Raw genomic sequence first — 72,089 nt, forward strand, 5'->3', positions numbered from 1 at the left:
TATGATTTAGTGCAGTACACTTCACTCTATTTAATGAAACATAATTGAGCCCTGCAGTTATATTATGCACCTCTGGTATCAAATAATCTGAGTATACACGTGTATCACTTCCATATGAGCAAAATACTTGATGTACTATAGAGTTATTTCATCACCTAATATACAATGTCCTTCACCAGAAAAGTTAATGAATAAAAGTGCTTGGTCATAGTTTGGAATTGCATTAATATTCAAATAGCATATTTCTTTATTTATTCCAGGAACTTGTCATAATTAGTCATCAATTACTTTGATGGAGAATATTTCAGAGGTTACTGAATTTATTCTTGCAGGCTTGACAGATGCCCCAGAGCTTCAGATTCCTTTGTTTATTATCTTCACTCTCATTTATTTGATCGCACTGTTTGGGAATCTTGGGATGATCATGTTGATTCTGCTGGACTCCCGACTCCACACTCCCATGTACTTTTTCCTCTGTAACCTCTCCCTGGTGGACTGTGTTTATGCCTCAGCAATCACCCCCAAGGTGATGGAAGGGTTTCTCACAGGAAGTAAGACCATATCATTAAATGGGTGTGCTGCCCAGATGTTCTTCTTTGTAGCCTTTATTGCTATTGAAAGTTTGATCCTTGCCTCGATGGCCTATGACCGTCATGCAGCAGTGTGCAAACCCCTGCACTATACTACCATTATGACAAGTACCACCTGCATTCTAATTGTCACCTGCTGCTACATGTGTGGGATCTTACAATCTTCTGTCCATGTTGCTCTGGCATTTTGTCTTTCCTTCTGTCATTCCAACGTGATTAATCACTTTTTCTGTGACATTCCCCCACTGCTGGACATTTCTTGTTCTGACACCCACACAAATGAGATTACACTGCTTGTCTTGGCTACATTGGATGTTGTTTTCACTCTCTTAGTTATCTTAAACACTTACCTGCTTATTTTCATTGCTATCCTGAGGATGCGTTCAGCTGAAGCACAGAGGAAGGCATTCTCTACCTGTGCATCTCATCTCATCACTGTGTCTATCTTCTTTGGTTCCCTTATATTCATGTACTTACAGCCCAGTTTCAATCATTCCATGGACACAGACAAAATTGCATCTGTGTTTTATACAATGGTCATTCCTATGCTGAACCCTGTGGTCTACAGCCTGAGGAACAAAGAGGTAAAAAATGCATTTAAGAAAGTTGTTGAAAAATTAATGTCTTCATTTCATTTAGTTGATTAATTCTAAACTATTTCTCAAGCCTGTGAAATGTTTTATTTTTAACTTTGAAGAATAATTCATTTGTAAGTATTTCTTGTCTATGATTTCTTTCAACTGCCTTTTTCTTAATGAAAAATTTGTCTTAATGCATTGGCCATTTTATTAATATTTAGTGATATTCGAGTATATTTTGCCAGAATTAAAATATCAATTTAATAGTTAAATGAAGATTATAGTGCTCAAAATTCCCAAGCAATAATGTTTCACAAGATTTTATAAAATATATTTTAGTTCCATTTTATTTGTTTGTGATAAAAGTTGTATATTCACTTAAATTATTGTTATGATTATTACTATTTATATATTTGAAGAAATTATGTAATTTTCCCTTTCTGTTTCTTCCCTTCAACTCATAGTATATACTTTGCTTGGCTTACTCTTTTTTTAATTCAAGGCCTTGTATTTCATTAATAATTAAAGTTCAAACAGTGTATAACATTCTTAACTGATATAAATCAAATATTCTCTTATATGAATAATATAAAGCTCTATCCTGAGATCTTCTTAAATAGAGTGCAAATATTTTAGTCTAAATAGCATCATTTTGTATGGTCTTGGTCATACAGGAATCTTGAATCTTGAGGTTAGAATAATCTCAGAAATGGATTACTTTCCATAATGAGGGAAATCATATTATCCAAAGCTAACTAATACTGAATTCCAGAAATGAAATAGAGGTTGCATTAAATAAATATGATATTACTTTATAGGATAAGCAGTGTAGTTTATAGCTTACATAGTTGTAAGTAATAGCATATGTAATCCTTTGTCCATTTAAATAGCATTTTTATTGAAGAAAATATTTGTGAAATGCTGATAAATTATTAAATGGTTAAGTAACAAAATATTAATTCGAAGTTACCTATTCCTGTCCTGTATTCTATACAGCATTCATCCATGTCTAATGCCTATTTTGCAAAGCAATAATTTTCATCTCTGTGCTTTGTACTTTTTAGTGAACATAATACTGAATAAATACAATGAAAAATCTAGATAAATCTAGGATATTTGTGGAGATAGAACCCATTAGAAGGATAAAAATGACAATGAGATTTACCCTTGATTACTAAATAATACTTTGATTTATAGAGAGATGTCGAATTTAAAATAATAGCAACTTAAAGTTCTTTTTTATTAGATTCAGAAGAATGTTTGAGAATGAAATTAAAGAAAAAGTTACTATAGAGCTACATTAAGTATGATCAATGTAACTGATATCCAGATCAAATTATGTCTTTCTGAGAAGAATAACTACTCTCTATCAGCCCTATTATAAGCTTGCTGTTTATAGGAAATATGAAGCAAATATTCCATAAGAGAAATAAAGCTAAATAACAAGTAAATTAATTAATTACTTAAGGAATAATTACTTAAGGAATTAGTGTGTGTGTGAAAGGAAGTATTTCAGAGACAGAAAGATTGAGCAAAGATGAAGTTGGAATTCTTTTGAGTGATCACTGGAGTCTGAGACTAGTTATTTCATGTGCTTAATGGGACAGTTGTGAGATTACTGAACAATATGCTGTCTTCCTGTACAACGCTGAATTTAAGTTGTGTAATTTTTAAGTAATTAAACCCATAGCTTAGTTCCTTATCATATCCTATACTTTGAACCCTGAAACTGATTTCATAGTTTAAAAAAATAATAGAGAAAAACAATGAGATTGAATAAAACCTACAATGACAATAAATATCCAGTTAGTCAATGATTATGGAAGACTCTCTTTTGCTGAAAATGTAGCAGAAGAATACAGCTTATTTTGCAAACTCCTTTGCCTGATGGACAGAATATAACTAGAGGTGATGTAAACTGGTATCTATCAAAGGCTACAAAAAAAAAAAAACAGCTAGGAAACACATATTTTATAGGATATAATCTTTGCTTTCTCTCAGAAAACATGCTCCACTATGTTCATAGCAGCCTTATTTATAATAGCCAAAAGCTGGAAAGAATCCAGATATCCCTCAACAGAGGAATGGATACAGAAAATGTGATACATTGACACAATTGAGTACTACTCAGCTATTAAAAAACAATGAATTTATGATATTCTTGGGCAAATGGATGTATCTGGAGGATATCATCCTGAGTCAGGTAACCCAATCACAAATAAGTCACTTGATATGCACTCACTGCTATTAGCCCAGAAACATAGGATACACAAGATAAAATTTGCAAAACAGAAGAAAATCAAGAAGAGGGAATACCAACGGGTGGATACTTCTTTCCTTCTTAGAATGGGGAACAAAATACCCATGGAAGGAGTTACAGAGACAGAGTTTGGAGCTAAGACTGAAAGAAGGACCATCAGAGACTGCCCCACCCTGGGATCCATCTCATAATCAGCCACCAAACGCAGACAATATTCCACATGAAAGCAAGATTTTGTTGAAAGGACCCTGATATAGCTGTCTTGTGTGAGGCTATGCCACTGCCTGGTAAATACAGAAGTGGATGCTTACAGTCATCTATTGGATGGAATACAGAAGCCCCAAGGTGGAGCTAAAGAACCAAAGGCGTTGAAGGGATCTGCAACCCTATAGGTGGGACAACAATATGAACTAACCAGTAACCCCAGAGCTCGTATCTCTAGCTGCATATGTAGCAGAAGATGGCCTAGTTGGTCATCATTAGGAAAAGAGGCCTCTTGGTCTTGCAAACTTTATATGCTCCAGCACAGGGGAGCACTAGTGCCAAGAAGTGGAAGTGGGTAGGTAGGGGAGCAGGGCGTGGGGGGAGGAGGGTATAGGAGACTTTTGGGATAGCATTTTAAATGTAAATGAAGAAAATATGTAATAAAAAATTGAAAAAATTATATAAATGCTTTTTTTTATGGGCCAGAACACAGTGTACATGTGAAACTTATTCAGGAATGAATCTGATATATGGTTCAAAGAAATGAATTTGCCTAGCATTTGTCAAGTCCTGATACCTATTGCAATCATATCATGATAATTAAGTGCTTTTTCATTAAAAATAAATCCTTTCTCTTCAAACTTATTTTAAAGACAGCATAGATGTTTAGGCAAACCTGTGTTGGGAGTGGCATAGATATAGATGAAGGAGATATGAGGGTTAAACAACAGTAAGGGTCCCCAAGAGTGTCATAATCAATCTCACTACGAACTGTGTAACTGACATACCTTGAAGATCATGTAATTTATATGTAAAAAACTTTACATATAGTGTTTATAATAAAGTTTTAAAGATTGTATTTTTTTTCTCTTTACATGGTATATTTGTTCTCTTGATTGGGATTCATGGTGCTTATTGCATTTCTTGGTTATTTTTTCAAAAAATATATTATTTTAGGAGGGTTCATGACAAGTTGATGAATACTGTACAATACTTTTGTATAGACCCTATCCAAGAACTAATTTTGTAGTTTATGATGAATTAAGCTCTTTATTCTAGCAAATACTATATCGAAGAGAGAGAAATTTTCTGAGCTGCTCTTGTCCTGTTATCTTGCCTAATGAATGACTCAGTTTCTTTCTATTTCTGCAGGAACAGGGCCAGGTTATGAAGACAAAGTACATATGCACTCAGATATTTCATTTAGCCTTTATTTGTGGCCTGTAAAAAAGACAATACTTGTTCTTGCTGAATATTACTTCTCCTTGTTTTCCCATGGATATCAGAGCTCAACTCTTTGTTCTATCCCAAAAATTAGTGCAAAATGGGATCAGTTTTCATGATGGTGAATTTTTAGACTCTCTGTACTACAGATATATGTGAATTTATCTTCACTGAAACAGTAGAGCTTTAAAAAATACACGGCATAGACAATTTTATGCTTAGCCCAGTGGAAGGGAACTTTCTAGATCATTTTTGTTTGTTTGTTTGTATTAAGTACTTCTTGTAAGAAGACTTATCTAGTTTTCAACTTTGCACATCTTGAATATTCAAAGTAGATAGAAAGGAGATGGCTCTGTATATGAAGACTTGGAGTCTAACAAACATTAAGTGTTTTGGTTATCAGAGTTAGAGAGAGAAGTATCCTTGGTCCACAAGAAGGTATCTTTAGTTGACTAGGCATGGACCATCTGTAAATTCTTCTGAAAAGCTGACCAACATGAAGATAAATACAAAACACTTTGGTAGATTTGCAGTTAAGAGGCACGGACTAATTCTATATTATTTTTACTAGAGGTAAAACAATTTCTAAATATTATTTCCACACAGGAGAGAAAACATACTGCTTAAGGCTTCACATAAACTTTCCTATTAAATGTCATACCAACACCACAATGTAAATGTTTCTATTGCTCCCTTCTTTTATTTGTAAGGAGTGCTTGGTTTTAGATATTACATTAATATAGATGGAAGAGGTTTAATAGTGAAGATTTAATGAAACAATTTTCTTATTACTGGAAAGCAGCCATTGATGTTTTATACATATTTGCCTTTCTAGTGTGATTACCTCAGAGGAGGCATTTGGTAGTAATAACTTTGTTTTCACAACAGTGACAACCTCATATGTAAGGTATTTTTGAAAAACAAAAATGAATTTTGTCATTATATATCACCATACCACTATCGTGTAGATGCCATTTTTCATGACTTCTAATCACCTAATGGCCACCAGGCAGTGGAGGTGGGAGAATGGGTTGTATTATTCTCATATGTTTTCAACAGTAGTGATTTTACCATTATCAACAAGCATCTGAATATTTAGTGTTGATGGTTTGACTCAAACTTACAATTTTTCATTAGTTTTCTTACGCTGTAAACAGTTTCAGCATTCAGTTTAGAGAATTTACTGAATGATAAGTTCTATCTTTACACAATACAAAAGTACATACTTTAAATTTCAGTTTTGTACAGGAAGACAGGAATTTCAGTAATCTTAGACCCTTCTTTTAGAACATAGAATATCTGCTATGCACACTCCCCTGTAGTCTGCTTGATAGGCCAAGAAGCCTGGAAGCACTCACGAGGCAAAGAGTTTCAGAGAATCTTAACCTTCTGAAAACTTGGTATTTTCATAACCGGTATACTCATACCCTATCCCCGCATTAGTCTGGTGTATGGATACATGTGCTCCCGTTTAGTATTATTTTATTATAAGTGCCTTTAAGGATTGAATTCTGACATAGGTAAGCCTCCACCAGTGTTCCAATGTCCTAGAAAATGCTTGAAGCAGAGGAGCTTGGAAGAGACAGTGAAACTAATTAGGCATTACAAAGAACCGAGCTAGAATAGCTCAGGTCTAGTCTGCAGAGTGATTACTTAGGACAGTAGCCAGTCTCATCCAAACAAGGGAATGCACAATGGCCTAGCCAATAGGTGGGTTTACCATGAGAGAGTTATGGCATCCCACTGAGACAGGAATCTTCACTATAGCGAGGTATAGCAGGCTACATTGCATATTAGAAGCAAGTTGGTGAATTCTTCTGACAAATGGAGATTCTCTACAGATACTTAAAAGAACAGCCAAGTTACAATCATACCCGAATTTATCAAGCACTAAGAAATAGGGGGGTTGGGGTATTGCGTTATTCATGAGAAGGTCTGCTAGAACAGAACACCCTGGTGCAAGCTTTCACAAGGCTCAATGGAGTAGCACAAATTGTGACTATGGTGTGAAATCATTACCTGTCATTAAGCTGACCCTAGGCAGGGCGGTTTTATCTTTACTGTAAATATTACCTGGTTCCTGTAAGTCCTTTTGAAGTCATTCATTTGTTTTGTGTCAGGTAACTTCAATGTACTTTGCCTTCTGTGACATCCTACTGACTTTATTTTCTGTATTATATAAGGCTGGTGTTCACTTTGTAATAATACATTCAGATTCTACAAAATCTCCTGTGTTGCATCTGTCTGTCATTTATTCACTGACTCCTTGTCTACCTGCAACTAGAGACCAGTTCTATGCAGAGGAGGGACCAAGAGGGTCTGTGGCAAATAACCAGACTCAGAGTCCTATGATCACTCAGAAGGAATCCAAATGGTGTTTACACATTCATCCAGTCTCTGTTGTGATTCTTCTCACTCTCCCACTCATTCATTCCCTTTTATAGTTACTCACTAATTAAATAATCAATTTGTCACTTTTGTTGAACAGTACTCATAGAGAGCAGTTACTGTCCTCAGGAATGCACATTTCCATCTGGATATCACTTTCAATAATCACAATTAATGCAGTTCCACTCTGATATCGGGTTCCCTTATCAAACATTCCTTCTGTATACTGCAAATAAGAACTTCCCATTGCTACTGTTCTTGAGTTTGATAGGTACATTTAACTCAAGACATTATGTAGTGATGAAGAAAACTGTCCTTCTGATGGCACCTGTTACCATACATAATCCTGTTATAAACTTCCCTTTGTTGAATTTCAGTTATTTATGTACTAGAAACAACAGAAACAAAGTGATGGAAAATATAACTGTGCCAAGTAGGCATTAGATGTGGTTAAAAAACTATATGTTATATGATAAGGAATAGATATTTTAAAATGAATTGTTACTTGTACACTTAATAGGTCATGAGATTTTTGTGAACATGTAAAATACTACTTCATTGATCAGAGAGTACTTATCCTGTTACTTAACATTATAGAATTCATGATGTATACTACTTATCATGTAGATTAATTTTTGTTGGCCGCAGTCTGTACTCATCTCTGGAATTCATTACTAGTTAGAGTAAGAAAATATGCTTCCAGTCATTATGCAAATTCCAACACTGAAATTATTTTAACCTCATTATTCAAGACTTTTTCATCACCAAAACTATATGAAGTAATGTTATTTGCAAATTCATCTGGAATAACAAAAAAACAAAACAAAACAAAAAAAACCTAGGATAGCAAAAACTATTTTCAACAATAAAAGAACCTCTGGGAGAATCACCATGCCTGACCTCAAGCTGTAGTACAGAGCAATTGTATAAATTCTGCATGGTACTGGTACAGCAACATAAAGGTAGATCAATGGAATAGAATTGAAGTCCCAGAAATGAACCCACACACCTATGGAAACCTGATGTTTGACAAGGGGAACTAAAACAATCCAGTGGAAAAAAGACAGTATTTTCAACAAATCTCACCATTTCTTTTTAGTATTAATGTTAGAAAAATGTTGGTTCATATCATATATATTGAACTTCAACAATTAATGAAAACTGAGGCGTTAAATTACAAGGGAGCAAGCAGAAGTATATACTATGATCTGGAGCAAAGAATGTAGAGGGAAATTTAGATGATTTTATCTATAAAAAAGAAATGGTGATAACTAATAATGATAATAATAATGTAATTGAAAGTATAACAGTTACCAGGCACATATTAAATTGACTAACAAAACAGATTTAACAAAAAAAATGAAGACATGTTGTATGTGAACTCAAAACATTATAATCGTGATTTAAATATTAAATTGACATCATATTTCTTGCAAGATACAATTAAAATTCACAACAAATTTATCATATTCTCAATGCATGAGTACACAGTTCTCCTTCATAAAGTAACAATTGAATGAAATAGTAGATAAATAATATTTACAAATAAACTATTCATCAAAACTAAAGGCCCAGTATTTCATATGCTTTTAAAATCCTTTGGAATTAATTGACTAACTGAAGTGAAGTCATTAATTTTCCAACAACCTTCTTAAATGCATTTTTTACCTCCTTGTTCCTTAAACTGTATACGACAGGGTTCAGCATAGGAATCACCATAGTGTAAAACACAGATGCAATTTTGTCTGTGTTCATAGAATGATTAGAACTGGGCTGTAAATACATGAACAAAGTTGACCCAAAGAAGATGGATACAGTGATGAGATGAGATGCACAGGTAGAGAATGCCTTCCTCTGTGCTTCAACTGAACGCATTCTCAGGATAGCAATGAAAATAAGCAAGTAAGTGTTTAAGATAACCAAGAGAGTTAAAATACCATCACAAGTTCCCAAGATAAGGACTGTAATCTCATTTGTATAGGTATCAGAACAAGAAATTTCCAGCAGTGGGGGAATGTCACAGAAAAAGTGATTAATCACATTGGAATTACAGAAGGAAAGACAAAATGCAAGAGCAACATGAATAGAGGATTGCAAGATTCCACACATGTAGCAGCAGGTGACAATCAGAATACAGGTGGTACTTGTCATGATGGTAGTGTAGTGCAGGGGATTGCACACTGCTGCATGACGGTCATAGGCCATTGAGGCAAGGATCAAACTTTCAATAGCAATAAAGGCTACAAAGAAGAACATCTGGGCAGCACATGCATTGTAGGATATTATCTTATTTCCTGTGAGAAACCCTTCCATCACCTTGGGAGTGACAGCTGAGGCATAAACACAGTCCACCAGGGAGAGGTTACAGAGGAAAAAGTACATAGGAGTGTGGAGTCGGGAGTCCAGCAGAATCAACATGATCATCCCAAGATTTCCAAACAGTGCGATCAAATAAATGAGAGTGAAGATAATAAATAAAGGGATCTGAAGCTCTGGAGCATCTGTTATCCCCACGAGAATAAATTCAGTAACCTCTGAAATATTCTCCATCAAAGTTATTTGGCAATTATCATGACAAGTTCCTAGAATAAATAAAGAAATATGCTATTTGAATATCAATGGAATTCTAAAATTAACCATTTCTTTCTTGTGAAGAACACTGTATATAAGATGATTAAATGCATCCTGGGGAACTGCAGGCAGTTTATTCATATGGAAATGATACAAATGGGCACTGATCTTATTTGATAAGACAAGTGTTAATATGACTGTGGGGTACAATTCCCTTACTATTAATTAAACGTTTTTATGCTGCACTAAACTATATAATGGTCATTTTTACCATTTGTTATAACTACATATGTGTTTGTATAAAATACACATAGTGTATACAATATATTGGAACTTTGATCAGGAGCATAAACTGTAAGGAATGTGTGGATTTTGTTTATCAGCATAAGATTTCAGAAATGAAGTTTATATATGATATAATCTCTACCCTCTTAAATATATGGAATGACCTGTGAGTCTAATCTCAACACATCTAGGCTATTATTCTAATTCATGAGATTTCTTAGTTGGATCTTCTTTAAATATTATTACTTAGATGGAAATACATGATATATTCACTTTTTCAGAAGTATAAAATATAAGGAAAAAAATTTTCAAAATTGATGAGCAAAACTGTATCTGATTAGTCTTCATTCCACAGTCTTTTTCACATAGAATGATGTTGTCCCTTACACACCAACAAACATTGCTTCTTGATCTGTGTTTTGGAAAAATAGACCAGGCACAGAAAAATTTTTCTCATTCTTCCATAGAGACTTACTAAGATTTAGCAAGCAATATTATATAGCATATTTGATTTAGTCACCTCCACATTGCCTCATATATCAGATGACTGCCACTGGTTACAGAATGAAAATCAATGCACCTAAGAACAAATTTGCTTCTGGAATTATGAGACATATTAATTGCTAGGAGTAAACCTCATTCTTATTCAAATTAGGAGAAGAAGTACAAGGTTAGCCAAGCTGATTGTGTTTTTTCCATAAGACTCAGTTACCTCCTTTATCTTTGAGTACAATTATCACCTTACCAGCTTCTAATGGCATCTTCTGATACTGATCATCAAAATATGAACTATACATATATACAGTATATACGTAATTATACAGTTAAGTGTGGTGGAAAGAAGTATAGAAAATATAACTCAGTGTGTTTGTAGAATGACTATTCAACATTTATTGCCATTATTTTCTAATTTTTCACAAGGAAAAAGGTGGGTTGATTTTGTTCCCCTTATAATTATAACTTTGGCAGGGCGTGGTGGCGCACGCCTTTGATCCCAGCACTCAGGAGGCAGAGGCAGGCGGATTTCTGAGTTCAAGGCCAGCCTGGTCTACAAAGTGAGTTCCAGGACAGCCAGGCCTATACAGAGAAACCCTGTCTCGAAAAACCAAAAAAAAAAAAATTATAACTTTGTATAACTATATATTTTATTGCTTACCATTGTTCTAGAAACAGAGAAGTGTACAAAATACTGAGTATTGGTCTGCCATGCATACCCAGGAAAGCTCTGTAAGCAGTGATCTTTTTCCCCTACATCATAAGCTCTGGTGTACCTAAAGAACTCTGGCCTGTGCATTATTTTGTCAGTATCAAGGAAGATGATGCAAGCTCCTCATATGCATCATGGGAATTGGCATAAGACGCAATAACTATCTCTGGAGGCTTGTGTTCCCATGTTGGCCATTCATTTTCACCTTAAGAGAGTTATCAAGAATTTTGGAATTTGGTGGAGAGTCCTTGTGATGACATGAAGGAAGAGATTTTTAGAGGGAAGTTAGTCTAATTATCATGACATCTGGGTCACAGTAAGTGAATAAAGAAAAAAGCCCTCTACAATTTCACAGTCAGGCAGCTACCCTGAGCTTCTGGCATTTAACGTTGTAACATGGTTCCAGTGCATCATTTTTCTTTACTATTAGTTGGTTTTCAATAAAACATCAAACAACTATCTTAGCACCATGCATGTACTCTATGATTTTACTTTGTCATTTTCTTTTATAAATTTATTAATATATAACAATTATATATTCACCAACTTATGATGAAAACTGTCACATATTGTCCCATTATTCTACGCAGTGATTTTGAGTAAAGGATATTAGCATTTTCCATGTGTTTAGTATTTATCAATTGTGAAAACTTCTCAAGTTTTCTTTTGTAGTTATTGAAAACATACAAAATGTTTCTCTCAGCTAATATTATCTCCTTTTGTAGTGCGAATATAGCTAATTAGTAGAAGTAAGTCATTTCTTCTCTTCACAATCAGGAGCTAAACTGATAAAGTCCCACCATGACTCCCTAAATATTAGCTGAACAAGGAGAAAGCCAATAGACATACCAAAGTGAGTAAGGCAAACATCATGAGGCCTCAATGTCACATAAACTTCAGGTAACTAAGAAATGCTGAGAGTAGGAAAAATAGTCCTGCACAGAAAAAAAATCATACCAATTAGTGATCCAATATCAAGTCAGCATCACTGAAAACACATAAGAAAGTAAAATTAAGTAGACGAGGCTCCCTGATATATCTATCTATCTATCTATCTATCTATCTATCTATCTATCTATCTATCTATCTGTCTATCATCTATCGATCAATCTATCTATCACAACAATAAGTTTGGAAGAAAGCAAGTAAATATACATGGGAGAGTTTAAAAGATGCTCTATATGTGTTTGGAAGTAAAAAGACAATCCTATCAACCTCAAAAACTCTATCTCCTTCCTTTAATAAAATGTCTCTTATTGACCTGGAAGAATCATTCTATCCATGGTATATTTAACAAAATGGTCAATGTACCTGACTATTAAAGAGATTAAGATATTGGCATATGAATTAAGTATTGCCTATAGATGCTAACTCTAAGGCAATGATTTGAATTCATATACTTATTTGGAATTGGTAACAGAACTGTTAAAGAAGTGAGAAAGGAATTAAGGAAAAAGAAGAATGAAAATTCAGACTATCACTAAAGAGTGGATTGTTTATGGGAACATCTAGGGCTTAGTTTTTTTAGGAATCCCATAGCTACTATAAGGTCATAAAAGGTATGACTCTATGTCATTAATTAGTAGTGACTAATATGATGTGTCTTCTGATTGCTCTACTTCTTGTATTGTATTTGAAATAAAGAACAAATAAATTGTAATTATTCATTATCCAAAACATTTAGTAGCTCATATTTAGTTGCTAGAATTCAAAAATTGAAATTGGGAAAAGATAGACAAAAGTAAGATAGAAAAACTTCTGTGTGATGTTGGGAGCTATTAAGAAAACACAATTTTCCTGATCTCTTAATTGGGCCTTTCTCCCTGAGAAGAAAAGGGGGTCAAAAGCAGGCCACCGACACACCGTTCCGAGAACAACCACAGAATGTTCCAGCCCTAAGTCAGTGCTGGATGTCCTGACCACAAGATGTATCCTGATACCAACAAGTTCCTGCTTCCCTGTGTAGTTGCCAAAAGAAAAATTTCTGCTGCCCCATCCCTCCTGCTGAGAAGTACTTCCTCCTTTGCTTGTGCATTTCCACTGCCCCATTCCTCTTGCTGAGAAGTACTTCCCCTTTTGCTTGTGCATTTATGCCTTGAGCCTTGCTGAACACAGTGACACCTTGATGCTAATCAGACTGCTTCCGTGTGTTCTTACACTTGGTGTTTGTCTCTCCCTCCCCCCATTTGGTTTTTAGGAGAAGGTCCCCTCGAGACCCTCGAATAATTGGGCCTGCTGGACTGGTCAAGTGGTGCCAGACGTGGGGCACGAGGTACAACCACCCTCCAGACAACAGATTCAAGAGGTACCTCATAGACAGTGAGACGGTTCTCCGCCACTTCTCTCGAGTGTAGCAGACATCAAGAGGTAAGCCTGGGCATTCAGTTGTTGTCCCATTCACCATGGGGAAGGTTCTGTCCAAAGAGACAGTTTTTATTCAAGAGATGAAGGGGTGTCTTTAGGAGAGAGTGATAAGAGTTAAGAAAAAGGATTTAATAAATTTTTTTTGTTTTGTTTTGTGGATGAGAGATGTACATGGCTGGTATTGAATGGTTCTGCAATACACCCTTTAACTTGGAAAAAGGTAGGCAAAGATATCAATGCTTTAATAAAACAAGGAGATGTCCCTGAGCCCTTTTTTTGTTATTGGGGAATCATCAGAGACCTCCTTGAGCAGGGAGAAAAGGGCAGAGAGGGTGCTTGCCTCCTAGCCCTTACTGAAGATTTTTTTTAGAAAACTCCCCATCACCATCTCACAAAAACAAAACTAAGCCTCCAGCGAATCATCAGTCTTGGCCATCATCGATTATCGATGCCCCGGTCCCTAAGGACTCCCTGCCTTCCCCTCTTTCTCCCCAAATTATATTAGATTCTAGAAAAGGGGCTACTGCTCAAACCCCTGTTAGACCAAAAAGGATTCACCCCATTTTGTATAAGGAGTTGTCAAATGAACCCCTCGATCCTGCCTCAGAGGCAGAATTGGATGAGGAAGCCTTTAAACATGAACAAGACCACTATGGTCCCGGGCCTGGTGCCTATCTTACCACCTAGCCCTTCAATTTCCACCATCCTCCTTATTTGACCCCCTTTCCCCCTAATCCTCAGCCTAATCCTTGGCCTGTATCACTGGCCCCTTCATCCGCTCAGCAATTACTTCAAACTAAAAGAGAACTTCAGACTCAGATCACCAATATTAAAGATGTTCTAGGGCTTCAAAAGGAGCTACAAAACCTCAGTTTAGAGACTCAAGAGTCTACAAAGAGCCTTCCTGGGGGACCTTCGAGGTCCCATCTCAAAAATTCCTCAAACTGGCAGCAAAGGTCCCTCTCAAAAACAAGGGAATAAAAAATTGGCTTTTCCTGTCCTCACTCGAGCTCAAGCCCGTCAGGCTGCTCCAGGTCATGAGGACCCCCCCCCCACTGGCTCCTCTGATAAGGATCAGGGGGAACCAGAGAGTGATGAGGAGTAGGATCAAACAAACTCTGATTCCAATGTGGGTGGCATGTCCCCCGATGAAGGGTTGAACACCAACAGCCAACCAATCTACAAAAAGCTAAAACTGAGACATGTAAAAGATCTTCATTCAGCAGTCAAAAATTATGGGGTTAATGCCCCATTCACAGTATCTATATTAGAAGGTTTAACAGGAGAAGCCTACTTGATACCCAATAAATGGAATAAAGTTGTTCAGTCTGTCCTCACTAGAGGCCAATATTTAACTTGGAAGTCAGAGTTTGTGGACAGAGGAGAAAATTTGGCTGCAAATAATAGAAAGAATCCTAATAGTAAGACAGTCTCCTGGACTGCTGATAAAATCGGCGGTAAAGACAATTTCACTGCCAACATAAAACAATTAGGGCTCTCCCCTGGTGTTCTCGCCCAGATGGCACAGGCGGCCCTGGGAGCGTGGCACACTGTCCCTGCTGCAGAGGCGCTAACTACGCCCCTAACCAAGATTATACAAGGTCCCCAAGAGTCCTATGCGCAGTTCGTTGCCAGATTGCAGGAAGCAGCTGAGAGAATTTTGGGACCTGAGGAAAGTGAGGGTCTGCTGGTCCTACAACTTGCTCTTTAAAACGCCAATTCGGCATGTAGGGCTGCCCTGAGAGGTAAAACCAAGAGTTTAGATATAAATTGTATGGTCAAGCTTTGTAATGAGGTAGATGTGTTTTCTCAACAAGTTTCTAAGTCTATTAACCTGGCCACTGGGGCTGCTCTAAATCCAGCTCCAAGACTGGTGTCGAGCCCCATTGGCCCGAGTTAGAAGTAGACATCTGTGTCCTCGCATTGGGTGCAGATGCCATCTGGGGCACCCCTGATTATTATATGCCTCAATTAACAGCAGTTAACACAGGTGATAAAAAGATTGATCCAGGTTGCAGCAGTGATATATGTCGTGCTTCCCTGGCCTTACACACTGGAGGTATATATGTCTGTCCGGGAACTCATCGAGATAGGTCTCTAAATTATAAATGTGACTATGAAAATTATCTTTATTGCGCCTCTTGGGGCTGTGAAACCACTGGGGATACCTATTGGACCCCATTCTCCTCTTGGGATTATGTCACAGTTAAACAACTTTACCCCAATTCCAAAGTCACCTCCCCTGGCAAACAACCCCTTAATAGCTATTGTTCCCCCAATTCGTCTAGACAAGGGTGGTGCAACCCATTACAAATTGGCTTTACAACAGCCGCAAGGACTGCTGACCGGACCAAGAGAGGATTCTCTTGGGGGTTGCACATATATAAAAAGGGCACAGATTGGGGATTGACATTCAAGATTAAACTACAAAAGGAAATCCCCAACAAATATAAAGCATCTATAGGACCTAATCCCCAATTACATCACCCTAATTCCCCAAACAGTCTCCGACTTCCAGTTACCTGCCCCCCTGTTCCTGCCTCAGGGCGTGCTATGACCCTGTTTCAGCTCACTCCCCCCTGCGGGGGTCTCCTCTTCCACTGATTTACTGTGGTCTATATTGAATGCTTCTGCTTTAGCCTTGTTGGATAAGACACAAAGAGATAATGCGTCAGAATTTGAAGATTGTTGGATGTGCTTTTCTGCTTCCCCACCCTTTTATGAGGGCATAGCCTTATTTGGAAATTTTACCCTGCTTTCAGATGCTAGGTAGCTTCCCTTCGAGTTAGTTCAGTTTACCTTAACAGAACTCTCTGGGGTAGGAAGTTGTGTGTTGGGCCCAAGTATGCTTCCGCCATAGCCCTTGCTAGAGATTTGCAATAATATGTTTAGAATAAATAAAAATAGGTATTCTTATCTTCTTGCCCCAAATGATACCTTTTTGGCATGTTCCACGGGCCTTACACGGTACATTATTATACAAAATATTATAAATAATAGAGATTATTGTGTCTTGGTTCAGCTTTTTCGAAATTTTAGTATTTATGGGTCAGATTACTTACTGAAGTTTTGGGACTGAGGTGCCTCCTTGCCATCCTGCCACAAAAGAGAGCCTATCTCGGAGGTGACCCTTGCGGTCCTTCTTGTCCTAGGTGCTGCTAGGACTGGGACCAGAATCGCAGCCCTTGTTTCATGTCAACAGAATGTGTGCAATTATCATCTTCTCAATGAGGTTACAAGCCAAGATACAGAGAATATAAAAAGGGGCCTAGATGATCTTACTGATTCCTTGGTTTCCCTTTCAGAAGTTTCCCTTCAAAATAGAAGGGGATTAGATTTGCTCTTTCTACAACAAGGAAACTTATGCGCTGCACTTAAGGAAGAATGCTTCGTATATGTTGATAAAACTGGATTAGTTGAAGATAGCATTGCCAAGGTTACTGCCAGTTTAGAAAAAAAGAAAAAGAGAGAGAGAGAACAACAGGAGTGATGGTACCAAAAAAACCTCCCCCTGGCTTTCAACCTTGTTCCCGATCCCGTAAAGAGATAACAGATCACATCAGCTCCAGTTACATTCTGTTCATCAGGTAATGGGTATTTTGGATATGCTGTATCCCTCTGCTAAATTTTCACCAGTAGAGATTCTTCCATGACAAGCTAACAGCTAAGTACTTAGTGTTCTTATAGATTTGATTCAATTTCATCGTTTTTCCCTAATTTTATTAAGAGTTCAACTTAGAGGACATGCTGAGAAAAAAATTTTGGGTTTCATATATGAAAAAGTAAACAACATAAATCTAGGGCTGTACAGGAAGTCAGGATAGTGTTCACTAATCTCACAGTTACCTCTTCTTTAAGCACATAACATAACCAGCCCCAAAGCACTAGGATCACTCAGACTGAGTACAGTTTCATATTTGTTCTTTTATTCAGTCTCTGTTATATTTCTTCTCACTCAACAATTCATTCATTCTCTTTTATGATTATTTGTTAATTTAGTTTTTAACCTCGTTTCTTGAATTCTCATTTAGTGATTCCTATAAACAGTAAGTTTGGTAGATGACAATAAAATTATACTCTTGAATTTAATATTAAATAAAATTTTATTTCTGGTAAGGTATACTCTAAATTCACTGTACATTAATCAAATAACTAATAAAGAAAGAAAGAATATTCTGTAATAAAATAACAGTTGAATAAAATCATAGAAAAGGAATAATTACAAGAAAATGGTTTTTCAAATACAGATGTTTGAAGTTTCACATGCTTGAAAAACACTTTGAAATTAATTGACAGAATGAAGTGAAGTTCTTAGCTTACCAACAACCTTCTTAAATGCACACTTGTCCTCTATATTCCTCAGGCTGTAGGCCACAGGGTTGAACATAGATAGGGATAACCATGGTATAAAACACAGATGCAATTTTGTCTGCCTCTGGGGAGTGACTAGAACTAGGTTGTAAGTACATGAATATAAGGGAACCAAAGAAGATGGACGCAGTGATGAGATGAGATACACGGGTAGAAAAGTCCTTCCTCTGTGCTTCAGCTGAATGCATCCTCAGGATAGCAATGAAAATAAGCAGGTAAGTGTTTAAGATAACCAAGAGAGTGAAAACAAGATCTAATGTAGCCAAGATAAGGGGTGTAATCCCATTTGTGTGGGTGTCAGAACGAGAAATTTCCAGCAGTGGGGGAATGTCACAGGAAAAGTGATTAATCATGTTGGAGTGACAGAAGAATAGACAAAATGCAAGAGCAACATGAACAGAAGATTGTAAGATCCCACACATGTAGCAGCAAGTGACAATGAGAATACAGGTACTACTTGTCATAATGGTAGTATAGTGGAGGAGTTTTCACGCACCTGCTTGACAGTCATAGGCCATTGAGGCAAGGATCAAACTTTCAATAGCACCAAAGGCTACAAAGAAGAACATCTGGGCACCACATGCATTGTAGGATATTATCTTATTTCCTGTGAGAAACCCTTCCATCACCTTGGGGGTGATTGCTGAGGCATAAACACAGTCCACCAGGGGGAGGTTACAGAGGAAAAAGTACATGGGAGAGTGGAGTCGGGAGTCTAGCAGAATCAACATGATCATCCCAAGATTTCCAAACAGTGCGATCAAATAAATGAGAGTGAAGATAATAAATAAAGGGATCAGAAGCTCTGGGGCATCTGTTATCCCCACGAGAATAAATTCAGTAACCTCTGAAATATTCTCCACCAAATTAATTGATGACTAATTATGACAAGTTTCTAGAATAAAAAAAGAAAAATGCTATTTGAATATCAATGAAATTCTGAACTATGACCAAACACTTTTATTCATTTAACTTTTTCTACTGGAGGACATTGTACATCAGATGATGAAATAATGCTATAGAACATCAAGTATTTTGCTCATATGGAAGTGGTACAGAATGATACTGAGCTTATTTGATAACAAAGGAGGCTAAGAAAACTGTGAGCCTTAATTCCATTTCCATTAAATCGGGTTTTATGTATGGCACTGAAACATATGATAGTGATTATTATTACTTGTAATACTTTCATCCATGTTTTCTAGTAAAGACATTGAAATTTCAATCATCACTAAAATGTTTGAGGTATATGTGACCATGTATATTAGCATGAGACTGGATAATGTATTCTACATATCTAATATAATCTCCACTACCTTAAAGATAATTCAATGGTCTGGGAGTTTTATCATGGCACAACTAGTTTCTCTCTAATTCATGAGTACCCTTAGCTGACCATTTTAAATATTACCCCTTAGATGAAACTCGATGATATCTTCATATAATTCAGCAGGAAAAATATGAGGGAGAATCTTTTCCAAATTGATGAGGAAAAATATACATGCTTTCTCTCCATGCCAATCATTTTCACATAGACTGAAATCCTCCCTCACCTACCATCATCATGTTTTTATTGTGTTTGGTAGACCACAGATTAAACTAGAAAATTATTCTGATTCTTCTAAAGTGATTTGGTGCATTTTAGTAAGACGTATTACATAGTAAATCTGATCTATTCTCCTGCAAAGTGGCTCATAAGACAGATTACTGCTACCAGTTACAGAATGAAAGACACTGCACCCAAGAAAAGTGATGACTCTGGAATGCTGATACATAATCTAAAGTCTAAATATCAGTCCTATAAAAGGCAGGAGAAGATGCATAAAGAAAACCAAGTTGATTGTGATTTTTTTTTTTTTTGGTTCTAACTTATAGGTTTTTCCTATTGGTTCCTTTGTGTATAGACACAGTCTTAACAAATTCAAAAGGGAAAATGCTGATACTAATAATTAAAATATGAATGATGTAAAACAAGTGTGATGAGGGGAAAAAGCAATAAAGCAAAATGAGGAAGGTTACTCAGTGTGATTGTAGAATAACTATCCAATATTTACTGCCATTATTTTCTATTTTGTTCTTTCTATTACTTAGTACTTTCCATTGTTCTAGAATTGGGGTATGAAAACATCATGCACCAGATGTTGGTGTGCCATCCACATTCAGGAAAGCATTCTGAGGAATGCTCTCCTTTGCCTCTTTCCAAGCTCTCATATACAGCAGAAATCTGCCCTGTATATGCTTTTGTCAGTATCAAGGCAGATGATGCAAGCTCCTCCCATACCTTATGGGAATCAGGGTAAGTAATCAATATTTCTGGAGGATTGTGACCCACTGTCGGCCATTCATCCTGACCTTGACAGAGTCATCAAGATTAGAATTTTGGTAGAGAGTCTTCATGAGAACATGAAGGAACAGATTTTTCGAGGGAACTTGCTCTAATTATTGTGTCATCTTGGTCATAGTAAATTAAACAAGAAAAAAAAAAGCCGTCTACAATTTCAGGGTCAGGCATCTAGCCCGTGCTTTTGGTATTTAGGTTCTCACATGGTAAGAGCATTGTTTTTCTTTCCTTCTAGTTGGTTTTTTAAATAAAACATCAAACAAGGTCTGTTTTAGAACAATGGATGTCTTCTAAGTGTTTACAATGTCATTTTCTTGTCCAAATGTATCAGCATGTAAGAACTACATTTTCATCAACTTGTGAGGAGGAATGCCATATTGTCATATGGATATACGCTAGTGATTTGTGGTAAATCGTGGAAATTAACATTTTCTATGTCTAATGTTCACTAATTGTGAAAACTTCTAAACTTTTCTTTGGTAGTTATTTAAAACAGACACTACTTTCCTCTCAGGTAAAATGATCTTCTGTAGTATGGCTATAGCTAAGTAGTAGGAGTAACTCTTTTCTTCTCTTTAAAATCATGAGCTACACTCAAAAATGTCTTAACACAACTATGTAAATATTACCTAAACAAGGACAAATGCTAAAGACATACCAAATATCAGAAGGGCTCAATGCCATACCAACTACAGGCAACTGTGGAATTCTAAGTTTAGGGGAAATAGTCTAGTATACAGAAAAGCACACCAATTAGTCATCCAATATCAAATCAGCAGCCCTGAAATCATATATACATGTAAAATCAATTAGATCTTGATATATATATATATATATATATATATATATATATATACATATATATACACATATACATATACATATATATGTGTATGTGTGTGTGTACATACACTTTTGTTGGGAAGGAAACAAGTAAGAGTATATGGGAGTTTTAAATGGGACTAAAGGAAAGAGGGATATTGTGTAATAACATAATCTCAAAAATAAAAAAATAAATGATACAGGACCATTTCTTTTATACATAGTTATCTCTGGTTTGAATTTACACAGTAAACTTCTCTTTCCTTTGTCAATGATGGCAATAATAGTTACAAATCTGTGCTGAGGTCTTGTCATTTAATTCCAAATCTTATTCCTTTTTCCTGATGACATATTGTCTGGGTTGGCCAATTCAATGTCTCCAAGCTTCAGTGTAATATTTGTGAAAAGAAAGTGGTACATAGATGCCCTTCAATAATGACACATTTGTAAAAGAATACAAGAGAAAGAGAAAGAATAAAAACTTGCAAGGAGAATATGTTAGGGAGGATAAATTGGGGATAGGGTGAGAAATTTCAAAAACATACACAATAAATTATTATATCTATCCCATTCTTCCATTCTCTATGTCTCACCAGATCTCTGCCAGAATGACCAAACTTTATGACATCTTCCATTACTTATAATAAGTTTATTGAGTTCCTATCATATGTATATGGGTGTGGAGTCATGAACCAGAGCATGTGCAATGTACCCAGTGTTACTCATCAATCAGACCAGTACTATTTGTGCAGGTACATGTTCTGCGTGAAGGGGAGTGTTGTTTCACATGTGATTGTGTTTGGAAGTCTAAAGACAATTTTTTTCTATCAACCTCAAAACTCCATTCACTTCCTTTAAAAAAAAATGGCTCTTATTGACCTGGAATAATTCTTTCCACGGTAAATTTGATCAGATGTAAAAGTCGCCTAACTATTAAAGAGCATTAGATTTTGTCTAAAGAATTATGTAAGGTCCCTAGATACTAACCTCAAGCCTGTGATTTGAGTTCATTTATTTATTTGGAAGTGGGTAACAGAACGGATAAAGGAGTGAGAAAGGAATTAAGAAAAGAGAAGAATAGAAATTCAGACTATCACTGAGAAGTGAGCTGTTTATGGGAACACTTAGGGTTTAGTCTTATTATCAGTCTCAAAGCTAATGTGATGTTTGTTCTCATTGCTCTTCTTCTTGCATTGTATTTGAAAAAGATCAAATAAATAGTACGTATTCATTACCAAAAATGTTTGGTACATAAATCTTTATTGGAATTCAAAAGTAGAAATACAAAAAAGAAATGAAAGATGGTATATAGAGATAAACTTCTGTCAGCAAAAACTTCTTTTAATGGGCAGGAACATTCAACACAGATATGCATGCCTGGTCAAATTGCTGAGAATAAGAGATTGAGTGTTCACATGAAAATAGAACATGCATATTAACCCTATCACCACTATCTAGGCTCTGGGAATACACAGGAAGTGGAAATGAAAATATATAAAAGCCAGTGGAAGAGAAGGAAATCTGCTAAATAATAATTTCTGGTCATGACATAGGTAATATAATCCTGAATTCAGCAGCTATAGTTATCTCCATAAGAACTATACACGACTAAGTGAGTACAATAACCCCAATGTATTTGTTAGATATTCTCCAGGCCTCACCACTTTGTTGGGAGCTATTGGAAATTAATATTTTCTGCAGAAGAAACATTTTTGAGGATGTTATGACTATACATTTCCCATTCTCCAATGCATAGCTCCATGACCATAAATAAAACTCACTGCGTTAATGATTTATTGAAAAAAAAAAAAAACCAACACCAAGAAGACTAACAACAGCAACAACAAAAGGATGTATTTTTTTGGGAGTGTGTTAAAGTAGTCATGGGAAGAGTTGGAGTGGGGACATGGATGTTATATCATTATATATTATATCTCAATTTTACATTATTAAAATTTTCAAATTAAAAATTAAAAATATATAGTTACAGAAAGTATAAATATATTAAACTTATTTCACAAATATGTAAGTCATAGAATTTTAATTGCTTTTTTTCTGAGTAATTGGAGTGAGAATCAATCACTACCTTGAGGGAGTCTGTTCCCTGAGAGAATTCTATATTTGTACAATTTTCACCTAGCTCCCCAAACTGGCCACTGACATATTTTCATAGTCTTGTGTGGAATTATTTTAAAGAAGCAAGATTCTGAGCAGACTGCCATTGCTTTCCATTTTTTCAGGTGAATTCTAATACATTAAGAGCTCACAATGACCATTCTCAGAGTTTTGTGTGTATGTGTGAGGATGAGTATGAAACAAGCAGGCCAAACATATCCAGTTCTCAGAAATATTATTTTAAATGTTAATTTTTATTAGATATTTTCTTGATTTACATTTCAAATGCTATTCCATTTCCTTGTTTTAGAAATATTAGTAGAGATGGTTTTATCATTTTTTCCTACAGATGAAGAAACTGAGCTCAGAAGTAAATAATTTCAAAATGCACAAAAATAATTATATGTATAAAACCTGAACCCAGGATTCCTAGTTCTCTGATAATGATCATATATATATATATATATATGCTCTTTTAGCTAGTGATTTGGTAATGGATAACTAATTCGTGTACTTTTCCCAGAAAAGATAATTTCTCCCACTCTCAGCACTACTTAGTTGCCAGTAATTAATTTTTTATGAGGTTGGGTCCTCACAGTCTTTGACTCTTTACTTTGATATGCCTGCTGTTGTTGTTCTTGTTCAGTTCATATTTGGCAGTCATATTGAGTGTTTATGGTTATAAATTCGAGACTTAAAGAGAAAAAAGCATTAGCTATAACTGTACTATGAAATAAGTCCATTTTAGTTGAAAAAAAATGTATGGTGAGTATTTTAAATAAATACAAAAGAAAACTTTGGATATTTTCACTACTGGAAAATGTTAAATTATATGGAAAATACAAATTTCCCTGATTTACCCAGAGCTAATACACACACACACACAAACACACACACACACATGTATGTGTGTGTATGCATATACATATATGTACATACATACATATATATATATATATATATATATTTGTGTGTATATAAATACATATGTGTGTGTAACATAAAATATACATGTGTGTGTTTGTGTGTGTGTATATGTGTGAGTATATATGTGAAAACTTATCACATTCCCTCTCACAAGATGAAGAATATGTGTGTATGTTGAAAAATTTATAAAATGAAATGACAGAAAAATCTTACAAGACATCTATCTTTGATTAAAAACCAACTAGAAAGAAAAAAAATTGATGCATGTGACGATGCCAGAAGCACAGAGTAGATGCCTGAACCATAGATTCTGAAGCCTTTTATTTTTCCTGTCTAACTTATTGTGGCCCAGTTATCCTGATAATTAGAATAACTTCCCTATAGATATCTGTTCCTTCATGTCCTCTTAAGGACTCTCCAGTAAAGTCCCAAACCTATTGATGATTCCATTAAGGTGAACATGAATGGCCAACATGGAATCACAAGCCTCCGGAGATATGTACTATTTACCCTGATACCCCGGAGGCATGTGAGGAACTTGCAACAACTGCCTTGATACTAACAAAAACGCACATAGGCCCGGGTTCTGCTGTGCAGCAGAGCTTGTGAAGGAAGGGAAGACAAGTATCCCTCACAGGGCTTTCCTGGGTGTGAATGGCAGACCAATACTCTAGAAATGAAGTTTTTCATACCTCAAGACTTTTGTGTACTTGTCTGCTTCTAGAACAATGGTAAGTACTAAAATAAACAGTAATAGGAAGTTTGAACTGTAAGGGAAACAAAATCAGGACATTTTTTTTTCTACGTGAAATACTGAACAGGAAATGTGATAATACGTTGATTAGTCATTCCATAAAAACAACTGAGTTATCATCTCTACTTTGCTTTATTTTTAGCACACCACACTGTTCTACATTATTTATATTTTGATGTTCAGTATCAGAAGATTATCTTTAGAAGAGGTGAAATTGATGACTAGACAAAAAGAAATACATAGGAAGAACCTGTAAGTTGTGGGAAAATTCACATTCATCTTGGCTATCCTTATATATCTTCCTCTGTGTTGAATAAGAATGACGTTTACAGTTGAGAATATTTTTAAACATTCCAGAAACAGAGGATTTGTGAGTAGAGTGCTTTTCATACTGTAACCGGTAGCAATCATCTGAATATGGCACATTGTGTAGGTGAGTAAATCAGTTAATTGTATGCCATATGTCTTGCTAAAATTGTGCCAAGATTCTATGGAAGAATCAAGCCAATGTTCTTGTTTTCTGTCCGTTATTTCAAACATAAATCCTACAGACATGTTGATGTCTGGTAAGAGATGACATCAGTCTATGTAAAATTTAATGGAGACTAAGTAGGTGTAGATTTCCTCATCAATTTGGAAAGTTGTTCACTTATAGTTTTCCTCCGGAAATATATGAAGATATGACCCAGTTTCTTTTAAGTTGTAATATTTAAAACGGACAAGTCAACTAAGAACTCTCATCATTTAGGGAACAAAGACTGCATGTGTTAGGATCAGATTCTCCAATAATTGCATATCCTTAAGGTAGTGAGGGAATATATTTGATATTTAAAATCCATTATCCAAATCTTATGCAAATAAACAAAATTCACACTTTCCTCATATCTACTAACTTTCAAGGACTATACCATACAAAAATGCATGCAAGTATTACAGGAAATAATAATGAATACAATATGATTTAGTGCAGTATAATTCACTCTATTTAATGAGAAGAGAATTGAGCCCTGCAGTTGTATTAGGCACCCCTGGTATCATATATTCTGAGTATACATGTGTATCACTTCCTTATGAGCAAAATACTTGATGTACTATAGCATTATTTCATCACCTAATATACAATGTCCTTCACCAGAAAAAGTTAATGAATAAAAGTGCTTGGTCATAGTTTGGAATTCCATTAATATTCAAATAGCATATTTCTTTATTTATTCCAGGAACTTGTCATAATTAGTCATCAATTACTTTGATGGAGAATATTTCAGAGGTTACTGAATTTATTCTTGTAGGCTTGACAGATGCCCCAGAGCTTCAGATTCCTTTGTTTATTATCTTCACTCTCATTTATTTGATTGCACTGTTTGGGAATCTTGGGATGATCATACTGATTCTGCTGGACTCCCGACTCCACACTCCCATGTACTTTTTCCTCTGTAATCTCTCGGTGGTGGACTGTGTTTATGCCTCAGCAATCACCCCCAAGGTGATAGAAGGGTTTCTCACAGGAAGTAAGACCATATCATTAAATGGGTGTGCTGCCCAGATGTTCTTCTTTGTAGCCTTTGGTGCTATTGAAAGTTTGATCCTTGCCTCAATGGCCTATGACCGTCATGCAGCAGTGTGCAAACCCCTGCACTATACTACCATTATGACAAGTACCACCTGCATTCTAATTGTCACTTGGTGCTACACTTGTGGGATCTTACAATCTTCTGTCCATGTTGCTCTGGCATTTTCTCTTTCCTTCTGTCATTCCAACGTAATTAATCACTTTTTCTGTGACATTCCCCCACTGCTAGACATTTCTTGTTCTGACACCCACACAAATGAGATTACACTGCTCGTCTTGGCTACATTAGATCTTGTTTTCACTCTCTTGGTTATCTTAAACACTTACCTGCTTATTTTCATTGCTATCCTGAGGATGCGTTCAGCTGAAGCACAGAGGAAGGCCTTCTCTACCTGTGCATCTCATCTCATCACTGTGTCTATCTTCTTTGGTTCCCTTATATTCATGTACTTACAGCCCAGTTCCAATCATTCCATGGACACAGACAAAATTGCATCTGTGTTTTATACAATGGTCATTCCTATGCTGAACCCTGTGGTCTACAGCCTGAGGAACAAAGAGGTAAAAAATGCATTTAAGAAAGTTGTTGAAAGATTAATGTCTTCATTTCATTTAGTCCATTAATTCTAAAATATTTCTCAAGCCTGTGAAATGTTTTATTTTAAACTTTGAAGAATAATTCATTTGTAAGTATTTCTTGTCTATGATTTCTTTCAACTGCCTTTTTTTTAATGAGAACTTTGACTTCATGCATTGGCCATTTCATTAATATTTAGTGAAATTGGTGTATATTTTGCCATGATTAAAATATCAATTTAGTAGTTAAATGAAGATTATAGAGCTCAAAATTCCCAAGCAATAATGTTTCACAAGATTTTATAAAATATGTTTTAGTTCCACTTTATTTGTGTGTGATAAAAGTTGTATTTTCACTTAATTTATTATTATTATTATTATTTATATTTTTGAAGTATAATTATGTAATTTTCCCTTTCTGTTTCTTCCCTTCAACTCATAGTATATACTTTGCTTGGCTTACTCTTTTTATAATTCAAGGCCTTTTATTTCATTAATAATTAAATTTCAAACAGTGTATAATATTCTTAACTGACATAATTCAAATATTCTCTCATATGAATACTATAAAGCTTTATCCTGAGATCTTCTTAAATAGAGTCCAAATATTTCAGTTTAAATACCATCATTTTGTATGGTCTTGGTCATACAGGAATCTTGAATCTTGAGGTTAGAATAATCTCAGAAATAGATTATTTTCCATAATGAAGGAAATCATATTATCCAAAGCTAACTAATACTGAATTCCAGAAATGAAATAGAGGTTGCATTAAACAAATAGGATCTTAATTTATAGGATAAGCAGTGTAGTTTATAGCTTACGTAGTTGTAAGTAATAGCATATGGAATCCTTTGATCATTTAAATAGTATTTTTTTTGAAGAAAATATTTGTGAAATGCTGAAAAATTATTAAATGGTTAAGTAACAAAACATTAATTCGAAATTACCTATTCCTGTCCTGCATTCTATACAGTATTTATCCACGTCTAATGCCTATTTTGCAAAGCAATAACTTTCATCTCTGTGCTTTGTCCTTTTTAGTGAAGATAATACTGAATAAAGACAATGAAAAATCTAGATAAATCTAGAATATTTGTGGAGATAGAACTCATTAGAAGAATGAAAATGACAATGAGATTTTCCCTTAATTACTAAATAATACTTTGATTTATACAGAAATGTCAAATTTAAAACAATAGCAACTTAAAGTTCTTTTTTATTAGATTCAGAGGAATGTTTGAGAAGGAAATTAAGGACAGAGTTACTGTAGAGCTATATTAATTATGATCACTGGAACTGATATCCAGATCAAATTATGTCTTTCTGAGAAGAATACTCTCTATCATTCCTATTTTAAGCTTACTCTTTATAGGAAATATGAAGCACATATTCCATAAGAGAACTAAAGCTAAATGAAAAGTAAATTAATTAATTATTTAAGGAATAATTCCAAAAGACAGTGAATTAGTGTGTGTGTGAAAGGAAGTATTACAGAGACGGAAAGAATGAGCAAAGATGAAATTGGAATTCTTCTGAGTGATCACTGGAGTCTGAGACTGGTTATTTCATGTGCTTAATGGGAAAGTTGTGAGATTACTGAACAATATGCTGTCTTCCTGTACAATGCTGAATTTAAGTTTTGTAATTTTTAAGTAATTAATCCCATAGCTTAATTCCTTAGCATATCCTATATCTTGAACCCTGAAACTGATTTCATAGTTAAAAAAATAATAGAGAAAAACAATGAGATTGATTAAAACATACAATGACACTAAATATTCAGTTAGTTGGTGATTATGGAAGAATCTCTTTTGCTGAAAATGTAGCAGAAGAATACAGCTTATTTTGCAAACTCCTTTGCCTGATGGACAGAATATAACTAGAAGTGATGTAAACTGATATCTATCAAAGGCTACAAAAAGGCTACCAAAAAAAAAAAAAACAGCTAGGAAACACATACCTGTAGGATATAATCTTTGCTTTCTCTCAGAACACATGCATCACTACGTTCATTGCAGCCTTAGTTATAATAGACAGAAGCTGGAAAGAGTCCAGATGTCCCTCAACAGAGGAATGGATACAGAAAATGTGATACATTTACACAATTGGATACTACTCATTATTAAAAACAATAAATTTATGAGATTCTTGGGCAAATGGATGTATCTGGAGGATATCATCCTGAGTGAGGTAACCCAATCACAAAAGAAGCCACTTGATATGCACTCACTGATAAGTGGATACTAGCCAAGAAACATAGAATACCCAAGATACAATTTGCAAAACACAAGAAAATCGAGAAGAGGGAAGACCAACAGGTGGATGCTTCATTCCTTCTTAAAATGGAGAACAAAAAACCCATGGAAGGAGTTACAGAGACAGAGTTTGGAGCTAAGACTGAAGGAAGGACCATCCAGAGACTGCCCCACCCTGGGATCCATCCCATAATCAGTCACTAAAAGCATATGCTATTGCACATGCCAGCAAGTTTTTGTTGAAAGGACCCTGATACAGCTGTCTTGTGTGAGGCTATGCTACTACCTGGCAAATACAGAGGTGGATGCTCACAGTCATCTAAAGGATGGAACACAGGGCCCCCAATGGAGGAGCTAAAGAACCCAAGGCTTTTAAGGGATCTGCAACCCTATAGGTGGAACAACAATATGAACTAACCACTAACCCCCAAGCTCATATCTCTAGCTGCATATATAGCAGAAGATGGCCTAGTTGGCCAACATTAGGAAGAGAGGCCTCTTGGTCTTGCAAACTTTATATGCTCCAGCACAGGGGAACACTAGTCCCAAGAAATGGGAGTGGGTGGGTAGGGGAGATGGGCTGGGGGGGGGGGAGGAGGGTATAGGGGACTTTCGGGATAGCATTTGAAATGTAAATGAAGAAAATATGTAATAAAAAATTGGGAAAAATATGTAAATGCTTTTGTTAGTGCCAGAACACAGTGTACATGTGAAACTTATTAAGGAATGAACCTGATATATGGTTCAAAGAAATGAATTTGAGTAGCATTTATCAAGTCCTGATATCTAGTGCAATCATATCATAACAATTAAGTGCTTTTTCATGAAAAATAAATACTTTATCTTCAAACTTATTTTAAAGACAACATAGATGTTTAGGAAAACCTGTGTTGGGAGGGGCATAGATATAGATGAAGGAGATATGAGGATTAAACAACAGTAAGGGTTCCCAAGAATGTCATAATCAATCTCTCTATAAACTGTGTAACTGACATACCTTGAAGATCGTGTAATTTATATGTACAAACCTATAACTATAGTGTTTATAATAAAGTTTTAAAGATTGTATTTTGTTTTATTTTCTCTTTACATGGTGTATTTTTTTCCACTTGATTAGGATTCATGGTGCTTATTGCATTTCTTGGTTATTTTTTCAGAGAAAAATATTATTTTAGGAGGGTTCATGACAAGTTGATGAATAGTGTTCAATACTTTTGTATAGACCATATCCAAGAACTAATTTTGTAATTTATGATGAATTAAGCTCTTTATTCTAGCAAATACCATATCGAAGATAGAGAAATTTTCTGAGCTGCTCTTGTCCTGTTATCTTGCCTAATGAATGACTCAGTTTCTTTCTATTTCTGCAGGAACAGGGCCAGGTTATGAAGACAAAGTACATATGCACTCAGTTATTTCATTTAGCCTTTATTTGTGGCCTGTAAAAAAGACAATACTTGTTCTTGCTGAATATTCCTTTTCCTTGTTTTCCCATGGATATCAGAGCTCAACTCTTTGTTCTATCCCAAAAATTAGTGCAAAATGGGATCAGTTTTCATGATGGTGAATTTTTAGACTCTCTGCACTACAGATATATGTGAATTTATCTTCACTGAAATAGTAGAGCTTTAAAAAATACACGGCATAGACATTTTTATGCTTAGCCCAGTGGAAGGAAACTTTCCAGATCATTTTTGTTTGTTTGTATTAAGTACTTCTTGTGAGAAGACATATCTAGTTTTCAACTTTGCACATCTTGAATATTCAAAGTAGATAGAAAGGAGATGGCTCTGTATATGAAGACTTGGAGTCTAACAAACATTAAGTGTTTTGGTTATCAGAGTTAGAGAGAGAAGTATCCTTGTTCCACAAGAAGGTATCTTTGGTTGACCAGGCATGGACCCATCTGTAAATTCTTCTGAAAAGCTGACCAACATGAAGATGAATACAAAACATTTTGGTAAACTTGCAGTAAAGAGGCACGGACTTATTCTATATTATTTTTACTAGAGGTAAAACAATTTCTAAATATTATTTCCACACAGGAGAGCAAACATTCTGCTTAAGGCTTCACATAAACTGTTCTATTAAATGTCATGCCAACACCACAATGTTAATGTTTCTATTTCTCCCTTCTTATATATATATGAAGTGTTTGGTTTTAGATATTACATTAATATAGATGGAAGAGATTTAATAGTGAAGAGTTAATGAAACAATTTTCTTATTACTGTGAGGCAGCCATTGATGTTTTATACATATTTGCCTTCCTAGTGTGACTACCTCAGAGAAGGCATTTGGTACTAATGACCTTGTTTTCACAACAGTGACAACCTCACATATGAGGTCGTTTTGAAAAACATAAATGAATTTTGTCATTATATAGCACCATACCACTATCCTGTAGATGCTGTTTTTCATGACTTCTAATTACTTTATGGCCACCAGGCAGTGTAGGTGGGAGAATGGGTTGTATTATTCTCATATGTTTTCACCAGTAGAGATTTTCCCATTATCAACAAGCATCTGAATATTTAGTGTTGCTGGTTTGACTCAAACTTAGAATTTTTTGTTAGTTTTCTTAAGCTGTAAACAGTTTCAGCATTCAGTTTAGAGAATTTACTGAATGTTTAAGGATTGAATTCTGACATAGGTAAGCCTCCACCAGTGTTCCAATGTCCTAGAAAATGCTTGAAGCTGAGGAGCTTGGAAGAGACAGTGAAACTAATTAGGCATTACAAAGAACCCAGCTAGAATAGCTCAGGTCTACTCTGCAGAGTGATTACTTAGTACTTATTACTTAGTAGCCAGTCTTACCCAAACAACGGCATACACAATGGTCTAGCTAATAGGTGGGTTTACCATGAGAAAGTTATGGCATCCCACTGAGACAGGAATCTTCACTATAGCCAAGTATAGCAGGCTACATTGCATATTAGAAGCAAGTTGGTGAATTCTTCTGACAAATGGAGATTCTCCACAGATACTTAAAAAAGAGTCAAGTTGCACTCATACAAGAATTTATCAAGGCCTAGGAAATAGTGGGGTTATGGTATTGCGTTATTCATGAGAAGGTCTTCTAGAGCAGAACACCCTGGTGCTAGCTTTCACAAGGCTCAAAGGAGTAGCACAAATTGTGACTAGGGTATGAAATCCTTACCTGTTATTAAGCTGACCCTAGGCAGGATGGTTTTATCTTTACTGTAAATATTACCTGGTTCCTATAAGTCCTTTTGAAGTCATTCATTTGTTTTGTGTCAGATAACTTCAATGTACTTTGCCTGCTGTGACATCCTACTGACTTTATTTTCTGTATTATATAAGGCTGGTGTTCACTTTGTAATAATACATTCAGATTCTACAAAATCTCCTGTGTTGCATCTGTCTGTCATTTATTCACTGACTCCTTGTCTACCTGCAACTAGAGACCAGTTCTATGCAGAGGAGGGACCAAGAGGGTCTGTGGCAAATAACCAGACTCAGAGTCCTATGATCACTCAGAAGGAATCCAAATGGTGTTTACACATTCATCCAGTCTCTGTTGTGATTCTTCTCACTCTCCCACTCATTCATTCCCTTTTATAGTTACTCACTAATTAAATAATCAATTTGTCACTTTTGTTGAACAACAGTACTCATAGAGAGCAGTTACTGTCCTCAGGAATGCACATTTCCATCTGGATATCAGTTTCTATAATCACAATTAATGCAGTTCCACTCTGATATCGGGTTCCCTTATCAAACATTCCTTCTGCATCCTGCAAATAAGAACTTCCCATTGCTACTGTTCTTGAGTTTGATGGCTGCATTTAACTCAAGACATTATTTAGTGATGAAGAAAAGTCTGTCCTTCTGATGGCACCTGTTACCATACATAATCCTGTTATAAACTTCCCTTTGTTGAATTTCAGTTATTTATGTACTAGAAACAACAGAAACAAAGTGATGGAAAGTATAACTGTGCCAAGTAGGCATTAGATGTGGCTAAAAAACTATATGTTATATGATATGGAATAGATATTTTAAAATGAATTGTTACTTGTACACTTAATAGGTCATGAGATTTTTGTGAACATGTAAAATACTACTTCATTGATCAGAGAGTACTTATCCTGTTACTTAACATTATAGAATTCATGATGTATACTACTTATCATGTAGATTAATTTTTGTTGGCCGCAGTCTGTACTCATCTCTGGAATTCATTACTAGTTAGAGTAAGAAAATATGCTTCCACTTTTTATGGAAATTCCAACACTGAAATTATTTTAACCTCATGATTCAAGACTTTTTTGTTTTGTCAACAAACTATATGAAGTAATGTTATTTGCAAATTCATCTGGAATAACAAAAAAAAACCTAGGATAGCAAAAATTTCTCAACAATAAAAGAAACTCTGGGGAAATCACCATGCCTGACCTCAAGCTGTACTACAGAGCAATTGTGATAAAAACTGCATGGTACTGGTACAGCAACATAAAGGTAGATCAATGGAATAGAATTGAAGACCCTGAAATGAACCTACACACCTATGGTCACCGATCTTTCACAAGGGAGCTAAAACCATCCACTGGAAAAAAAGAACATTTTCAAAAAATCTCACCATAGTTCTTTTTAGTATTAATGTTTGAAAAAAGTTGATTCATATCATATATATTGAACTTCAACAGTTAATGAAAACTGAGGCGATAAATTACAAGGGATCAAGGAGAAGTAGATACTATGATCTGGAGCGAAGAATGTAGAGGGAAATTTAAGTAACTTTATGTATAAAAAAGAAATGATGATAACTAATAATGATAATGATAAAGTAATTGAAAGTATAACAGTTATCATGCACATATTAATTTGACTTACAAAGCAGATTTAACAAAAAAATTTTTTAAAAAGTAATGTTGTATGTGAACTCAAAACATTATAATCTTGATATAAATATTAAATTGACATCATATTTCTAGCAAGATACAATTAAAATTCAAAATAAATTTATTATATTCTCAATGCAAGAGTATACAGTTCTTCATAAAGTAACAATTGAATGAAATCATAGATAAATAATATTTACAAATAAACTATTCATCAAAACCAAAGACTCAGTGTTTCATATGCTTTAAAAATACTTTGGAATTAATTGACTAACTGAAGTGAAGTCATTAATTTTCCAACAACCTTCTTAAATGCATTTTTTACCTCCTTGTTCCTTAAACTGTATACTACAGGGTTCAGCATAGGAATCACCATGGTGTAAAACACAGATGCAATTTTGTCTGTGTCCATGGAATGATTAGAACTGGGCTGTAAATACATGAACAAGGTTGACCCAAAGAAGATGAATACAGTGATGAGATGAGATGCACAGGTAGAGAATGCCTTCCTCTGTGCTTCAGCTGAACGCATTCTCAGGATAGCAATGAAAATAAGCAAGTAAGTGTTTAAGATAACCAAGAGAGTTAAAATACCATCACAAGTACCCAAGATAAGGACTGTAATCTCATTTGTGTAGGTATCAGAACAAGAGATGTCCAGCAGTGGGGGAATGTCACAGAAAAAGTGATTAATCACGTTGGAATTACAGAAGGAAAGACAAAATGCAAGAGCAACATGAATAGAGGATTGTAAGATCCCACACATGTAGCAGCAAGTGACAATTAGAATACAGGTGGTACTTGTCATAATGGTAGTATAGTGCAGGGGTTTGCACACTGCTGCATGACGGTCATAGGCCATTGAGGCAAGGATCAAACTTTCAATAGCACCAAAGGCTACAAAGAAGAACATCTGGGCAGCACATGCATTGTAGGATATTATCTTATTTCCTGTGAGAAACCCTTCCATCACCTTGGGAGTGACAGCTGAGGCATAAACACAGTCCACCAGGGAGAGGTTACAGAGGAAAAAGTACATGGGAGAGTGGAGTCGGGAATCTAGCAGAATCAACATGATCATCCCAAGATTTCCAAACAGTGCGATCAAATAAATGAGAGTGAAGATAATAAACAAAGGAATCTGAAGCTCTGGGGCATCTGTTATCCCCATGAGAATAAATTCAGTAACCTCTGAAATATTCTCCATCAAAGTTATTTGGCAATTATCATAACAAGTTCCTAGAATAAAGAAAGAATATGCTAATGTCAATGGAATTGTAAACTTTAAACATTTTTTTCCTGAGAAATACACTTTATATAAGATGATTAAATGCATCCTGGGGAACTTCAGGCAGTTTATTCATATGGAAATAATACAGATGAGCACTGATCTTATTTGATAAGACAAGTGTTAATATGACTGTGGGGTACAATTCCATAAGTATTAAATAAACTTTTGTATGCTACACTAAACTATATAATGATCATTTTTACTATTTGTAATAATTACATATGTGTTTGTATAAAATACACATAGTATATACAATATATTGGAACTTGTATCAGGATCATCCACTGTAAGGAATGTATGGATTTTTTTAAATCAGCATAAGATTTCAAAAATGAAATTTACATGATATAATCTCTACCTTCTTTTTTTTTTTCCATTTTTTATTAGGTATTTAACTCATTTACATTTCCAATGCTATACCAAAAGTCCCCCATATCCACCCACCCCCACTCCCCTGCCCACCCACTCCCCCTTTTTGGCCCTGGTATTCCCCTGTACTGGGGCATATAAAGTTTGCAAGTCCAATGGGCCTCTCTTTCCAGTGATGGCCGACTAGGCCATCTTTTGATATATATGCAGCTAGAGTCAAGAGCTCCGGGGTACTGGTTAGCTCATAATGTTGTTCCACCTATAGGGTTGCAGATCCCTTTAGCTCCTTGGCTACTTTCTCTAGCTCCTCCATTGGGAGCCCTATGATCCATCCATTAGCTGACTGTGAGCATCCACTTCTGTGTTTGCTGGGCCCCGGCCTAGTCTCACAAGAGACAGCTACATCTGCGTCCTTTCAATAAAATCTTGCTAGTGTATGCAATGGTGTCAGCGTTTGGATGCTGATTATGGGGTGGATCCCTGGCTATGGCAGTCTCTACATGGTCCATCCTTTCATCTCAGCTCCAAACTCCGTCTCTGTAACTCCTTCCATGGGTGTTTTGTTCCCAAATCTAAGGAGGGGCATAGTGTCCACACTTCAGTCTTCATTCTCCTTGAGTTTCATGTGTTTAGCAAATTATATCTTATATCTTGGGTATCCTAGGTTTGGGGCTAATATCCACTTATCAGTGAATACATATTGTGTGAGTTTCTTTGTGAATGTGTTACCTCACTCAGGATGATGCCCTCCAGGTCCATCCATTTGGCTAGGAATTTCATAAATTCATTCTTTTTAATAGCTGAGTAGTACTCCATTGTGTAGATGTACCACATTTTCTGTATCCATTCCTCTGTTGAGGGGCATCTAGGTTCTTTCCAGCTTCTGGCTATTATAAATAAGGCTGCTATGAACATAGTGGAGCATGTGTCCTTCTTACCTGTTGGGGCATCTTCTGGATATATGCCCAGGAGAGGTATTGCTGGATCCTCCGGTAGTACTATGTCCAGTTTTCTGAGGAACCGCCAGACTGATTTCCAGAGTGGTTGTACAAGCCTGCACTCCCACCAACAATGGAGGAGTGTTCCTCTTTCTCCACATCCTCGCCAGCATCTGCTGTCACCTGAATTTTTGATCTTAGCCATTCTGACTGGTGTGAGGTGGAATCTCAGGGTTGTTTTGATTTGCATTTCCCTGATGATTAAGGATGTTGAACATTTTTTCAAGTGCTTCTCTGCCATTCGGTATTCCTCAGGTGAGAATTCTTTGTTCAGTTCTGAGCCCCATTTTTTAATGGGGTTATTTGATTTTCTGAAGTCCACCTTCTTGAGTTCTTTATATATGTTGGATATTAGTCCCCTATCTGATTTAGGATAGGTAAAGATCCTTTCCCAATCTGTTGGTGGTCTTTTTGTCTTATTGATGGTGTCTTTTGCCTTGCAGAAACTTTGGAGTTTCATTAGGTCCCATTTGTCGATTCTCGATCTTACAGCACAAGCCATTGCTGTTCTGTTCAGGAATTTTTCCCCTGTGCCCATATCTTCAAGGCTTTTCCCCACTTTCTCCTCTATAAGTTTCAGTGTCTCTGGTTTTATGTGAAGTTCCTTGATCCACTTAGATTTGACCTTAGTACCAGGAGATAAGTATGGATCGATTCGCATTCTTCTACACGATAACAACCAGTTGTGCCAGCACCAATTGTTGAAAATGCTGTCTTTCTTCCACTGGATGGTTTTAGCTCCCTTGTCGAAGATCAAGTGACCATAGGTGTGTGGGTTCATTTCTGGATCTTCAATTCTATTCCATTGGTCTACTTGTCTGTCTCTATACCAGTACCATGCAGTTTTTATCACAATTGCTCTGTAGTAAAGCATTCTACCTTCTTAAATATATGGAATTACCTGTGAATCTAATCTCAACACATCTAGGCTATAATTCCAATTCATGAGATTTCTTACTTATTTCTTCTTTACATGTTAGTACTTTATGTGGAAATACATGATACATTCACTTTTTCAGAAGTATAAAATGTAAGGAAACAGTTTTTCAAAATTGATGAGCAAAACCGTATCTGAGTAGTATTCATGCCACAGTCTTTTTCACATAGAATGATGTTGTCCCTTATACACCAACAACCATGTCTTCTTGATTTGTGTTTTGGAAAAATAGACCAAACACAGAAAAACATTTTTCATTCTTCCATAGAGACTAACTAAGTTTTAGCAAGCACTATTATATAGCATATTTGATTTACTTACCTCCACAGTGGCTCATATATCAGATGACTGCCACTGGTTACAGAATGAAAATCAATGCACCTAAGAACAAATTTGTTTCTGGAATTATGAGACATATTAATTGCTAGCAGTAAACCTCATTCTTATTCAAATTAGGAGAAGTACAAGGTTAGCCAAGCTGATTTTTTTCCCCATAAGATTCAGTTATCTCCTTTATCTTTGACTACAATTTCACCTTACCAGCTTCTAAATGGTATCTTCTGATACTGATCATCAAAATATGAATTATACATATATACAGTATATACATAACTCTACAGTGAAGTGTAGTGGAAAGAAGTATGGAAACGATAACTCAGTGTTTTTGTAGAATAACTATTCAACATTTATTGCCATTATTTTCTAATTTTTCACAAGGAAAAAAAAGTGGCTTGATTTTGTTCCCCTTATAATTATAACTTTATATAACTATATATTTTATTGCTTACCATTGTTCTAGAAACAGAGAAGTGTACAAAATACTGAGTATTGGTCTGCCATGCATACCCAGGAAAGCTCTGTAAGCAGTGATCTTTTTTCCCTACATCATAAGCTCTGGTGTACCTAAAGAACCCTGGCCTGTGCATTATCTTGCCAGTATCAAGGAAGATGATGCAAGCTCCTCATATGCATCGTGGGAATTGGCATAAGATGCAATAGATATCTCTGGAGGCTTATGTTCCCATGTCGGCCATTCATTTTCACCTTAATGGAGTTATCAAGAGTTTTAGAATTTGGTGGAGAGTCCTTGTGATGACATGAAGGAAAAGATTTTTAGAGGGAAGTTAGTAAAATTATTACTGTGACTTCTGGGTCACAGTAAGTGAATATAGAAAAAAGTCCTCTACAATTTCAGTCAAGTAGCTACCCTGAGCTTCTGGCATTTAGCTTTGTCACATGGTTCCAGCATATTATTTTTCCTTACTTCTAGTTGGTTTTCAATAGAACATCAAACAACTATCTTAGCACCATGTATGTACACTAAGATTTTACTTTGTTATTTTTCTGTAATATATTTATTAATATGTAACAATTGTATATTCACCAACTTATGAGGAAAACTGTCCCATATTGTCCCATTATATAATATGTAGTGATTTTGAGTAAAGGATATTAGCATTTTCCATATGTTTAGTATTTACCAATTGTGAAAACTTCTCAAGTTTTCTTTTGTAGTTATTGAAAACATACAAAAATGTTTCTCTCAGCTAAAATTATCTTCTTTTGTACTGTGAATATAGCTAGTTAGTAGGAGTAAGTCACTTCTTCTCTTTAAAATCAGGAGCTAAACTGATAAAGTCCCACCACAACTCCCTAAATATTAGCTGAACAAGGACAAAGCCAATAGACATACCAAAGTGAGTAAGGCAAACTTCATGTGGCCTCAATGTCACATAAACTTCAGGTAACTAAGAAATGCTGAGAGTAGGAAAAATAGTCCTGTACATAAAAAATTCATACAAATTAGTAATCCAATATCAAATCAGCATCCCTGAAAACATATAAAATTAAAATTAAATAGATGAGGCTCCCCGATCTATCTATCTATCTATCTATCTATCTATCTATCTATCTATCTATCTATCTGTCAGTCTATCTATCATCTATCTATCTATCAATCAATCAATATATCTATCACAACAATAAGTTTGGAAGAAAGTAAGTAAATATACATGGGAGAGTTTAAAAGATGCTCTATATGGGTTTGGAAGTAAAAAGACAATCATATCAACCTCAAAATCTCTATCTACTTCCTTTAATAAAATGTCTCTTATTGACCTGGAAGAATCTTTCTATCCATGGTATATTTAAAAAGATGGTCAATGTACCTGACTATTAAAGAGACTAAGATATTGGCATATGAATTAAGTATTGCCCATAGATGCTAACTCTAAGCCAATGATTTGAATTCATACACTTATTTGGAATTGGTAACAGAACTGTTAAATAAGTGAGAAAGGAATTAAGGAAAAAGAAGAATGAAAATTCAGACTATCACTAAAGAGTGGATTGTTTATGGGAACATCTAGGACTTAGATTTTTAGGAATCCCATAGCTACTATAAGGTCATAAAAGGTATGACTCTATGTCGTGAAATAGTAGTGACTAATATGATGTGTCTTCTGATTGCTCTACTTCCTGTATTGTATTTGAAAAAAAGAACAAATAAATTGTAATTATTTATTATCCAAAACATTTAGTAGCTCATATTTAATTACTGGAATTCAAAAATTGAAATCGGGAAAAGATAGACAAAAGTAAGATAGAAAAACTTCTGTCTGAGATTTCTATTTTCAATGGACAGGTGAATTCAGTACAGATATACATACCTGGTTCAGTTGCTGAATATAAGAGACCAATTGTTCATGTCTAAATGGAACATCTATATTAATCCTACCACCACTACTTTGGCTTAGGAAGCATTGGTGAAGAGGAGATCTAAAAATATAAGAGCTAGAGGATGGAAATTAAAGCTGTTAAATAATAGCTTCTAGACGTTACATGATTAATGCAATCATTAACTCAGCAGCTATACCTGTCTGTACAATAACTATACATGACTAAGTGAGAAAAGCACCTCACAAAAGTCTGTTACATCATTATAGATGTAACCTCTTAATCAGTAGCTATTGGAAATTGGTATTTGCTGAAGAAGAGAGAAACAACTTTTTGATGATGTGACAACTATATATTTCTCATTTTCCAGCAGACAGGTCCACATTCATGCTGGTCCGAGGCTGCTAGCACATATATAGCAGAGGTCTGCTAGTCTGGTCTCAGTGTAAGAAAACATACTTAATCCTTAAGAGGCCCCAGGGAAGGGGGAGCCCTGGGGAGAGCAACCACCCTAAGTTGAGTGGGGAGAAGAATGGGATGAGTAACTGTAGGAGGGAGGACCAAGGTGGGGCAGTGATTAGAAGGTAAATTAAAAGAATAATTTGAAGAATTCTCAAAGGAAATAAGAAAAATATTAGACAGATAGGTATCATATGAACTCCAAAAAATACTTTTAGATGGCAAAGCATGACATATCTTTTAATCCCTGCCGAAAAGATGAACAACATGAGGACACAGATAAAAATTCACTGTGGTTCCCTTGCTATTGACTGGCAAATATAAAGCACGAATTAATTCCCTATTATTTTTACAAAGGTAAAACACATTTTTTTACATTTATTTCCATAAGGTATTGCAAATTTTGTGGTTAACATTTTAGACAATCCATCCTATTAAATGCCAGGAAAACTCCAAAAAGTAAACACTTCTATTGTTCCATCTTTTTATACCAGGTCTTTCTATTTAACTATTGTGCTAGTAAAGTTGGAAATGATTTTGTAGTAATGATATAGTGGAAAAAAATTTTGTTGTGTTATGACTATAAGGAAAAAGATCAAATAAATATTACTTATTCATTACCTAAAATTTTTGTTACATATATAGTTACTGGGATTCAAAATTGGAAATACAGAAAATAAATGAAAGATGGTATATAGAGATAAACTTCTGTCAGAAAAACTTCTTTTAATGGGCAGGAACATTCAACACAGATATGCATGCCTGGTCAAATTGCTGAGAATAAGAGACTGAGTGTTCACATAAAAGTAGACCATGCATATTAACCCTATTACCACTACCTAGGCTCTGGGAACACACAGGAAGTGGAAATAAAATTATATAAAAGCCAGAGGAAGAGAAGAAAATATATTAAATGATAATTTCTGGACATGACATGGGTAATATAATCCTGAATTCAGCAGCTATAGTTATATGCACAAGAACTATATATAACTAAGTGAGTACAACAACCCCAATATATTTGTTAGATATTCTCCAGGCCTCAGCGCTTAGTTGGGAGCTATTGGAAATTAATATTTTCTGCAGAAGAAACATTTTTTGTGGATGTGACGACTCTACATTTCCCATTCTCCAGCACATAGCTCCATGTCCATAAATAAAACTCACTGCATTAATGAGTTATTGAAAAAAAAAAAAAACAACACCAAGAAGGCTAACAACAACAGCAAAAACAAAAGCATGTAGTTTTTTGGGAGTGTGTTACAGTAGTCATGGGAAGAGGTGGAGGGGGAACATGGATGATAGATCATTATATATTATGTCTCAACTTTACATTATGAAAATTTTCAAATTAAAAATTAAAAATATATAGTTCCAGCAAGTATAGATATATTAAACTTATTTCACAAGTATGTAAGTCATAGAATTTTAATTGCTTTTCTTCTGAGTAATTGGAGTGAGAATTAATCACTACCTTCAGAGGGCATCTGTTCCCTGAGAGAATTCTATATTTGTACAATTTTCACCTAGCTCCCAAACTGGCCACTGACATATTTTCATAGTCTTGTGTGGAATTTTTTTAAAGAATAAGACTCTGAGCAGACTGCAATTGCTTTCCATTTTTTTCAGGTGAATTCTAATACATTTAGAGCACACAATGACCATTCCCAGAGTTTTGTGTGTATGTGTGATGATGAGTATGAAACAAGCAGGCAAAACATATCCAGTTCTCAGAAATATTATTTTTAAATGTTAATTTTATTAGATATTTTCTTGATTTACATTTCAAATGCTATTCCCTTTCCTAGTTTCAGAAATATTAGTACAGATGGTTTTACCATTTTTCCCACAGATGAAGAAACTGAGCTCAGAAGTAAATAATTTCAAAATGCACAAAAATAATTATGATATGTATAAAACCTGAACCCAGGATTCCTAGTTCTCTGTAATGATCCTGCCTCCATGTCATGATAATTCAACCAACTTAGAACATTCACAGTAAGCACAGAAGAATTAATTTCTCTACTTTTTGAAAAATGTATGTTTTTATTAATTTATTCTCATATATTACCCACGTAACACTGTTTTCTCTCCCTTCTCTCCTTTAAGTCCCACCCCCTCAGCTCTACTATCCCTATCAAGTTGCAATAAGTATAGGTGACTCCCCTTCTAGTAAGGCTGTATATGTCAAACCCAGTAGAAGGTCAATTGTCTAAAATCCTAGGTAAAAGCATTAGAAACATCACATGTTTACTCTTTAATGAGTCCTACAAAGACTTCAAGCTACACAAATATAACATTTATGTAGAGGACCTAGATTAGACCCATGCAGACTTCCTGAATGTGGTTTCTGTCACAGTGACTTGCTATGACTCCAGGTTTCTTGGTTCTTTGAGACTTCTTGTTGTGCCCTTGACAATTCTGGCTCTGGGAGTCCCTCCTTATTCTTTTCCAAGATTCACTGATTTCCACCTAATTTGTGGCTGTGTGTCTCTGCATCTATTTGCATCAATTGCTGAGTACATCCTCTCTGTGATTATGCCAGGCTCCTGTCTATGAGTATCCTAGAATATTATCAGGAATTATTTCTTTTCTTATTTCTGTAGGGGAAGGGGGAGGGGTATTGTTTGTCTCAATCCTAGTTCCAGTGAGATTTTTCTTAGTCTTATTTCAAGCTTTACTGTTATATTTGCATTTTTCCTCATTTTGATCTCTTACCTATTTATAATTCATCAGCATTTTGAAAATCTGTTCTGGGGAGGTGTACCAGAGGACAATATCCTCCTCTACTTCTCATCTAACTGCAGTCTTCTTCTTTGATGGGACTGTCATTATCATGTACTTGTAACCTCTCTCTAGTCACTCAATGGATGCAGATAATATTGCATCTTTAGTCTACAATGTAATTATCTTTATAATGAAATCTTTGGTCTCTAGTCTGAGGATCACATTCATAAAGTTTGTTGATGAGGCAAACTTTTTTCAGGATTATTCATCAGATGACATAAAATCCACCAAAAGACATATAATTATTCTATGCTATAATACAATGTTAAATATTGTTTGTTGGACATAAAATAAATTCAGTCTTCATATCATCAAATTCTTTAGTTGAAAAGTTATTCTACATATCCACAGTTTAGAAAATATTACAATGTTTAAAAAATATCTACTTAGTGAAATTTTATCCAGGTATAAATAGCACTTCCACTTCATAAAAAAAATAGTTCAGTGTTTGGTATTTGTCCCAGAAGGGCTTACATATGTGTCAGTTTCCAAAAAGTAAATATTTAGGTTAAAATGAAAACATAGAGGTTTATTAGTCACATTTTATGAATCATTACAATGAACAAGGATCTCCCAATTTTTATTTTTCAATGTATTTAGCACATAAGCAGTTTCTTCAAAATAATAATAGCATTAACATATTCAATGGAACAAATTATTTAATTAAATAATGTTTAAAATATGTTATGAAGAAGTATGTTTATTTATACACCATATGACCCCAAGTAATTTCTTTATTTTATTTTAATTGTAACACTGATTTAATATTGCATGGTAATTTGCCATTTACATATTAAACATGTATAAAACAAATTAGAATACTGTAGTCATTTGACTAGAAATGGCCCCACAGTTCCAAATAATTGAATCCTTGGTCATTAAGGAGTGGTATTGATTGACAGAGATTAGGAGGGGTGGTCACCTTGGATGAAATATGCCACTCCTGGTGGACTATTGAGTTTTCTAAAGTTCAATGCAGGTCCAGTGGGTGTTTCTTCCTGCTGCTTTTGGATCCAGACTTGGAACACTAAGTTACCATTTCTATTTGAGTGCCATCATGCTCCCTTAAATGAGGATAATAGCCTGACTTTGAAAACTGTACAGTTAAGCCTCAATTAAACATCTTCATTTATAAGACTTGTTGTAGTCATGATTTTATTTCATCACAACAGAACACTGACTAAAGCTTGTAGCTATCATTTCTTTAACTTTAAAAACGTCTTGTTTTCAAATGTATTATATTTAATTTTCATTATATTATTTTTCATACAATATATTTTAGTCATATTTTTCCTTTCCTAAATAGTCCTAGATACTCCTGACCTCTTTGTGTCCATTCACAAAAAAAAAAAACCACAATCAAGAAAATAAACAAAGGCTAAAGTGAAAAAATCAACAAACCATAAAACGATGCTTGTTAGAAAGAATCATCTTGTTAAAGACATGTATTTTTGTCTCAAAAGAGACTCAGAAGAAAAATTTTGGGTTTCCGTGTTGGTTGTCAAACTTTTCCAACATGACTAACCACATTTCCTACATGAATAGGCAATAGGTATTGAATTATGAAGTACGTATATGCCCAGTCTGCACCTTCTATCAGAGGAGATTATCAGCTTGTCTGCTCCTCTGAAGACCCCACAATCTGAAGGCCTCCGAGGAGATCTTCTTCAAGCAGGGCAACAGGTAAGGGGCCCTGCAAAATAACTGCTGCAGCTGGGAAGCCCAAGGAGTCAAGTGGACTTTAGACCCATCCCTATACCCTACCCCTTGTACAACTCCACCCTATTTTAGCCTGGGCCTTCCTCCAGGGCAGATCCTCACCTTCTATAATACTCTGAAGACCCCACAGACTGAAGACAAACTAAGAGGTCTGCTGTAGCTGGGGCAACAGATCACCATCATGCATGCCCCTCTGAAGACATCACAGTCTGAAGACCTACCACAAGGTCTGCTACAGCCAGGGACACAGGTCTCATAGGAGACCTGCAGAAAATCAGGGACACAGGAGGTGGGACTCAGTCAGAGACACCCAATCCAGTTAACCAAGAGATAACCAGATGGTGAGATGGAAGCACAAAGACCGTAAGAAGCAACAGAAGCCAATATACTTTAGCATCATTAGAAACTAGTTCTCAAACCAAAGCAAGCTATGTATACACCAACACAACTGAAAACCAGGATACTTACCTAAAATTCTATCTCATGAAGATAATAGATTTCTGGTTTTTTTTTTCAATTTTTTTATTAGATATTTTCTTCCTTTACATTTGAAATGCTATCTCAAAAATCCCCTATACTCTACCCCCACCCTGCTCCCCTACCCACCCACTCAGACTTCTTATATCTGTCATCGCCCTGTACTGGGGCATATGAAGTTTGCAAGACCAATGGGCCTCTCTTCCCAATGATGGCCGATGAGGCCATCTTCTGTTACATATGCAGCTAGAGTCAAGAGCTCCGGGGTACTGGTTAGTTCATATAGTTGTTCCACCTATAGGGCTGCAGACCCCTTCGGCTCCTTGGGTACTTTCTCTAGCAGCTCCATTGGGGGCCCTAGGTTCCATCAAATAGATGATTGCGAGCATCCACTACTGTATTTGCCAGGCACTGGCATAGACTCACATAAGACAGTTATACCAGGGTCTTTTCAGCAAAATCTTGCTGGCATATGCAATAGTGTCTGCGTTTGGTGTCTGATTATGGGATGGATCCCCAGGTGGGGCAGTCTCTGGATGGTTCATCCTTCGTCTCAGCTCCAAACATTTTAACTGTAACTCATCCCATGGGTATTTTGTTCCCAATTCTAGGAGGGATGAAGTATCTACACTTTGGCCTTCCTTCTAATTGAGTTTCATGTGTTTTGCAAATTGTTGCTTGGGTATTTTAAGTCTATGGGATAATATCCACTTATCAGTGAGTGCATATCATGTAAATTATTTTGTGATTGGGTTACCTCACTCAGGGTGATGCCCTTCAGATCCACCCATTTGCCTAAGAAATTCATAAATTCGTTGTTTTTAATAGCTGAGTAGTACTCCATTGGGTAAATGTACCACATTTTCTGTATCCATCTTTCAGTTGAGGGAAATCTGGGTTCTTTCCAGCTTCTGGCTATTATAAATAAGGCTGCTATGAACATAGAAGAGCATGTGTTCTTATTACCAGTTGGAACATCTTCTAGATATATGTCCATGAGAAGTATGGCTGGATTCTCTGGTGATACTGTGTCCAAATTTCTGAGGAACCGCTAGACTGATTTCCAGAGTGGTTGTACAAGCTTGCAATCCCACAAACAATGAAGACATTTTCCTCTTTCTCCACTTCCTCGCCAGCATCTTCTGTCACCTGAATTTTTGATCTTAGCCATTCTGACTGGTGTGAGGTTGAATCTCTGAGTTGTCTTGATTTGCATCTCCCTGATGATTAAGGATGTTGAACACTTTTCTCAGGTGCTTCTCAGCCACTCAGTTTTTCTCAGTTGAAAATTCTGTTTAGCTCTGTGACCCATTTTGTCATGGGGTTATTTGATGTTCTGGAGTCCATCTTTTTGAGTTCTTTGTATATATTGGAAATTAGTCCCCTATCTGATATAGGATTGGTAAAAATCCTTTTGCAATCTGTTGGTGCCCTTTTTGTCTTATTGACAGTGTGTTTGGCCTTACAGAAGCTTTGCAATTTTATGAGGTCACTTTTGTTGAATCTATATCTTAGAGCACAAGCCATTGCTGTTCTGTTAGAAATTTTTCTCCTGTGCCCATATCTTTGATGCTCTTACCCACTTTCTTTTCTATAAGTATCAGAGTTTCTGGGTTTATGTGGAGCTCCTTGATCCACTTACACTTGAGCTTCATACAGGGAGATCAGAATGGATCAATTCTCATTCTTCTACATGATAGCTACCAGTTAAGCCAGCACCATTTGTTGAAAATGCTGTCTTTTTTCCACTGGATGGTTTTAGCTCCTTTGTCAAAGATCAAGTGACCATAGGTGTGTGGGTTCATTTCTGGGTCTTCAATTCTATTCCATAGATCTGCCTGTCTGTCGCTGTACCAGTACCATGCAACTTTTATCACAATTGCTCTATAGTACAGCTTGAGGTCAGACATGTGATTCCATCAGAGATTCCTTTATTGTTGAGAATAGTTTTTGCTATCCTAGGTTTTTTGTTAATCTAACATTAATTTGCAAATTGCCCTTTCTAACTCTGCGAAGAATTGATTTACAATTTTGATGGAGATTGCATTGAATATGTAGACTGCTTTTCATAGGATAGCCATTTTTACTATATAATTCTTGCCAATCCATGAACATGGGAGATCATTCCATCTTCTAAGGTCTTCTTCAATTTCTTTCTTCAGAAGACTTGAAGTTCTTATCATACAGATCTTTCACTTCCTTAGACTCATACCAAGGTATTTTATATTATTTATGACTATTGTGAAGGGTGTTGTTTCCCTAATTTCTTTGTCAGCCTGTTTATCCTTTGTGTAGAGAAAGGCCACTGATTTTTTTTTGAGTTAATTTTATATCCAGCTATTGTTCTGAAGTTGTTTATCAGGTTTAGGATTTCTCTGGTGGAGTTTTAAGAGTCACTTATATATACTATCATATCATGTGCAAATAGTGATATTTTGACTTCTTCTTTTAGATGTTGTATCCCCTTGATCACCTTTTGTTGTCTAATTGCTCTGGCTAGGACTTCAAGTACTATATTGTATAGGTTGGGAGAAAGTGTGCAGCCTTGTCCAGACCCTGGTTTTACTGGGATTGCTTCGAGTTTCTCTCCATTTACTTTGACGTTGGCTACTGGTTTGCTTTATATTGCATTTATTATGTTTAGGTATGGGCCTTGACTTCCTGAAATTTACAAGACTTTTATCATGAAGTGGTGTTGGATTTTGTCAATTGCTTTCTCAGTATATAAGGGGATGATCATGTGGTTTTTGTCTTTCAGTTTGTTTATGTAGTGGGTTACATTGATCGATTTCTGTATATTACACCATCCCTGCATCCCTGGGATGAAGCCTACTTGGTAATGATGGATGATCATTTTGATGTGTTCTTGGGTTCGGTTTGTGAGGATTTTATTGAGTATTTTTGCATCGATGTTCATAAGGGAAATTGGTCTGAAGTTCTCTTTCTTTGTTGGATCTTTGTGTGGTTTATATATGAGTAATTGTGTCTTCATAGAGTGGATTGGGTAGAGTCCTTTTCTATTTTGTTGAATAGTTTGACGAGAATTGGGATTAGGTCTTCTTTAAAGGTCTATTAGAAATGTGCACTAAACCCATCTATACCTGGGCTTTTTTTGTTTGTTTGTTTGGGAGACTATTAAAAACTGCTTCTATTTCTTTAGGGGATATGGGACTGTTTAGATCATTATTCTGATCCTGATTTAACTTTGGTACCTGGCATCTGTTTAGAAAATTGTCCATTTCATCCAGGTTTTCCAGATTTGTTGAGTATATCCTTTTTTTGCAGGCTCTGATGATATTTTGAATTTCCTCACGTTCTGTTGTTATGACTCCCTTTTTATTTCTGATTTTGTTAATTAGGAGACTGTCCCTGTGCTCTCTAGTTTGTCTGGCTAAATATTTGTTTATCTTGTTGATTTTCTCAAAGAACCAGCTCCTGCTTTGGTTGGTCCTTTGAATGATTCTTTTTGTTTCTACTAGGTTGATTTCAGCCCTGAGTTTGAATATTTTCTGAAGTCTACTCCTCTTGGGTGAATTTGCTTCATTTTGTTCTAGTGCTTTTAGGTGTGCTGTCAAGCTGCTAGTGTATGTTCTGTCTCGTTTCTTTTTGTTGGTACTCAGAGCTATGTGTTTTCCTCTTAGGACTGTTTTCATTGTGTCCCATAGGTTTGGGTATGTTTTTGCTTCATTTTCATTAAACTCTAAAAAGTCTTTAATCTCTTTCTTTATTTCTTCCTCAACCAAGGTATCATTGAGTAGAGTCTTATTCAGCTTCCACGTGAATACTGTCTTTCTATTATTTATGTTATCGAAGATCAGCCTTAGTCCATGGTGATCTGATAGAATGCATGGGACAATTTCAATACTTTTGTATCTGTTGAGGCCTGTTTTTGCCCAATTATATGGTCAATTTTGGAGGAGTTACCATGAGGTGCTGAGAAGAAGGTATAGCCTTTTGTTTTAGGATAAAATGTTCTGTAGATATCTGTTAAATCCATTTGGTTCATACCTTCTGTTAGTTTCAATGTGTTTCTGTTTCCATGATGTGTCCAATGACTAGTGTGGGGTGTTGAAATCTCCCACTATTATTGTGTGTGGTGAAATGTGTGCTTTGAGCTTTACTAAAGTTTCCTTAACGAATGTGGTTGCTCTTGCATATGGAGCATAGATATTCAGAATTGAGAGTTCATCTTGGCAGATTGTACCTTAGATGAGTATGTAGTGCCCCTCCTTGTCTTTTTTGATAACTTTGGGTTGGAAGTCAATTTTATTCGATATTAGAATGGCTACTCCAGCTTGTTTCTTCAGAACATTTGCTTGGAAAATTGTTTTCCAGCCTTTTACTCTAAGGTAGTGTCTGTCTTTATCCCTGAGTTGGGTTTCCTGTATGCAACAATATGTTGGGTCTTGTTTACATAGCCAGTCTGATAGTCTATGTCTTTTTATTGAGGAATTGAATCCATGGATATGAAGAAGTGCAAAGGAAAAGTAATTATTGCATCCTGTTATTTTTGTTGTTAGAGTTCGGGTTTTGTTCTTTCAGCTGTCTTCTTTTAAGTTCGTTGAAGGATAATTTTCTTGCTTTTTCTAGGGTGTAATTTCCATCCTTGTGTTGGAGTTTTCAATTTATCCTTTGAAGGGCTGGATTCATGGAAAGATATTGTGTGAATTTGGTTTTGTCATGGAATACCTTGATTTCTCCATCTACGGTAATTGAGAGTTTTGCTGGGTATAATAGCCTGGGCTGGCATTTGTGTTCTCTTCGGGTCTGTATAAACTTTGTTCAGGATCATCTGGCTTTCAGAAATTCTGGTGAGAAATCTGGTGTAATTCAAATAGGTTTGCCTTTATATGCTACTTGGCCTTTTTTCCTTTATTGCTTTCAATATTCTGTCTTTATTTTGTGCCTTCTTTGTTCTGATTATAAAGTGTTGGGAGTAATTTCTTCTCTGGTCCAGTCTATATGTAATTCTGTGGATCTCTTGTATTTCATGTGCATTTCTTTCTTTAGGTTAGGGAAGATTTCTTCTATAATATTGTTGAAGGTATTAATGGGCCTTTAAGTTGAAAAATCTTCATTCTGATGTATACCTATTATCCTTAGGTTTGGTCTTCTCATTGTGTCCTGGATTTTCTGGATGTTTTGAATTAGGATCTTTTTGCATTTTGCATTTTCTTTGATTGTTATGTGCATGTTTTCTATAGAATCTTCTGCACCCCAGGTTCTCTCTTCCATCTCTTGCATTCTGTTGCTGATGCTCAAATCAATGGTTCCTGATTTCTTTCCTAGGATTTCTATCTCCAGAGTTGTCTCCCTTTAGGTTTTCTTCATTGTTTCTAATCCATTTTTAGATCTTGGATGGTTTTGTTCAATTCCATTACCTGATTGGTTGTGTCTTCCTGTAATTCTTTAAGGGTGTGTGTGTATGTGTGTGTGTGTGTGTGTGTGTGTGTTTCCTCTTAATGACTTCTACTAGTTTAGCAGTGTTTTCCTGTAATTCTTTAAGGGCTTCCACCTGTTTTGCAGTGTTCTCCTGTATTTCTTTAAGTGAGTTATTAATGCCCTTCTTAAAATCCTCTACCACCAGGGGTATCCAGGTCTCGCTGTGGTGGGCATACTGGGTTCTGATGATAATCTTGGTATCTGTTAGTAATACTTTTACACTTGTCTTTCACCATCTGTTAATCTCTGTTCTTAGTTGATATAGCTGTCTCTGGCTGGAGCGTGTTCCTCCTGTTTTTCTGTTAGCCTCTGTCAGCACTCCTGGGTAGTCCAACTCTCCCCTGAGTAACAGTGGTCAGAGCACTCTCTGCAGGTAAACTCTCCTATAGCAGGGAAAGTGTCCAGAACTCTGGAGCTCTGATCCACTTCCTGAGTCCTGGGGTCAGAGCCCTCCCCAGAGGCCCACTCTCCTCTGGCAGTGAAGGTGCCCTGGGGTCTGAGTCTCACCTCTGCCTCCTGGTTGAGGATAAAGGCCCAAAGGGACCCTGTCCAAGAAGCTTTGTTGCTTCTGCTGCCCATGTGATCACAAGGAATCCCAAGGTCCTGGGTGTGATAGGTGGTCTGTGGCATGGAGAGTCCTCTGGGGACCTTGGCGAGCTCCACTGGGTTCACAGGGAAGATGCCAGGGCTGGCCCTATCCAGGACGAATCCCAGCCTCTGATCAGAAGGGTTCCTTTGTCCTAGTTCCTGCTGGCACAAGACCCTCCAGGATTCTTTGGAACTGATTTTGCTTTCTACTCACCAGTGATCCCGAGGCCCTGGCTCTGCTAGATGCCCTGTGGAGTAGAGTCCTTTGGGGACTTTTGAATCTTCTGCGGGGTTCCTGTGCAAGATGGTGCACAGCTGGCCTCGACCATAATGAATCCTCATGACTTTTTAAAAGCTAATCCCACATGTCAATGATGTTTTCAATTACAAATACTTAATATAATGCATTTTCATTTTTCAAATCATGCTTTATTTATTTGGCATGCATGTGTGAGTCTCTCTCTCTCTGTCTCTCTCTGTCTCTTTGTGCGTGTGTGTGTGTGTGTGTGCGTGTGTGTATGTGTGTGTTTGTATGTTTATGTGCATAAGCAGTGTTTTCTCCAACCACTGTAGAATCTAACACCCTGGAACTATAAACCTAAACAAACTCTTTTCTCTATAATTTTTTTTTAGTCATGATGTTTTATCAAAGCAACAGAAAAGTGACTAATAACACTCATTTAAGGACTTATGGTAATGGGAGGAAAGATATGAATGAGGTAGGAGGCTACAGCTAAGATGTAATCTTCTTTTGCTGTGGAAAAAAGACAGGGAACATTGTTGGTAAGATCAATGAGTCTCAGATACAAAACATGTTTTTCAAAGGTATCTTGTCAAAGAGGTTAAGTAAACTACTTACTTATATCAAAGGGTACATTTACAGAGACACTTCAATTAAACTCTCAAAGACAGTAACTATAATGTGCCTACATAGCATTGATATGATACATCTTAATGTTCTTCATAGGCTACATAGCATTGATATGATACATCTTAATGTTCTGCATACCTTACTCTTCTGAATAATATTACTTTCAAATCCACCCTCTAACTGTGTTTACTGAAACAAAAATCCCTTTTGCCCTTGCAATAAGACATATTTTGGGGTAGGAGAGAGAGGGGGGGGGCTTGGAAGAACACACACACACACACACACACACACACACACACACACACACACACACTGTAATGCTACTGTTCTTTGAGAAGCTTTTACTTCTCATATCAGTCTTCTTAACTCAGTGTTCTTAGAGTACTTTTTTTTCTCTCTTTAAAATCTGACTTTAAATCATTTTCTCTTCTTAAAACTAATTTCTCTATTAATATTACATATCCAAGTTTTACTTAGGTATACATCTCTGAAAATAAACTTCCCAGGCAGATTTCAGTGTGTCAATGAGCTGTGATTCTAAGGCTACTGAAAGTTTCACTGTGGGACTTGAGATCTGATAAACAATCATTTCTCTTCATTTTTCAAGGAAATAAATGATCTGTGTGTTTAGCTACGTAATATATTATTGTATTATTTTAATAATGGAAATTAAACTGTTTAATGTTCTCAAAACCCAAAATGATAGATATATAAGGTAATAAATATACAAACTATACCTAAAAATGATTATTCATCATATGTGTCTACATTATATTGGCAAATTATACACTGTACCTCTATCTATAAAAATTATATTTTAATATTAATATTAATACTAATAATAAAAAACCAAAGCAGATTGTGGTTTTAAAAACAAGAGTGGAGATTTTTTTAACAACAACAAAAAAAAAAGTTGAAAAAAAATTTATGCTTCGGAAGTACAAAGGCCCTGTGTGAAAGATATCTTGAAAGATGGGGAGAATATGATCAAATATATTTACATTTAAAATTTTAAGCAATAACCATATAATAATAATAATAATAATAATAATAATAATAATAATAATAATAATAATGATAGAAAAAAGTGTGCTGCCATATATTATGAGATTTCAATTAAGTTTGATGTTATTTTTCTGCCTAACTTCTCTGTAGCCCAGCTGTCTTGATAATTTCAGGCTCTATTCCCTGAAATTCTCATTCCCAACATACTCACAAACCCTCCCAGACAAAATGTGAAAATCTTCCTTTCTTTCTTTCTTTCTTTCTTTCTTTCTTTCTTTCTTTCTTTCTTTCTTTCTTTCTTTCTTTCTTTCTTTCTTTCTCTCTGAAGTGTTAGTTTGGATGGCTGGTGTAGGATCATGAAACTCTAGAGACAGCCACTCCCATATCATTGTTCCCAATGAGATATTTGCAAATCTTGTCACTTCTAAATTTAAAATGTAAAGCACAAGACTAGATTATGTTCCACAGCAGAGTTCCACAGATGTGAAAGAAGATTCTCTAAATCATAAAATGTTTCCTTGGATATAGGTGTTGTTGATGTGAAAGTTGTATAGGTCCATACCACATATTTGCAGGTTTTCCTCCACTATGTCACTTTCAAGGACAACAGTACTTCAGAAGCATACATTCTAAAAAGTACACTCATATGCTCTCTCTGAGGCCCAGGAAATATAGTGGAGGGAATGGCAGAAAGAATCTAACAGCTTGAGCCTAGAAACTGGAAAATGATTGCATGAAGTAAAGTCACATGGACAGAAGGGATTGACATGGTATTCATGATTTGCTTACTTTTCCATGGCTGGAATATGGGGTTCCATATAACTTGAAGGAATTCAGATATGATGTAGGAGAATCCTGTGGGAGGAGGGATAGCCACACATGGCTAGGACACTGTGTGTGGGACTCAATCTAGGTCTGGAGATTTGTGGAGAATATGTGAATAGGTTGTTAGGGAAAGTCACCCGGCCAGCCCTGGAGAAGACTGTAGGAAGTCTCAAGGTGCTTGAAGACCCTTATGGAAGAATACAAGGAAGGATTGCAGTTCATAAGGGATAGGAATTTTGTAGGAATATTAATAGAATCAACTAACCTGGACACTTGGGGCTCTCAGAGTATGAACCAATAACCAAAGAACATACAGGGCTGGAGCTAGGCTTCTCTGCACATATGTAGCATATGTAGAGCTTGGACTTCATGTGGGTCTTGAAGAGCAGGAACATGAACTATCCCAACAGCTGTTGATTGTATGTAGGATGTGTTCTTCTAGCTGGGCGTTATTGCCTGGCCTCTGTGGGAGAGGAAATGCCTAGCCTCACGGAGACTTGAAATGGCAGGGTGGGGGATACCCAGTGGTCACCACCTGATCAGAAGAGAAGGGTAGGAGGAATGGGGGAAGGACTGTAAGAGGTTGTGACAAAAAGGGGGTCAGTATGCAGGATATAAACTGAATAATTAAAAGTAAAAAAATTAGAATGCATATATCCAAATAATGTTTTATGTGATAAGAATAACATGAGTATCTTCTTTATAATACTTAAAATGAAATAATAAAAGTCCTAACTTTGAACTTTTGAGGAAAATTGATATCAGAATGTTTGTATGAGTTGCTAAGGTTGCTTAAAGAAAAAAATAATGGGCTTTTAAGTTGTTTTTTGTTTGTTGTTTCTCTGTTCAACGTGAATGTGGACACCTGTGTGTGATAACTGGAGGCTTTTTCATATAAGTATATATTATCCAATGTCTTCATAAGTACTTTTAAACAATATGCAAACACTATCTTCTGCAATCTCCATCAAGGTTGATCTAAAAGCCAATATGAGCTCATTATGCTCTAGAGACACCTACTCATGTGTATTTCGCCCCTGTGAGATACAAGTATAGCTCCTGGTTATATTATTATATTGGCAATATTATAAGATAAAATTCCATTTCACAGCAGAGCTCTAGCTGTGGAGGGAGGAGAACAATATGATTTCCTAGTTATGTGTGTTAGGTCAGTGTTCTGGATAGGAGATATCACACAGCCTTCCGTTTTACTCCTATTTTTCTATTCTTAGGACAACAGTAAGTATTAAAATATGTAAATATATGTAGGCAAAACTGTAAATGGATATAAAATACCAAGTTATTTTTGTTTTGATTCATAGGTGCAATCAAAAAAGAGTAAATTTAATATCTATAAAGGTAAAGCAGCAGGTCCAGGGAGCCATGATTATTTATTTACTTATAATCTCACTCTTGACCCATTGCTCTACTTACAACCATGATGCATCAGAAAAGCCAGAATTCAACTCTAAATTCTTTTTGATCTTGAAGTGATGGTTTCATTCTAGAGGGAGACCATGTTCTAATTTTCTAATATTTAAAATATTCTACAGTATCAGAAAACCTCATCTCACTTTCAATTTCAGAAAGTTGTAGAACTTTCAACATCCATTTAATATATCATTTACTAGGTTCCTTTTCCTGAGAGTATCAACTTTCAGACATAAGTATTATGAGCTGCTATTCAGAAGACACGAGGTAAAGATAAGCAAAAATTGGAAAGGTAATGGCTGTGACTTACATGATTTTGAATAGTTATCATCCTACATACTTGCAAAAAATTACACATTCATTTTAATGTAAGTACAGGTATATCCCATGAAGAGAAAGGATGATTTTCCTATTGGTTATTTAAATGAATAAGGTCATAATATCTGATGCCATGAATATAAGAGATTATTAATGAAGAAAAATAAGTGTGCCTAAGATTTTCAAGTTGGAAGTAGGTCTCAATTCAGTAACCTCATATGAAATCACAGTTGTATTTTCAGGAGTTACATGATCCACCACGGTAGTGGTACAAAAAGATGCACCTTGTAATATACTGTATTTGAGGTTACACATTATGTAGAAAGAGCAAAGATAGCTATCCATTAGTGTTTACCTTATTCTCCCTCATACCCAAATATAACAAACTTGTGTGGCAGTAATAGAAAATAGCAAAAATGTGTAAAAGAAAATGAAGCTCATTAGAAGTAATGAAAGCATTTAAAATAATTCTAATTTTGAAAAACTATGACCTTAGATTGTTAAATAAATGACAACTGATATATTTAAACTTTATAATGAACATGTTTCATACATCAGGAAGTTATCATTTAGTTCAATTTTAAAAGGAAAAAATGTAATGAAAGAGCTTAGCAACTTAGATATAAAACTGAGTACTCATGAAGCAGCACCTAAAATTACTTCATAGCCACAGCTTGTATGGTAAACTTGATGGAAGTGTTAGAGATGGAAAACACAACAGATAGGGTTTGTTACTAACAAAAAACAAAGAATAATTGCACGTACCTATATTGTACTTGTTTCAAAGATTCTGATGCACATCTCAGAAAATACATTTGTAAGATTTTTGAAGACAAAATAGTTCTTTGTGTGTTAATGAAAAATCTATTTTCATTTACCAAAAAAAAAAAAAAAAAACAACCTGACAACCTGAAATAAGACCTATATTTACAATAGGGATGCATATTGAGAGCAATAAAGTAAGTTTCCATTTGACCCATTTCCAGGTAAATAACTTCCTTTAGGTCATTCCCACCCAGAATTCAGATGAGATCATTTCATACTGTACAGGATGCTGACACATGAATAAGACAATGTGAACATATTTAAAATCGCTTGCTGATGTCCAAATACAAAATTTTTTTTATTTCATCCTAGGAGTCTGTTATAATTTCCATAAAAAATGATGCAGAATATTTCAGAACTATCAGAATTTATTCTTGTTGGGTTAACAGATGCACCATTCCTGCAAACTCCTTTATTTATCATCTTTACTCTCATTTACTTGACAACATTGTTTGGGAATCTTGGGATGATAATGCTGATTCTGCTGGACTCCAGACTCCACACTCCCATGTACTTTTTCCTCAGTAACCTCTCTCTGGTGGACTGTGTTTATGCCTCAGCTGTCACCCCCAAGGTGATGGAAGGTTTTCTCACAGGAAATAAGATCATATCCTACAATGCATGTGCTGCCCAGATGTTCTTCTTTGTAGCCTTTGCTATTACTGAGAATTTTATCCTGGCCTCAATGGCCTATGACCGTCATGCAGCAGTGTGCAAACCTTTGCATTACTCCACTACTATGACAACTACGATATGTGTCTTGCTTCTTGTTGGATCTTACTTGAGTGGACTCTTACACTCTTCCATCCATGTTTCCTTCACATTCCATCTTTCCTTCTGTCGTTCTAATGTAGTCAATCACTTCTTCTGTGATATCCCCCCACTATTAGCTGTTTCTTGCTCCAGTATTCGCACAAATGAAATTATACTCTTCATGTTGGCAGGATTTGATGTGGCTTTTTCACTATTGGTTATATTGACCTCTTACTTACTAATTTCTGTTGCAATTGTGAGAATGCGCTCTGCTGAGAGCAGGAAGAAGGCCATTTCCACCTGTGCATCCCACCTTACCACTGTTTCCATCTTCTATGGAACAATTATCTTCATGTACTTACAGCCCAGCTCCAATCACTCCATGGACACTGACAAGATGGCATCTGTTTTCTACACCATGGTCATTCCCATGCTGAACCCTCTTGTATATAGCCTGAGAAATAAAGAAGTCAAGAATGCATTCAAGAAGGTTGCTGGAAAAGCAGTGCTTTCACTGGGATTAATCAATTAACTACAAAGTGTATTGTAGTTCCGGGCATATTCTTTATATGTATTTTCTGTGTATTCCTTTTAGATTCAGACAATATACAGCAAATGTTGGATATGTTATCATAGAAATTAGGGGCTTTAATTTAAAAAATTAGACTGTAATCCTAGATATTAGGATACCCAATACTGACCACACTTCATGTGTTATCTGCTGTTTAGTAAATATTTCCTCTGAATTGTGATATTGTTTGCTTGGGAGATTTGGGAGATTATAAGACTCAAGAAGTAAATAAAATTACAATGCTCAGATGTGTCAAAAATTTAAGATTCAGGATGCCAATGAATCTTACTAGGTTCCTGAGCTCAGAACTTTATGAGTCACATAGGCCAGTCCATAGAACCATAGTAGCACACTAATGCTAGAGAGGAGCCTCTCAAACTACACTTCCTGAACGTTGCTTATTGGGTTATAGCAATTCATATTTTTCCTGAGTGGCCACCCATTCTGGATGGACTGTCTAACAATGCATCTCTCTCAGATACACTCATTTTCTTGCAGGTAGCTCCTTACACATACTCATGAAAGTCATAACCATGACAAAACTCATTGTTTCAGCAAGAGAGACTTGCAACAAATAGTTTTATCTGTGTGTTGTTGGCATGCTCTCTAGGTTGACTAGACATTTCTGTACATCTTATTCACAAAACAGCAACTTTTATAGCAAACCATGACTAGGTAGATAAATATATCAACAGATACCAGGGTTATAATGTTATTTTTTACAAGTTTTATTAGTTTCTTGAAAGCTCCAAATAACATTTTGCAATATTCACTCCCTTTCAATTAACATTCCCTCCATTTATACCCATCTATTTTATGCACATTTGTTTTCTCTGATTAAGATCAAATTTATGATTCTCAAATGATCTTTTATGTGTGAGCTTTTATGGAAGTATGGTCAACCTAGCAGTGGCTAAACTGTTAAAAAAATAATAACAGCAAACAAAAATCCAAACAATCAAACAAAGAAAAAAGCTTCACTTACACCAAGCAGCTGTTAATTAGTAATAACTTTATTGATAGTAGCAAGAGTATATGCCCATCTCTTTTCTGAGGATTCTAGTTGGGTTAATAATTTTTTGAATCCCACCTTCATTTTGACTTCATTCCCTTCAACAAGTTCATCTCGATATTGATTTTTCAATTCTATGACCTCTTTTTTTTTTTTTTTTCAGTTTACTCAGCCATACATTTTTGTTTTCTTGGTCATCACTCAGGTATTTATTACTATTCACATTAAGTTTACTGAGCTAATTCTTCATGTTTTACGCAAATATCTTTAATCTTTTGATAAAGTTAATTATTATTATTTCAAGTTCTGTGTAATGGGGTTCATCCAGGTCATTTCTAGACAAATTTTAGGTCCTTGCATTTCAGAGGAAATGTACAGTTTTGCCCTTACATATTGTGTAAATCTGTGTGAGTATGTGTGTGAGAGAGAGACAGACAGAGAGAGACAGACAGAGACAGAGATAGAGACAGAGAGAGACAGAGACATAGAGAGACAGAGAGACAGAGCAACAGAGACAGAGAGACAAAGACAGAGATAGAATAGACACAGACACAGAGACACAGAGAGAGACACAGAAATTTATTATGATGAGTTCTAAGCATGTTGAGTTCTCTTCTTGGCTTTGTCTTCCTTGAGAGTCTAGGTTGCCTTTTTTTGTGTTGCCTGGCCACAATCTGAAGGTTGGCATGGTCTGAGCAGGTAAGGTTTCAAGGACTTACAAGTTTGTATGCATACAGGTGGAAAACTAAGCCTAGGCAGGTGTTAGGATATACTGCAGGTAATCTGGGGTAAAGGAGACTGATCAGTCTACATTTCAGATATAGGTTGTGTCCAAGGCTTGGAGGATGAATGTGGCTTAAGCTAATGGACTGGAAGGAGAAAGGAGGGAGAACAGGACACATGAGGCTACAGTATCACTCTCAGCAATTATTGTTGGGATCATTTCTATTGTTATTTCTGTAGGGGCAGGGGACAGGGGCATTGTCTGGCTCAATCCTAGGTCCACTGAGATTTTTTTTAGTCTTATTTCAAACTTTAATGTTATATTTGCACTTTTCCTCATTTTGACCTCTTTATTATCTGTTTATAATTCATTAGCATTTTGAATATCTGTTCTGGTGATGGGTACCAGAGGACAATATCCTCCTGTACTTCTCATCTCACTGCAGTCTTCCTCTTTGATAGGACTGTCATTATCATGTATTTGTAACCTATCTCTACTCACTCTATGGATGCAGATAATATTGCGTCTTTGGTCTACAATGTAATTATCCTCTTAATGAAATCTGTGGTCTCTAGTCTGAGGAGCACATTCATAAAGGTTGTTGATGAGGCAAACTTTCTGCAGGATTATTCATCTGATGACATAAAATCCACCAAAACACATATAATTATTCTATGCTATAATACAATGTAAAATATTATTTGTTGGACATAAAATAAAGTCAGTCTTCATATCATCAATTTCTTTAGTTGAAAAGTTATTTTATATATCCACAGTTTAGAAAATTAGAATGTTTAAAAATATCTACTTAGTAAAATTTTATCCAGGTATAAATTACACTTCCACTTTATAAATAAATAGCTCCATGTTTGTTAAGTTATTTGTCTGAGAAGGGTTTATGTATGTGACAGTTTCCAAAAAGTAAATATTGAGGTTAAAATGAAAGCATAGAGATTTATTAGTCACATATTATGAATTATTACAATGAACAAGGATCTCCCAATTTTTATTTTTCAATGTACTTAGCACATAAGCAATTTCTTCAAAACAACAATAGCTTTATCATATTCAATGAAACAAAATATTTGAATAGTCAAATAATGTATACAATAAGTTCTGAAGCAGTATACTTATTTACACATCATATAATCCCAAATTATTTATTAATTTTAGATTAATTGTAACACTAATTTAGTATTACATGGTAATTTACTATTTACATATTCAATATGTATAAATAAAATTAGAGTCTGTAGTCATTTGATTACAAATAGCCCCATTGGCCCAAATATTTGATTGCCTGTTCATTAAGGAGTGGTACTATTTGACACAGATTAGGAGGTATGGTCTTGTTGGATGATGTATGTCATTTCCAGTAGGCTTTTGAGTTTTCTAAAGTTTAATTCAGTTCCACTGGATATTTCTTTCAGCTGTTTTTGGATCAAGAGTTGTAACACTAAGTTACTATCTCTATTTGAGTACCACTATGCTTCCTTACATGAGGATAATAGTCTCAATAAATTTTCTTCATTTGTAAATTTGCTCTAGTCATGGTGTTATTTTATCACAATATAACTCTGACTAACGCTTGTAGCTATCATTTCCTTAAACTTTAAAAAGTCTTGTTTCCAAAAGTATTATACTTAATTTTCATTATATATTTTATACAATATATTTTATTCATACTAATCCTTCCTAAATAATCCTAGATTCTACCGACCTCTTTATCAACCCTACTTTGTGTCGGTTCACTCTCTTACACAGAAAAAGAAACCACAATCAAGAAAATAAACAAAGGCTAAAGAAAAAAAAAATCAACAAACCATAAAACATCATTTACATAGAAATGGAGTTTGTTCTGTGTTGCTCTGAAAGAAAGAACAAATGGTTAGGCTCTCCTATAATTTTTCTCTCTGAGAAATAATATATGCACAGAGAAATAGTAACTTGATTCTGACCTAGAAGGCTGCAGATGGAGGCCATTAACATCTAAGTAAATATGGTCCTTTGCTCACTTAAATTTTTCTTTTCCTGGATTTAGGATGGTCTACAGTCTGATTAAATTAATGATGACATTCAAACTTAGATTGACCTGTATTTCACTGCTCAGTGAGTATAGGTGTTACCATTCAAGCAATTCTCCTGTATTCTACCATCCTATAATAGTTTATTTAGCTTCTGTCCAATTATTCTTTTGTTTGAAGTTTCAATCTATTTTCTTCTCAAATTTTGTTTTGAATATTATTTTTTCAGAAATATCATGGAAAATGACTTATTTGACTTTATTTCAATGACAATGAAATTGTTCAAATTATTTAAAACAATAAAGCGATGTTTCTTAGAAAGAATCATCTTGTTAAAGACATGCATTTTTGTCTCAAGAGACAGACTCAGAAGAAAAATTTTGGGTTTTCTGTGCTGGTTGACAAATTTTTCCAACATGACTATACACATTTCCTACATAAATAGGCAATAGGTATTTAATTATAAAGTATGTATATACCCAGCCTGCTCCTTCTGCCAAAGGAGATCATCAGCTTGTCTGCTCCTCTGAAGACCCCACAGTCTGAAGGCCTTCCAGGACATCTTCTGCAGGCCTGGCAACAGGTAAGGGACCCTCCAAAATAATTGCAGCACATGGGAAACACAAGGAGCCAAATGGACTTCAGACCAATCCCCACACCCTCTTCTCCTCAAACTCCACCCCTTTCAAGCCTGGGCCTTCCTCCAGGGAAGATTCTCACCTTCTATGCTACTCTAAAGACCACACAGTCTGAAGGCCACCCAACAGATCTGCTGCATGCAGGACAACAAATCAGCAACTTGTCTGAATACACGACATTCTGAAACCTCCTAGGAAAGCTGCTGTAGCTAAACCAACAGATCACCATCATGCATGCCCCACTGAAGACATCAGAGTTTGAAGATCTCCTAAGAGGTCTGCTACAGTCAGGGACACAGGCCTTCCAGGAGACCTGCAGCAACTCAGGGACACAGGAGGCAGGTGTCAGTCAGAGACACCCAAGCCAGTTAACTAAGAGATAACTAGAAATTGAGATAGAAGCTCAAGACCATAAGAAGCAGCAGAAGCCAATATACATTGACATCATCAGAAACTAGTTCTCCAACCACAAGAAGCCCTGTATACACCAACACAACTGAAAACCAGGATACTGACCTAAAATTCTATCTCATGAAGATGATAGATATCTTTATGCAGGATATAAATAACTCACTGAAAGAAACACAGGAAAACGCTGGTAAACAGCTAGAAACACTTAAAGAGGAAACAAATTAATCCCTTAAAGAAAAAAAAACAGGAAAACACAATCAATTGAAGGAATTGAACAAATCAGTCTAATACCTAAATATGGGAGTAGAAGCAATAAAGGAAAAAGAAATGGAGGCAACCCTGGAAACCAAAACCCTAGAAAAGATGTCAGGAACTCAGATGAATGCATCAACAACACAATACAAGAGATAGAAGAAAGAATTTCTGGTATAGAAGATACTTTACACTATATTGGCACAAAGGACAAAGAAAACACTCAAAAGGAGTAGTCTGCAGGAAATAGTCAAACTCAGAGCCTATATCATCCAAATACAAAGGAAGAGACTGATCAAAAGAATCAACAAAACCAAGAGCTAGTTCTTTGAGCAAATCAACAAGATAGATAAACCCCTAGCCAAATCTACTAAAGGGCACAGAGATAATATCCAAATTAACAAAATCAGAAATGAAATGATACACATAACAACAGAAACTGAAGAACTTCAAACAATCATAAGATCCCACAAAAAGTCTATGCTTAACAAAACTGGAAAATCTCGAGGAAATGGATGATATTTCTAGAAAAAGCCGATGTACCAAAGTCAAATCACGAGCAGGTAAGCTATCTAAATAGGCCCATATCCCCTAAGGAAGTAGGAAAAATCACTAAAAATCTTCCAACAACAACCAAAAGCCCATGGCCAAATGGCTTTAGTGCAGAACTCAACCAGACCTTCAAAATAGAGCTAATTCCAACATTCCTCAAACAATTCCATAAAATAGAAACAGAAAAAAATACCACCTAATTCATTCTATGATGCCACTATTACTCTGATACCTAGACCACTCAAAGACATAAAAAAGAGAGAAAACTTTAGACCAATTTCTTTTATGATTATTAATGCAAAACTACTAAGTAAAATTCTCAAAATAAAAATTTATGAACACATTAAAACCACCATTTACCATGAAAAGTAGGTTTGATCACAAAGATCCAATGATGGCTCAATATATGAAAATACATTAACATATTCCACTATACAAACAAAGATCATATAATTGGACGCTGAAAAAGTACTTGACAAAATACAACACCCCTTCATGTTAAACGTATTGGGGAGGTCAAGAATTCAAGGCCCATACATAAACATAACAAAAAGGAACATGTAGCAATCCAACAGCTAATATCAAATTAAATGGAGAGATAATTGAAGCAATCCTCCTGAACCTAGGGCATAACAAGGCTTCACACTCTCCGCTTATCTACTCAATATAGTACTTGAAGTTCTAATTGGAGCAAGAAGACAACTAAAGGAGACTAAGGGGATACAAATTGGCAAAGATGAAGTCAATCACTATTTGCAGATGATATGATAGTAGACATAAACACCATCAAAATTCCACCAGAGATTTTCCAGAGCTGATCAACTTCAGAAAGATGGTCAGATATAAAATTAACTCAAATAAATCATTAGCCTTCCTTTATAGAAACGACACACTGGCTGAATAAGAAAATAGGGAAAGTACATCCTTCACAATTGTCACAATTAATATAAAATGCCTTGTGTTAATTCTAACCAAACAAGTGAAACACCTGTATTATAGGAACTTCGATTCTCTCAAGAAAGAAATCAAAGTGGATCCCAGAAAATGAAGAGTTCTCCCATGATAATAGATTTGAAGGACTAACATAGTAAAAATGACCTTCCTACCAAAAACAATTTGAAGATTCAGTGCAATACCCATCAAAATTCCAACACAATTCTTCAAAGGCATGGAAAGAACAATTCTCAATTTACTATGGAAAAAACAGAAAACCCAGGATAGTGAAAACAATTCTTAACCATAAAATAACTTCTGGGGGAATCACCATCCCTGACCTCAAGCTATACTCCAATTTCTTTATGAGATCACTTAGTATAGAGTTGTTCAGTTACTATGAGTATGTTGGCTTTCTGTTTTATTTTTTATTGTTGTTGTTGTTGTGTCATTGTTGTTCCTGAAAATTAACATTATTCTATCATGATCTGATAGAATATATGGGATTATTTCAATCTTCTTCTTTCTGTTGAGGCTTGTTTTGTGTCCAAATATATGGTCAGTTTTCGAGAACATATGATAAGGTGCTGAATAGAAGGTATATTCTTTTATTTTAGTGTGAAATGTTCTGTATATGTCTGTTAAATCCATTTGGTTCCTAGCTTCTGTTAGTTTCACTGTGTCTCTGTATAGTTTTTGTTTAAATGATCTGTCCATTGGTAAGACTAGTGTATTGAAGTCTCCAAAATTGTGTAAATTCTTCATTATTGTTTAGACCTTCAGTTAAGTTTCTTTTGTGAATGTGGTTGCCCTTGCATTTCAGGCATAGACATTCAGAATTGAGACTTCACCTTGGTGGATTTTATTTTTGATGAGCATGAAGTGTCCTTCCACATATCTTTTGATTCCTTTAGGTTTTCTTTTATGATATTGTTGAAGATGTTTTCTGGCTCTTTGAATTTGGAATCCTCACCCTTTTTAATTCCTATTATTCTTAGGTTTGGTCTCTTTTATTGTGCCCCAAATAACCTGGGTTTTGGGTTAAGAACGTTTTACACTTTGCATGTTCTTTGACTGATGGGTCAATATATTATATGGTATCCTCTAAGCCTGAGATTCTTTCTTCCATTTCTTACACTGTGTTGGTAAAGCTTGCATCTGTAGTTCCTGCTCTCTTGCATAGGTTTTAAATATCCCAAGTTGCCTCCACTTATGATTTCATTATTGTTTCTGTTTCTACTTTTAGGTCTTGGATGATTTTCTTCAATTTCTTTCCATGTTTGATTGTATTTTCTTGAGTTACTTTAAGGATTTTCTTTCTTTCTTCCCTAAGAGCTTCCATTGATTTTTCGTGTATTTCTTTAAGGGAATTATTTATATCCTACTTAAAGGCTTTCATTATCTTCATGAGATAGAAGTTTAGGTCAGAATCTTGTTCTTCAGGTGTGTTAGAACACCCAGGGCTTTCTATGGTAGAAAAACTGGATTCTGATGGTGCTAACTTTTATTGGCTTCTCTTGCATATGTTCTTGTGCCTGTCTTTAGCCATCTGGTTAACTGTTGATTCTTTCAGTTTTGTGGTAGTAACAATTATGAGGCATTCCTTTTTAAACACTGCCCCTTCCCTTGATGTCTACAATATCACCCCCCTTCTCATTCTACTATCCACAAAATTAAGACTCTAGTTTTTATATTGACTTTATTGGATTTTGTTGTCGCTATGTTCATTACCTTGAACTACTTATATCTTATGTTCATAACTATCCTAAGTGTGCACTCAGCTGATGGACAGTAGAAGGCTTACTTCACCTATGCATCCTGCCTTACCACTGTGTCTATCTGTTCTTGAACAATCACCTCAATGCACTTAAAGGCCAATTCAAGTCATTCCATGGACACAGACAAAACTATACCATGGCCATCCTGAATTCTCTTGTCTACAGCCTGAGGTACATGGTGTCAAGAGTGCATTCAATAAATCGGTGGGGAAATCAAAGTCTAAATTTAGATCAATTATTTACAGATTGTTTCTAAACAATGGAGACTTCAATTAAATAGTTGTTAGTTTTTCCATTAATTTTTGTTCTTATTAGTAGTCTCAGAACAAGTTTTCCTAAATTATTTCTTGTATATTTCTTCTTGTACTCCTTTACACATAGTATCTATAACTCTTCTTTCTGTTTTCTTTCTTTCTTTCTTTCTTTCTTTCTTTCTTTCTTTCTTTCTTTCTTTCTTTCTTTCTTTGTTCGAGACAATATTTCTCTGTGTAACTTTGACTGTCTTGGCACTCACTTTGTAGACCTGGCTGGCCTCTAACTCAAATATTTGCCTGCGAGTGCCTCCCAAGTGCTGGGATTAAAGGTGTGTGCTACTACCACCCAGCTTAAGTCCTTTCTTTAGGTATAAGTAAATAGCTTTTTTTTTTTTTTTTTTTTTTTTTTTTTTTTTTTTTTTTTTTACAAACAGTAAGAAAAACTTGATTATAACTTTACAATACAATATAAGTAGCTTGGGTTCAATCTGCTTTTGGGCAGCTGAGCACCACATCCAGCAATTCCTTGCTGGCTTCTGCCTTCCTTCACATTGGACTGTTCATTGGTAGCTCTGGCTCTGAGGCCAGTGGGAGAGGCTGAAGGAAAGGGGTCAGCAGCCCAGTCCAGCTCTCCATCTCTTAGTTTGCTGGGGTTATGGCTGCTGTGGAAGGACTGCTCTTCAAGGGTCAGGCCAGCAAAGAAGGGGTGCAGCAAAGCTTCTGCCAGTGTGAGTCACTAAGCAGAGTCAAACTCTAATATCTTTCTCATCAGGACAAACAGCTGCACATGTTCCACAGAAACCTTGAGCATCTAATTCTGTAAAGGTTTGAAGTTCTCCTTCCCATACTGCCTATCAGAGCTGTTTTCATCCCATACCAGGACCCCTTTGTAGAAGTATTTTTGCTTCCTGGTATGGTGGATTATGTGTGCTGTGATAGGTCTTTGGATATTCTCCATCATAACCCCGTGTCCTCTATTTTCATGGGACTGGAAAACTGTAAAGCCATGGCAGTACTGGAAAAGAATGCACCCAATGCACCAGACATCACAGGGTTATGCCCAGCCCAAATCAAGGATCACTAAAGTTGGTCGGCAGTGACAGGTGGTCAAAATGGTGGTGTGATGTTTGTAGTAAAATGTGACACTGCTACTCAGATGCTGGCGTTCTTCGGTGACCTCTCCTCACAGCTCTTGCGCTCATTGTAGAGGGTTTCAAACTCAGAATTCACAAACAAGATGTTCTCTGGCTTCAAGTCTGTGTGGTTCAGCTTGTTCTCATGTAGAAGTCTAAGTTCATGACAGAGCTGGTAGTCCATGTGGATAAGACTGCAAGTTATATTCCTTCAGGAATTCAAATGTGATCTTGCCCAGGAGCTCAAAAGTGATGCACTTATGAATGTGTAAGTTGAACCAATCAGACATCAGAATCAGACAAAGGAACCTATTTTTCTTGTCTTTCTCCTTGATTTTCTTGAGAACATTGATTTCTACAGTGCAGCCTTCGAGTACTATGGATGTCACGGCAAACTATGACTTCCCTCTGGCATCGTCCAAGCACTCCATCACCTTGCCAAAAGTGCCTTCACCCAGGTTCTCCATGATCTCATATCACTCTTGGAGTCAATTACAGACCCGGCACACTGAGTGTCCCTCCTTGTCACATTGCATAATATTGCTGCTGCGCTTACTGCTAGGTTGTCTTGTCGAAGAGGTGTTGCTAGAAGACCTGGGACAGCATTTGTGACAGTGGTCAGTATGCTTGCAGGTATGTATGTTATAGCCCCCTCTCTTGTGACTGTCTCCAATGCTGAGAACGTGAAGACCCATAGCAGTCCCCTCCAAAGGATGGGCTTTGATCTTCACACATATATGTATCACAGTCATGGAGTTCCCGGTATCTCCTCTGGTAGATCCTCCTCATGGCTTCTGGACTGTGATCTCTGTGGTAAGACTCCCTTCAGGATCGGTATTGTAGTCAACCTTCATGTTCCAGACTGTAAGACCACCTCCTATTTCCGTGGTAGCTCAGGTACGGATCTGACTGTGGGGAAAGGTATTTCTTACTGTGACGCATTGTCTCCCAGGATTCAGCTGCAGCTAGGACCCTAGATATAAGTAACTTAAAGTAGATTTTTTTATGCTTTATAGAAATAAATAGTAATTCAATTGCAAAATCAAGATTATAATGCTACAGAATTACAGTGTAACAACTGATATGACATTTTTAAAAAGCTAATCCCCCATGTCAATGATATTTTCAATTACAAATACTTAAAATAACTGATTTTCATTTTTCAAATTATACTTTATTTATTTGGTATGCATGTGTGAGACTCTCTCTCTCTCTCTCTCTCTCTCTCTCTCTCTCTCTCTGTTTGTGCATGTTTATGTGCACAAACCGTGTTTTCTTCACCACTGTGGAGTCTAACACCTTGGAACAATAAACCTAAACATGATGCTTTATCAAAGCAACATAAAAGTGACTAATAACACTCATTTGGTAAAAGAAAGATAAGAATTTACGGGAATGGGGGGAAATGTTTAAATGATGTAGGAGGCTAGGCCAAAGATCTAATCTGCTTTTGCTGTGGAAAAAGGGCAGGGAACTTTGCTGATAAAGACCAATGAGTTTTAGATACAAAATGTGCTTTTCAAAGGTATCTTGTCAAAGAGGTTAAGTGAATTCTACTTACTTATATCAAAGGGTACATTTACAGAGACACATCAATTAAACTCTCAAAGACAGTAACTATAATGTGCCTACATAGCATTAATATGATACATCTGAATGTTCTTCCTACCCTACTGTTCTGAATAATATTACCTTCAAATCCAACTTATAACTGTTTACTGAAACAAAATTCTTTAACATTTGCCCTTGCTATAAAACATATTTTGGGGAGAGAGAAAGAGAGAGAGAGAGAGAGAGAGAGAGAGAGAGAGAGAGAGAGAGAGAGAGACAGTGAGAGAGAGACAGAGAGAGAATCACACATGCAGAGAGAGAGGCAGGTCTTGGAAGAACACACACAGATGCACACACACAAAAGCACATACAATGTGTTGTGACTCTTCTTTGAGTACTTTTTATTTGTCATATCAGGCTTCTTTTTTTTCCATTTTTTATTAGGTATTTAGCTCATTTACATTTCCAATGCTATACCAAAAGTCCCCCATACTCACCCACCCCCACTCCCCTACCCACCCACTCCCCCTTTTTGGCCCTGGTGTTCCCCTGTACTGGGGCATATAAAGTTTGCGTGCCCAATGGGCCTCTCTTTCCAGTGATGGCCGACTAGGCAATCTTTTGATACATATGCAGCTAGAGTCAAGAGCTCCGGGGTACTGGTTAGTTCATATTGTTGTTCCACCTATAGGGTTGCAGATCCCTTTAGCTCCTTGGGTTCTTTCTCTAGCTCCTCCATTGGGAGCCCTGTGATCCATCCATTAGCTGACTGTGAGCATCCACTTCTGTGTTTGCTAGGCCCCTGCATAGTCTCACCAGAGACAGCTACATCTGGGTCCTTTCGATAAAATCTTGCTAGTGTATGCAATGGTGTCAGCGTTTGGATGCTGATTATGGGGTGGATCCCTGGATATGGCAGTCTCTACATGGTCCATCCTTTCATCTCAGCTCCAAACTTTGTCTCTGTAACTCCTTCTATGGGTGTTTTGTTCCCAATTCTAAGGAGGGGCATAGTGTCCACACTTCAGTCTTCATTCTTCTTGAGTTTCATGTGTTTAGCAAATTGTATCTTATATATTGGGAATCCTAGGTTTGGGGCTAATATCCACTTATCAGTGAGTACATATTGTGTGAGTTCCTTTGTGAATGTGTTACCTCACTCAGGATGATGCCCTCCAGGTCCATCCATTTGGCTAGGAATTTCATAAATTCATTCTTTTTAATAGCTGAGTAGTACTCCATTGTGTAGATGTACCACATTTTCTGTATCCATTCCTCTGTTGAGGGGCATCTGGGTTCTTTCCAGCTTCTGGATATTATAAATAAGGCTGCATATCAGGCTTCTTAACTCAGGGTTCTTAGAGTACTTTCCTTTCTCTATTTGAGAAATCTGAGTTTAAATAATTTCCTCTTCTTAAAATTAATTTCCCCATTAATGTTACATATTCAAGTTTTGCTTAGGTATGCATCTCTGAAAATAAACTCCCAGGCAGATTTCAGTGTGTTAAGGAGCTCTGATTCTAAGGCTACTGAAAGTTTCACCGTGAGTATTGAGATCTTATAAATAATCAGTTCTCATAATTTTTCAAGAAAATAAATGATCTTTGTACTTTACCTATATAATATATTACTGTATTATTTTTAAAATGGAAAGTTAAAATTTTAATGTTCTCAACGCCCAAAATGATAGATATATAAGGCAATAAATATACAAAATGATATAAAATGATCATTCATTATATGTATTTCGATTATATCATCAAATTAGAAACTCTAACTCTATCCATAAAATATTGATATTTCTAACATTAATATTAATAAGAAATTTTTCAAAAGCAATTTTAGTAGATATTTTCTCCATTTACATTTCAAACGTTATCCCAAAAGTCCCCTATACCCACCTTGCTCCCCAAACCAACCAATCCTGCTTCAAGGTCTGGCATTCCCCTGTACTGTGGCATATAATCTTTGGAAGATTAAGGGCTTCTCTTCCCTATGACAGCCAACTAGGCACTCTTCTGCTACATATGCAGCTAGAGACACAAGATCTGGGGTACTTATTAGTTCATATTGTTGTTCCTCTTATAGGGTTGCAGAGCCCTTAAGCTCCTTGGGTTTTTTCTCTAGCTCCTTCATTGGGGGCCCTTTGTTCCATCTAATAGATGACTGTGAGCATCTACTCCTGTATTTCTAGTCACTGGCATACCTCACAAGAAA

The 72,089-nt window shown here is 35.8% G+C and overlaps 5 protein-coding genes and 5 pseudogenes across 5 annotated transcripts; 6 read left to right on the forward strand and 4 right to left on the reverse strand.

Moving 5' to 3' along the window:
• Nucleotides 1-292: 292 nt before the first annotated feature.
• On the forward strand, nucleotides 293-1,237 carry Olfr1471 (olfactory receptor 1471). Its single transcript, NM_207132.2, has one exon. It carries the CDS (start codon nucleotides 293-295, stop codon nucleotides 1,235-1,237), a length of 945 nt encoding a protein of 314 aa, NP_997015.2.
• Nucleotides 1,238-8,849: 7,612 nt separating this feature from the next.
• Nucleotides 8,850-9,794, reverse strand: Olfr1472 (olfactory receptor 1472). Its single transcript, NM_146690.2, has one exon. The coding sequence runs from the start codon at nucleotides 9,792-9,794 to the stop codon at nucleotides 8,850-8,852; it is 945 nt and encodes a 314-aa protein (NP_666901.2).
• Nucleotides 17,960-18,914, reverse strand: Olfr1473-ps1 (olfactory receptor 1473, pseudogene 1; annotated as a pseudogene).
• On the forward strand, nucleotides 26,251-27,195 carry Olfr1474 (olfactory receptor 1474). Its single transcript, NM_001011842.1, has one exon. The coding sequence runs from the start codon at nucleotides 26,251-26,253 to the stop codon at nucleotides 27,193-27,195; it is 945 nt and encodes a 314-aa protein (NP_001011842.1).
• A 7,335-nt stretch (nucleotides 27,196-34,530) lies between these two features.
• On the reverse strand, nucleotides 34,531-35,475 carry Olfr1475 (olfactory receptor 1475). The gene has a single exon (NM_146301.1). It carries the CDS (start codon nucleotides 35,473-35,475, stop codon nucleotides 34,531-34,533), a length of 945 nt encoding a protein of 314 aa, NP_666413.1.
• Olfr1476-ps1 (olfactory receptor 1476, pseudogene 1) lies at nucleotides 43,588-44,020 on the forward strand (annotated as a pseudogene).
• On the forward strand, nucleotides 55,825-58,571 carry Olfr1477 (olfactory receptor 1477). The gene is made up of 2 exons (NM_146696.2): nucleotides 55,825-55,951; nucleotides 57,599-58,571. The coding sequence occupies exon 2, from the start codon at nucleotides 57,624-57,626 to the stop codon at nucleotides 58,569-58,571; it is 948 nt and encodes a 315-aa protein (NP_666907.2). The 5' UTR covers nucleotides 55,825-55,951; nucleotides 57,599-57,623.
• On the forward strand, nucleotides 60,691-60,988 carry Olfr1478-ps1 (olfactory receptor 1478, pseudogene 1; annotated as a pseudogene).
• Nucleotides 66,712-67,210, forward strand: Olfr1479-ps1 (olfactory receptor 1479, pseudogene 1; annotated as a pseudogene).
• Nucleotides 67,832-69,290, reverse strand: Gm3188 (predicted gene 3188; annotated as a pseudogene).

This window comes from Mus musculus, chromosome 19 (genome assembly GCF_000001635.26).
Source record: "Mus musculus strain C57BL/6J chromosome 19, GRCm38.p6 C57BL/6J".
NCBI lineage: Eukaryota > Metazoa > Chordata > Mammalia > Rodentia > Muridae > Mus > Mus musculus.

What these genes read in the sequence shown, in the direction of transcription:
- Olfr1474 (NM_001011842.1), top strand. Translation starts at nt 26,251, where the DNA reads ATGGAGAATATTTCAGAGGTTACTGAATTTATTCTTGTAGGCTTGACA.
- Olfr1472 (NM_146690.2), bottom strand. Translation starts at nt 9,794, where the DNA reads ATGGAGAATATTTCAGAGGTTACTGAATTTATTCTCGTGGGGATAACA.
- Olfr1477 (NM_146696.2), top strand. Translation starts at nt 57,624, where the DNA reads ATGATGCAGAATATTTCAGAACTATCAGAATTTATTCTTGTTGGGTTA.
- Olfr1471 (NM_207132.2), top strand. Translation starts at nt 293, where the DNA reads ATGGAGAATATTTCAGAGGTTACTGAATTTATTCTTGCAGGCTTGACA.
- Olfr1475 (NM_146301.1), bottom strand. Translation starts at nt 35,475, where the DNA reads ATGGAGAATATTTCAGAGGTTACTGAATTTATTCTCATGGGGATAACA.